The sequence below is a fragment of the Callorhinchus milii genome, unplaced genomic scaffold (genome assembly GCF_018977255.1).
Source record: "Callorhinchus milii isolate IMCB2004 unplaced genomic scaffold, IMCB_Cmil_1.0 Scaffold3, whole genome shotgun sequence".
Classification (NCBI taxonomy): domain Eukaryota; kingdom Metazoa; phylum Chordata; class Chondrichthyes; order Chimaeriformes; family Callorhinchidae; genus Callorhinchus; species Callorhinchus milii.
The window spans coordinates 15653542-15723066 of NW_024704744.1; the positions used below are offsets into that span (position 1 = coordinate 15653542).

A 69525-nucleotide genomic window follows, 5' to 3' on the forward strand; every position below is an offset into this window, starting at 1 on the left:
TGTAAGGTGTGGTGGGGGGTGTAAGGGTGTGGTGTGGGGTGTAAGGTGTGGGGGTGTAAGGTGTGGGGTGTGTGGGTGTGTGGGGTGTAAGGGTGTGGGGGTGTGTGGGGGTGTAAGGGTGTGGGGTGTAAGGTGTGGGGTGTGTGGGGGTGTAAGGGTGTGGGGTGTGTGGGGTGTAAGGGTGTAAGTGTGGGTGTGTGGGGGTGTAAGGGTGTGGGGGTAAGGTGTGGTGTGGGGGTGTAAGTGGGTGGGGTGTAAGGGTGTGGGGGGTGTAAGGGTGTGTGGGGGTGTAGGTGTGGGTGGGGGGTAAGTGTGTGGGGTGTAAGGGTGTGGGGTGTGTGGGGGTGTAAGTGTGTGGGGGTGTGGGGGTGTAAGTGTGTGGGGTGTGTGGGGGGGTGTAAGTGTGTGGGGGTGTAAGGGTGTGGGGGTGTAAGGGTGTGGGGGTGTGTGGGGTGTAAGTGTGTGGTGTGTGTGCAGAAGGACCTGGTCTCACAGCTGCTGAAGTGCAGGACTTGGGTCCTTGTTGAATGCAGTTTGAATCCCCATTGCCTCAGGACTCTCCTCCTGGAGGTGAAGGTCCACCTGCAGATTGTGTGCGAAAAGGGTACCTTTACCCCCCGGGAGCTGTGCAATACTCCTAAAATTTTAGCCCAGTGTATTGCAAACCAGACACAGCCCCACAGGAAAGTAAAGTGGTGTCTTTTGGATGTGTGTGTGTGTGTGTGTGTTGGTTACAGTGGGGAGAGGGGGTGGTGTTTCAGTGATTTATTTGAAGGATGAATTAACTTTGTATGATCGCTTCTTGTCGCTGTATTAACACACACACAGTGCAGCTGACAGACTGCAAACCAGTCAGGTCTGATGGGGGAACTGACTTCAGCTTCAGATTGAGATCGTCTCGCAGTTGTTGGTTGGATTGAGAGGCGCTTTCAGTTTTATTTTTAGATTTTTCGATTTCCTCTCACTTTTGTTTTTTTTTAAAAAAAATTCTTCCTGGAGGGTTGTTGCTAGAAAACTGCTTTGTGTTAAATGGTTGAGGTGACGTTTTGTCTTTATGTTACATACTAATAAGAAATTACACCTGTGAAATGACAATTAAATCTTTTTTTGAACCTATGCATTTTGTGTGTTTAAAGTGGGAATCAATTGCACGTTCCTCCTTTGCTTTGCACAGTTTATTTTGAAAGGAAGGTGGTGACTTACTCTTGAATAATTTAAGTTGATAATACTGCAAAGTGAGGATGATATATATATAGTGCACTTGTAGTATACATTATATATCGTTTGTAGTAGGTTGTGGTAGCACGTTACTGCATTCAAGCTGATCTTAAATTAGGTTGGTACTGTTGTTTTCAGTTATTATATGCAGATTACTTTGAATTTATAGTGAAGGTGGCATTTTAAATTTTGGCTCAATGTACAGTAAATTCAATTATTTGTAATAGTTTAAGGTAATCTGTTACTAACTTCCTACTGCTTAAATGTGTTGCTTACATTAAATCTACATGTAACGTATTACTAAAATACAGGTAAAATGTAAGACTTCAAGATGTAAAATCCTAGTGATGATAAGTTGGAGTCCTGTAGCTCTGTGGTTAAAGCACTCTCCTCGCAAGCAAGAGACCTGGGTTTGGTTCCCGGCAAGGTGAAACCTTGGGCAAGTTTCCTTATTCCACACCCTGATAATAATTCTTCAAGAAAAAAAACAATAATGAAATTGGTCATGTCAATCCACGACTGTTTGTTGGGTACTGCTGTGCGCAATTGGCTGCCGCGTTTAGCCTACAAATATATAGTCAATTCACTTTACAGTATATTTTGAGATGTCTCGAAGACGTGAAAAATGCACTATCCAATGCAAGGATTATTATTAAGGATTATAATTTCAGAGTATTTGGTCTTGCATTAAAATGGTCGGTAAATACATTTGTTAAGATTTTTCATTGTCATTTTTACAAGTCCATGTGCAATAATCCACTTATGTAATGGGTACTAATGATGCAAGGATTCTCTTTCTATCCTTTGAAGTGAGCCTGTAGCAGAATGTATGAAGCATAGTTCATTGAACGAAGCATTGATCGAAAGGATGTGCTTATTGAGTGTTTTATATTCCAAATCCGCATTGAGCAGTAAATCCATAGATTGGTGAGCTTGAACAGATCTGCTTGTCTATGCTTAAATGTGCTTAGAGCAGCAGAGGTTGTACATTAATGCTTTCAGTAGCATAAATGACCTCAGGTTCAAACTAAATGCCTCCAAGGATATATCAGCTTCCACTGTTTTTTACTTGTGTATTACAGTAGTATACAGCGCTTTGGGACGTCCTCCCGACGTGAAGAATGCTCTATAAATGTAGTGTTTGTTGTTGTATACACAATATTAATGTTTCATTCACTGTTTTTTACTTGTATATACAGTAGTATGAAACTTTATTTCCTTCAGTTGAAAGCTGATCTAAGCAATAGATTTATTTTATGGTCAGAGAATAATCTGAGTGCTGGGGGTCTTTCTGCTGGTAATGGATATTCACTGAATATATTTGGTACACCCATCGCCATGCTTGAGAGTATCCAAACCAGAGTTCGATCCATCCCACCTACACATGGAATTTCTAGAGATTTATTGGAATGGAATGCACGCGCCCTCCTTGGAACGTCCTGCTTACCTAACTCCAAAAAGTACTAGGCGCAGGTTGGCGAGAGTCGAGGCTTGGGGACCCCAGAGTGTGCATTGGGGTACTGCTGGAGTCTAACCAGCTAAAGCTGCATAGCTTGCCAATGAGAATACTGTTTGGCAAACTTTGCTGATGCTTGTCCGGTGAGAACTACCGCAACCGTTAAAGCTATGGCTTGCAGGGTTAACGGGAGCTGAGTAAGACTGATCTGCCCTTCCAAGTCCTGCCAGGATGGCTGTGCTGTCATCGGCAGTGCCCTGGAATACTGCAGACCCACCTGGCTCAGGAACTCGATCAACTACTAAGACCGCCACAGAGGGCTGGCTCAATTCTGACGTTCCGTTGCCAAACGTGAAGTGGAGAAGGCGAGAAAAGTCAAGGATGTAATTCATGAAAATTCATGAAGCGCTGTATACTACTGTACAGAGCATAGTCAGGTGCTGCTTGTGACTACAGCAACTTGCATTTATATAGTGCCCTTCACGCGGGGTAGCGTCCCGGAGTGCTTTATAGTTGCACACCGAGCCAGGGGGAGAGGGAGGTGACCATAAGCCTGATCAAAAAAAGGTCCTTAGGTGGGATTTGCAGGTGGGAAGGGAGGGGGAAGGTGGAAGAAGAGAGTTCTAGAGTTTCGGGGCGGAGTGGCTGGAGACACGACCACCGATGGTGAAACAGAGGGCACGAGGGACAAATAGGAGGCTGGAGCCAGCCGAGCCGTGGCAGTGAGTGGTGGAGTGGGGGATAAGAAGGTCGGATAGTTAAGGAAGTGTAAGGGAATTACGTGATTTGAAAACAAGTGAGAGGATCTTAAATGGCCATGTTGCTCAATCCAGGTCAGATGCAGTGTCGATCTCTACAATTCAATTTCCTGACAAATTCAATTCTGTAGCGCTGTTTATGTATTTGTGTGGTTCCAGAAATACATAAACAGTTCCACTTTGTTGTCAATTGCATTTATGATCAACTTATCAACTTGCCCTTACGTTGAGGTGTTTTTTTTCCCCCGTTGGTTGATTAGTGTTTGCATGCAATTAGCTCGAGGGTTCATGGTAAGGAAATGAAAGCAGGCAGGAAACGGAGCTAAATATTTAATCATATGCTTTTTGAATTATTTGATCATTGTATGTTTGTAAGAATACAGAGGACCATCTGGCCAAAGCTTTTTTAAAAAAAACATTTTTATATTAGATCACACAAAAGTCATCTCTTACCCACAGTTGACTTGGCAGATATGTTGTTTCCACTTGAATTTGTTGGTGCAGTTTGCCTTTCAGGTTACTCTATTCCACTTAGTCACAACTTTGTGAAATAATCAAATTTGAACGCTTTGTTTTGCTTTCTCTCTTCTGAGCATGAGTCCATGTTGCCCCACAGCTGTATTCTGTCAGCCGGAAAAAAAGATAGAAGAGTCACTATTTCGATGAATCTGGATGTCCAAATTAATGAAACATTGCAACCAGATGAGAATCTCCTCCTCGATATAGCAACTGAGTTGTTGATTGCAATGTGGACTTTTCAGAGGAACTAAAGGCAGGCACAGAATGTGATGAATGTGCACAAGAGACTATTAATTTTAATTGAGGATTGGATTCTTGTTTTTTGCCCAATGGAGTCCTTTTCTCTTTAAGCATAAATCAATTAAATATATGACCAATGTCATATATTTAATTGGGGAAAGAGCAGAGATACAGCAGAGTACAGTGGGAAGGTTTGTGTCACACTCTCCAGGTCCTGCAACATTTTAAGACGTAACTGCATTTTCCATGGGTTGTCTTAGTGTTCTTATCTGTGGAAATTGAATACATTTCTACATTACTTGTGGAGCAATAGTGAAATTTGTATTGCTCGAGTGTTGGTATGTATGACGGATCGTGAGGGAATAGTTTACATGACTTGTGTATTTACAAGTCTTGTGTATTGTAGAATAAATTTGATATATCGTCAATCTAAGGGACAAGAGCTCAGTGACTATCTGGGATGGCTGTAGATGTGAGTCCTCCAGGGCCACTAGGGTGTGCTGTGATCAGGAGGGTCTGTACCAACACACACTGCATCTTAGCAGAGTGAGCAGCTATCAGAGTGGCCCCAGCCCCCGTATCTGTCAGTATGTAAAAACTTGTTTAAGTACAGTATAAGTTTATGTATTGGCCTCTGTCTGTAAAAAAACTTGTTCATTTTTCTCATTATAACAACTTGAATCACTCGGACTTTAACAATCAGGAAGAACCTCACAGAAGACAAACTCTAAATTTCTAAACTCTAAAGATTCTTTCAGATCTTGCCACAACAGTAAACACGGTTACTATGTGTGTGGGTGAGGGCGATGTTTTACTCAGGTACCAAGGCTGCTCATTGTAAGAGTTTGCTGAGTGACCGCAGATGTCTGAGCGGTCAGTGCCGGTAAGTTTGTCCAATGATGTATCTGATGTTTTAGAAACTACTACCACAACAACAAAATTATATTTATAGAGCGCCTTTCATGCCAAGGAGCTGGACAGTCAGGTGTCGGGGCCCGAGGGGTGGGATAGGAAGGCAGAGAGGTGGGAGGGCGACTGAAGGCACGATCGAAGCGGAGGGTCTTGAGACCGGCCTTGAAGGAGGCGAGGGAGGAAGCGAGGTGAAGGGACCGTGGGATGGAGTTCCAGAGTGTAGGGGCAGAGAAGCTGAAAGCCCGGTCACCGATGGTATGGCGGGTCGGGCGGGAGACATGGAGCAGACCGGAGCCCACTCAACGGAGGGAACGGGCAGGTTGGTAGGGAGTCAGCAGGTCAGAGAGGTAGGAGGGAGCAAGGCCATGGATGGCCTTGAAAGTGAGGATGAGGATCTTAAACTCGATCCTCTGAGGGATGGAGAGCCAGTGGAGTCAGGCGAGGGTGGGAGTGATGGGATCACAGAGCTTGATGCGTGAGAGTACACAAGCTGCAGAGTTTTGGATGATCTGCAGCTTGTGAAGAGAAGAGTTGGGAAGACCAATGAGGAGAGAGTTTCCGTAATGTGACGAATGTGTGGGTGATGGTTTCAGCAGCCTGAGGGGTGAGGGAATGGCAGAGTCTGGCAATGTTGCAGAGGTGGTGGTAGGCAGTTCCGGTCATGGTGTGGATGTGGGGGAGAAAGGACAGTTCAGGGCCAAACAGGATACCCATAAACTAGTTTTTGTTGGTGCATGTATAGTCCTTAATCACCAGATTTAGTTTCAGTAACATACCTTGTCTACCAATTCTTCTTTCCAGCGCCTTGGGACGTCCTTCCAATGTGAAAGATGCTACCTAGTGTAGTTTGGTTGTCGTTGCTGAACAGTTCCAGCTCCTGCTACTTGTTCTTCTGGCTTTTCGTTGGTATTTTGCATGTCAATATATTCCTGTTACATGCATTTTCTATTTCCATGGGGTGTAGCTATTGTAATTCCTTTAGTCACATTATCTACTTTTCATGAAGTTACTTGTGCACTTTTATTGTTGCAACAAGTATCTCCTGCTGGTGAGGGTAAAGGACATCTGAAGTTTGACTTTGATTCTTTCCAGCGATTAAATTTAGAACACTTTAATTAGTAACTAAATTTAAAGCAAACATTTAATGCAATAGCTATTGGGGGTGTTTCAACAAGTTTAATTTCTTGGTTCAGTGAAAATATGCAGAAGCTATAATTATGCATGCTGTAGGCTTTGAGGGTACCAAATGAAACTTAAAGTTAATTTGTTTTATGAATTTGTTGTATGGGTTGCACTTAAATCCAAACTGAAGAAAGCTTTGATGGCAAAATGGACAAGAAACTGATTTAATTTTGCTGTGGGTGAGGGGGGGGAAGCAGTTGTGAAGAAGTCTTTTTTGCTTTCTTGTAGATTGATCCATTTTGTTTTCTTCCAAAGACTTGGAATTGGGCAAAGGACTTTCTCTGTGGATGACAGTCTCAGTGTCATTGATCCCTGATCTATAACACAATCTATGTTCTATTTATGGCTCAAAATAAGATAAAGGGAAAACCATAAAGGGACCAATTTTATTTAGGGGATTTATTGGCCAGGACACCAGGAAAAACTCCCTCTCTTTTCAAATAGTGCCATAGGATTTTTAATGCCCAACTAAACAGGCAGGTGGGATCTCAGTTTAATGCCTCATTCGAAGAACAGCACTTCTGACAATGCAGCACTATGTAACCAGTATGTAAGCGGAAGTGAAAGTTCCTCAGCCTTGACCTCTCTATTTTTAAATCCCAACTTAAAACATACCTCTTTGATCATGCTTATGGTTACCATCACATTCTCCCTTCCTCAGCATCCAACCCCGCCACTGAAGCAATACGAGACATTATCCTACGAGAAGGGCGCTATATAATTACAAGTTGATATTGAAGGACAGTCAATTCAGAGCTGCAATATCTCCTGTCTTAAGTTTGTTGTCAACTTCCAGCATTCCTGACCCTGTGAATCTTGAATTCCAATCCTTTGTTTCACTCTCTAATCCTCTGCCTATCAACTAATTTAATACAATGCAATTTTTTTCTATTTAATGACTTTTTTGGTCATGCTTTGTTACTACTTATTGTACAGGCCAGGATGTATACCAATTGCAGAATAAAGTAGAAACCATCTTTACAACTGACTGGTCACCACGTGAAGGCATTGATAAACAGCAATGTTGTCCTAATATTAACACTTCACATTTCACAAAATGTAACTATTCCAGGTTGTGTAGTTTCTTTACAATTTTCTGTCAATATAGCAGATTGGAGCCTTGTGCCTAATTGCTGAATCAAACCACATTGAGTGCTTTTGGTTTCCAAATTGAATGTATAGCTGTTTGTGGGCTCATTGCTTTGTGAAAATTGGCTGTTGTGTTTGCCCCCAAATAATGGTCACGACACTCAGTTTTTTAAAAAAAAACACACTGAGTACTTTAAGACATCTCAAGCGCGTGGGATCAAATGCGAGGATTATTAAACATACCTTGACTCTGGAAGCGTGATATCATTAGGACTCTTTCTAGTTTATCATATTTTTACTGTGATTAAGATGAACACATGACTGTTGCATGAGCTGAAGACCATGTATCCTTTTAAATGGGTTATTGCATAGTTTAAACCTTGATAGGATTTGAATTGTAATTCAAAATTGATAAGTGATTTTAATTGTTCTAACCTTAAAGTGGTCTATTAAACTGCTCTTAATCTGTCTATATTGGAAACAGCATTCACAACAATTTGCATTGGAAAGAGTACACACTACAGCATTAATGTTCTGCTTTTTGAAGCTTACTGTTGACATCTATTTCGTAAAGTGGACAATTTACTGTAATCTGTAATTTCTTATGTGTTTGACAGAGGGGAGTAATTGGGTCTTAAAATCAAGTTTCATTGTTGGCTGGTTGCATAAATTAGCCAGTCCTTTCTGTTCCTTAATGTCTATCGCACCTTGTGTAGTGATAATAAATATTACTTGATTCTCATGTTGTGATGGAACAAATTTAAAATGTCCTATCTACAGGTGATCCACTTGAACCATCTGAACCAATTTTGAACAGTCATTTAGATCTGTAAATCTTTGCTCGGCTTTGTGGTTGATATGAATCCAAGTTCAGATATGTCACAACTGTATCTCAATAACTGGTGCAGAAGTTGATTTAATCTCAAACGTTTTTAATTCTATCAAGCTCTGAAGTTTTTACTATGGCAGAGTGAAGTATTTCCTATTTTACATACAGTCTGGTGATATCTGGCAAACAGTGCGTTTGTGTGAATATTGAGTGAAGATTGAGCTCCATCACGATACTCTCTTCACGTGGTCAAAAACATGCTCATTATGGTTATTAGGATAAGATACTGGAGAGCTGATGAGAACAATGGAACCATTCAAGAGCACGATCCTTTTTAATAGAAGTTTCATGTTCTTTTGTTACATTGATATTGAGGTTTAATTCACTGTACATTACCAGCAACGTGGAGTCCTGTAGCTCAGTGGTTAGAGCACTCGCTTTGCAAGCGAGAGACCTGAGTTCAATTCCAGGCAGGACGAAACCTTCGGCAAGTTTCCTTACTCCACACAGAGCCTAATAATAATCCCTCCAAAAACAATAATAAATTGGTCATTTTCAATCTACGACTGTTTGTGGGACATTGCTGTGCGCAATTGGCTGCCGCATTCGCCCACAAATATACAGTCAATTCACTTTACAGTGTGTTCTGTGAAGCGCTTTGGGACGTCCTCCCGACGTGAAAAGCGCTATATCAAAATGCAAGGATTATTATTAACGTATACTTCAAGCAGCAATGGCACTGTTGTGCTGCGTATGATGAACTGCTTATTCTACCTTGCTTTCCAGCAAAGCAATCTGATTTGACTGGTCATTACCAGGGTTATTCATCATCCTCATGTAATGGAAATCAAACTACCACAACAATTCCTAATGGGTTGTCGTTCGGTTTATATGTTCAATTTATTCACATTTTTGGTGTTGACCCAATTCTTTGATGTTTCCAAAAATAGGAAACCTTGTAAGATTGGTTTGTTCTCATAAAGCCCTTAGGACTTTAGGTTTCCTGTGCAGTAGGTGGTGTTTCATAATAAAGGACTGTTTGAATTTCTAAAATGGAATAATTGTTTTAAGGGGGAGAGGTGGGGATGTGACTTTCAATTTATTACAAAGAGCTCTGAAGTTGTTTAGGAAAGTACTGTTTTGCCCACAAAATATACAGTCAATTCACTGTAGAGTATATTTTGTGAAGTGCTTTGAGAGTTCTCAATGCAACTTGCATTTACACAGTGTCCTTCACGCAGGGCAGCATCTTGGAGTGCTGAACACTGGAGGAGCCGGATGTCTATCTAATGGGAGGGACGAGGTGACTGTAAGCATGGTCGAAGGGAAAGGCCTTCAGTTGTAATCTAAACGAGGGGAAGGAGGAGGCAATTAGAGGGATTTGGGGAGGGAGAATTTATCACGTCACCTTATCAATGTCATGATAGGGTGCTATATCAAATATACGAATTATTGTTGTTCCAATTTTCTGCCAAAAGGATTTGCTTATTTTGCTTGAATTTTCCTTTGCTGCCAGAGAACCAAATTTGGCATTGCAGAAAGATTGAACCTTGCAAAGTGATTTCTATTATTGCTTGGTCAAGACACTGTAGCCAAACCTAAGGCTGAGTTTCTTCTGCGTGTTATGGGTATTTTTATGCCTGACTGCCCACAAAGAATTAAACAGGGTCTGGCATTTATCCTATTTCATCCAACTGATTTGAGCTACAGAACAATTCATACAATTATTCAGCAGAGATGACCTTTTTTGATATCGGCTTTGCAAAACTAAACCTTGAGACCAAAGACCTAATCTTGATGTAGGCGGCGCTTCCATGGTGTACTTTGTTGGTGGGAAGCGGCTGGCAGCTGTGAATTGTCAAGGATGTCTTCTGGAAAGTAGAGGTCGTTAAAACAACATTGCTAGTGGACTTTTAAGTGCTGCCTTTGTCAAGTTTAAATCTTCTGCAACCATTTACCAGCATTATTGGAGCCAACAGAATTCAATAGATAATCCTTAGCCCTGAAAGTAATCAAGTATAAATGCTAGACCATCCACCCACCTACGCTACTGGATGCTTCCTTGCCACAGAAAGGATTTTCTCTGGCAGCAGTCAAGCAGAAATGAATATTCCATGAATCAGCTTCCTCTCGGTTAGATTCAATAATTCCAGATTTTTTATATACCCACATTGGAATTAATATCCTGTTTTCCAATGCCGATAGATTCCTAACCTTTAGACTGTTGAAATCACAATTTAATCTGATTTCTACAGAATCTGGTTTCTTCATCTTCCTATTCAGGAGAAGTTTAAATATCCCATGGTACTGTTGAAAGGAGTTTCTCCCAGTTTCCTGGCCAACAATCCTTCAGAAAAAAAATTCACCTCATGGCTGTGTGTGGGACATTGGCTGCCATATTTATGGGTATGCCATGTTTTGCAACCACATTTACCTGAACTATAAATAATCACTGCACTTTACAAACATTAGTAAACATTGTAAAGTGCTTTGAACCATCCTCATGACGTGATATGGGGCTGTTTCAAATGCAAGGAATATTATTGCACCGTCAGTGGAATTCCTAATTTCAAGTTTATATATTGCTTATTTTCTTTAGTTCTGGTTCTGTCTGCCTAATGTTTAGGTGGTTCAGCTCCGTGACATCTTCCCAATGTTTGACGCTATATAAATTTAAACGTTTTGTGGTTGGCCACATTGCTGGATCAAGGAAGAGAGATCATTTGCAGTTTATGCTAATGATATTAACTCTACCTCTCTGTCGCTGACTACCTTGGTTCCAGGATTGTTGCTGTTCTGACTGATTGCCAGTCCTGAATGAATAAGGATGTGATTTGTAATTTGACTGTTAAAGTACCTAATTTATTTGGAATGTACATATTATCTGAATGTGTGCAATTGGCTGTTGTGTTATTTCCACAAATTATAGTCAATTCACTTAATAACCTTCACTGCGAGGAGATGCTGGATTTCCTTGAATCCAAATCAAGGGAATCCGCTCCGCGGTCACTTCCCCTCCACCCACCACCCACCTCCTCCCTCCCACACTCCTACCCATCCTCACCTACAAACCTTCATACCCGTTTCCCCATCCTCTGTCACCAAACTCATCCTATCCCTGAAACCCACCACCTGCTCCCTTGACCCCATCCCCACTCCACTCCTTATCTCTCAGCTCCACCTCCTTGCCCCACATATCACAGACATCATCAACCTGTCCCTCTCCTCTGGCTCTGTTCCCATTCCCCTAAAAACTGCCACCATCATTCCCACTTTGAAAATACCCTCTCTTGATGCGTCGCAGCTATCAAGCTACCGGCCCATCTCCAACCTCCCCTTCCTGTCCCAAGGTCCTCGAAAGAGTTGTCGCCTCCCAGCTGCGCTCTTTCCTCTCCACCCATGTATTATTCGAACCCCTTCAGTCGGGTTTCCGTGCTGCCCACAGCACAGAAACTGCCCTGGTCAAGGTCACCAATGACATCTTGACCATCTGCGACCAGGGCTCCCTCTGCCTCCTCGTCCTCCTCGACGTATCGGCAGCATTCAATACAGTCGACCACGCTATCCTCCTCCACCGCTTGTCCTCCCACCTCAACCTTCAAGGCCCGGTCCTTGAGTGGTTTAGGTTGTAACTCTCCCACCGTTTTCATTTTGTTTCCACAAACGGCTTTTCCTCCACCCCCCGCACTGTCTCGTGTGGTGTCCTTCAGGGCCGGTCTCAAGACCTTTCTCTTTGACCGTGCCTTCAGCTCCCCTCTCGACTCTCTACCCCCTCCTCGCTCCCTCCCTCCCCTCACCCTGACCATTTCCCCCCTGCTCGGGTCCTGACCCAACTGTACAGCGCCTTGGGACGTCCTCCCGATGTGAAAGGCGCTCTATAAATGGAATCTTGTTGTTGTTAACAGCGCTGTGAAGCACTTTGAGATGTCTCAAAGATGTGATAAAGGCGTTATATCAAATGCAAGTATTATTAATATTCTTTCTACATTTGTATTTTACAGTTGGGTAGCTGTACCAGTTAGAAATAGATTTATTTTGAAGAACATGTATCCGAGGGGATAGCTCCTAGCTTCAAGTCTCTTCATAGCTACTGGTAGTTGTAAAAACCTACAGTATTTCCTATTTGTAATTGAAATAGAGTTGTTGTACAATTGTACTCAATTGATAGAATTTATACCTAAACTACGTGTTGGGCTCCTGTTCTCAAAAAGCTGACTCGTTTCCAAATATTTCCCGAAAGAGTGCAAATCTGATGGGAGAATAGAATTGACATACTGTCCGTTACTTCTGTACATCATTCACTGGCTAATTACAAAAAGTATTGATGACATTTGGCAGAAGAGTGACTCATACCTTCGTTTAGCAAGCGATGTTTCCTGACGTGACGATCATCAAAACTTAGTGAAGAAAGAACAGTGACTTGAGTTTCAGTCGAGTATATTTCAGAAGATAAAGTCTCCTTTGTAGATAAACCCTGGATCAGTTACGAGCACTCTCGCCTCCGAGTCAGAAGGTTGTGGGTTCAAGCCCCACAGAAACTCATAGTCTATGCTGATACTTCAGTGCAGTGCTGCGTTGTCAGAGGTGCCATCCTTTAGACAAGATGTGAAACCGAGAGCCTGTCTACATAAATGTTAAAGATCCCATGGCACTACTCAGAAGGCAATTTATTATCGTATCCTGACCAACAATTCCCCTAATAAAGCTAGTCATTCGCTCCTTGTTTCCTTGTGAGATAGTTCTGTGACGAAATTGGCAGTTGCCCACAAAATAGTCACTATTTTACAGTATTTGCTATGAAGCAGTTTGAGAGATTTTGATGGCATGATAAGGCGCAAGAATTATTATTATGACTTATTATTTTCCATTGGGTTATTGTCGTGTGCTGTGGATAGTGATATATATTGCCTAACAAATGTTTTATTTCATGGCCTTCAATACCAAATAATACTAAGGTGAGTCAGGATTTACAGTAAACTGATTGATTTTAAAATAGCTGAACTGATTTTCAAGGAGCTGAACTGCAATGCATGATATCACCCACTGCACACTGTTTAAGAATGTCCAAAGCAATGTGCAATCCACCTACTTGTGCTTTGTATGCTTGTTGATGGCCAGCTGGATTATTGTATTTAAATTTCAAAGTATTTTTAGCCTCAAGAAATGGCTAGCATCTGTTCTAAATCCCATTGCAGGGGCACTAGGTTTGCTATCTGCAAAACTGAAGGTGGTGGTGGGGCAGAAGGGAAAACAAATGGATGCACTGTGTAGCAGACTAAATGTCAATGAAAATGGTTTGGCTACATTTTTCTGAAGTTGGATAGCTTAAAAGATGGCACGTCTATTGGCAAATGTCAACAGCTGTAATTGATGGGCGAGGAACAACAATTTGCACTTGTAAATTGCACTTGACCGAAGATAATGCCTCGGAGCATTTCACAAACACGGGCAGGATACTGAGTAAAGGCACAGATGGATACATAGGGATTAACAGTGGGATTGAAGGAGAGAGTTTCAGAGTGTAGGTGAAGATATTAGTTGTGGGTGATTTATTGAAGTTTAAAATGGCATATGGGGGGTGGTGGGGAGGAGATTCAGCAGTGTGTTTAGTTTCATGTATGTTTACTGCAGTATTGTAAATTGCATTTTTGAGCGTCAGTCTTTAAAACAAAGGCATCTACTCTTCCGCTAAGAGGATAATAATAATAATAATCCTTGGATTTGATATAGCGCTTTTCACGTCGGGAGGACGTCCCAAAGCGCTTCACAGAACACACCGTGAAGTGAATCGACTGTATATTTGTGGGCGAACGCAGCAGCCAATTGCGCACAGCAATGTCCCACAAACAGTCGTAGATTGAAAATGACGAATTTATTTTTTGGGGGGTTTTGGAGGGATTATTATTAGGCGTGTGGAGTAAGAAAACTTGCCCATCTCTATTTTCCAAATGTTTGTCAGGACAATGTGGTGAAACCATTATCAAACAATGTTGAGATTCCTGCCCCTCTTTCAAGGCATGTCTCAAAACGTACCTCATGTTTCCCACCCCCCAAGTTCGGGTGCCCATCCAGCACGTCCGGAATAATGGAATCAGTGTCCAGGGGTTTCAGCTGAGCCTTTACAACGTATAAGTTGGGAGTGCTGTGTCAATTTCTTTCCCAAAAAAGGTCACCAAATTTGAGAGGGTACATAGAAAAGCCTTGGGTTAATCACTAGCTTAATCAGGTAGAGAGAAGACTAAACCAACTTAATATCTACAGTGAAGGCTGAGGAAATCTTGCCTGGTATATAAAATGGATTATACCACTAATTATATGGATAAAATAAACATGGAATACTAGTTCAATGGGTAAATAGTATATGGCCAATAAAGATATAAATGTTAAAATACAGCGGGGATAGTTTTAAAACTGATAGGGTTAGAAAAAAATATAAGTGAGAGTCTGCCATGGGGGAGGGGAAGGAGGTAATTTGGAAGCAAAAATATTTGAGATTTGAAATGCTAATTCTGTATATAATAGTATGGAATCATAGAACTATACCGCACAGAAGGAGGCCATTCGGCCCATCGTGTCTGCACTGGCTCTTTGAAAAGAGCTATCAAATTAAATCCCACTCTCCCGCTCTCTCCCCGTGGCCCTGCAAACTTGTCCTCCCCAAATAATTATCTACTTCTCTCTTAAAGGTTGTTATTGAATCTGCTTCTACCACCCTTTCAGGCAATGCATTCCAGATCTTAAAAAAACTTGCTGTGTGAAAAACTTTCTCCTCATCTCCCCTCTGTTTCTTTTAACAACTAATTTAAATTGATGCCCTCAGGTTACAGACTCACCCGCCAGTGGAAATAGTTTGTCCTTCTTCATCCCATTGAATCCCTGCATAATTTTGAAAAATTCTATTAAGTCTCCTCTTAACCTTCTCTGCTTCAAGGAGAATACAACAACAACAAGATTTCATTTATAGAGCAACTTCACATCGGGAGGACGTCCCAAGACACTGGACAGTTGGGTCAGGACCCGAGCAGGGGGGGAAATGGTCAGGGTGGGAGCGAGGAGGGGGTAGAGAGTCGAGAGGGGAGCTGAAGGCACGGTCAAAGAGAAAGGTCTTGAGACCGGCCTTGAAGGAGGAAAGGGAGGAGGCGGCGAAGGCACTGGGGGATGGAGTTCCAGAGCTTCGGGGCTGAGAGGCTGAAGGCCCGGCCACCGATGTTAGGGTAGTTAGGGCGGGGTATGTGGAGCAGACCAGAGCCAGAGGAACGGAGGGTACGGGCAGGTAGGTAGGGGGATAGTAGGTCGGAGAGGTAGGAGGGAGCGAGGCCATGAATGGCCTTGTAGGTGAGGATGAGGATCTTGAATTCGATCCTCTGGGGGATGGGGAGCCAGTGGAGGCGAGCGAGGGTGGGAGTGATGTGGTCCCGAAGCCTGGTGCGGATCAGTACACGAGCTGCAGAGTTCTGAATGACCTGCAGCTTGTGGAGGGAGGTGCGGGAAGGCCGGCGAGGAGAGAGTTCCCATAGTCCAGCCTTGAGGTGATAAAGGCGTGGACCAGAGTTTCAGCAGCGTGAGGGGTGAGGTAGTGCCGTAGTCTGGCGACATTCCGGAGGTGATGGAAGGCGGTGCCAGTTGTGACGCGGATATGAGGGAGAAAGGACAGCTCAGGGTCGAACAGAACCCGAGGTTCCTGACCGGCTTTGAGAGGTGGAGAGTGCAGCCTTGGATGCTGATGGTGTCAGCGCCTGAGGTGCGGAGGCGCTGACGTGAGCCAATCAGGAGGGCCTCAGTTTTGCGCACGTTGAGCTGAAGAAAGTAGTCTCTCGGCCAGGACTCGATGTCGGACAGGCAGGCTGTCAGGACATCGGTGGTCGTGGAGTTGAGGGTAGAGGAGGAAACGTAGAGTTGGGTGTCATCCACATACATGTGGAAGTTAACCCCATGTCTGCGGATGATGTCACCAAGGGGGAGCATATAGAGGGTGAAGAGGAGGGGACCGAGGACAGAGCCCTGAAGGACGCTGCACAAGACAGTGCGGGGGTTGGAGGAAAAGCCGTTTGTGGAAACAAAATGAAGACGGTGGGAGAGATAGGACCTAAACCACTGAAGGACAGGGTCTTGAAGGTTGAGGTGGGAGGACAAGCGGTGGAGGAGGATAGCGTGGTCGACCGTATCGAATGCTGCTGATAGGTCGAGGAGGCAGAGGGAGCCCTGGTCACAGATGGTCAAGATGTCATTGGTGACCTTGACCAGGGCGGATTCTGTGCTATGGGCAGCACGGAAACCCGACTGAAGGGGTTTGAATAATGAATGGGTGGAGAGGAAAGAGCGCAGCTCGGAGGCGACAACTCTTTCAAGGACCTTAGACAGGAAGGGGAGGTTGGAGATGGGCCGGTAGCTTGATAGCTGCGACGCATCAAGGGAGGGTTTTTCAAAGTGGGAGCAATGGTGGCAGTTTTTAGGGGAATGGGAACAGAGCCAGAGGAGAGGGACAGGTTGATGATGTCTGTGATAAGTGGGGCAAGGAGGTGGAGCTGAGAGATGAGGAGTGGAGTGGGGATAATCCTGACTTCTCCAGCCTCTCCTGATAACTGAATTCCCTCATTCCTGGTCATCCTGGTAAATCTCCTTTGTACCCTCTCCAATGCCTTGACATCCTTCCTAAAGTGTAATGCTCAGAACTGAACACAGTCTCTCGCTGAGGCCTAACCAGTGTTTTGTAAAGGTTCATCATAACTTCCTGACTTTTGTATTCTATGCCCCTATTTATAAAGCCGAATATCCCATTTGCTTTTTTTAAACAGCTTTATCTCCCTGATCTGCCACCTTCAAAGATTTACTTACATGAACCCCCAGGTCTCTCTGTTCCTTCACCCCCTTTAAGATTGTACCATCAGCTTATATCGCCTCTCCTCATTCTTCCTTCCAAAATGCATCACTTTGCATTTCTCCACATTAAACTTCATCTGCCACGTTTCTGCCCATTTTACCAGTCTGTCTATGCCCTCTTGCAGTGCTACTATCCTCCTCACTGTTTACTACTTTCCTAGCTTAGTATCATCTGCAAACTTGGAAATTGTACTCACTATACCCAAGTCCAGGTCATTTAACATAGATCAAATACAGCAGTGGTCCCAATACTGACCCCTGGGGGACACCACTGCACACTTTCCTCCAGTCAGAAAAACAACCGTTGAACCGTTAACCCAGGATGCATCCGGTCCGGGTGACTTATCTATCTTGAGCACCGCATTTGGTTTAAGTATTTCTTCAACTGGATACATTTTAGATGATTGAGTACCTTTTTGAAATAGCTGTTATATTATTGAAATACACACATACATTATTTAAATGGAAATTCACGTAAATGCTTGGAGGGAAGGAATATTAAAGGGTATGACGAGAGCAAGAATGAGATTTGATTAATAAATTATAATAATCCTTTATATAGTGCCTGCATGTCAATATTTTAAAGTAGATAAGTGTTTTCTGTAAAGTGTAGTGACTGAAGTTTTAGGTAAACATGGCAGCCAATTTGCCTACAGCAAGTTGCCACAAACAATGAAGTGAATGACTAAGACTAATTTTATTTGGAGAATTGTTGGCCAGGACACTAGAAAAAAATAATTTCTCTTAGAATAGTCTTGTGGGAATTCTTAATATCCACCAGATAAGCAGCCAGGACCTCAGTGAAATGTCCCATTGACGGACAGTAATTAGGGTCTCCTAATGCAGATCTCGCAGTATTGCATTGTCGAGTCAGGCTAGTTTTGAGCTCAAATCTCAACAGGCTTATGGAGAAAATTACCAGTGCAAACTGAATGGCCAAGTGGCATGTTTCTCTGCTGTAACACGTTGTAAAATTCAACAGCTATCACATCGTCTAACCTGACACTCCAATGAGGTGCGGGGGGGGGGGGGGGATTGCATTGTCATAGGTGCCGTCCTTCAGATGAGACATTAAACCGAGGTCCCCATATGCCTCTACAGCTGGTTGTTAAAGATCTCATGGCACTATTCAAAAAGAAGAATTTCTCCCCGTGTCGTGGCCAACAATCCCCAAATATAATTAGTCACTCACGCCATCGCGGTTTTTGGGACATTGCTGTGTGAAATTGGCAGCTGCATTTTACCCACAAAATTACAGTCAATCCACTTTACGCTATATCCTGTAGCTCAGTGTATGGAGAGCTCACCTTGCAAGCAAGAGATCTGAGTTTGATTCCCGAACAGGGCGATATATTGGGCAAGTTTCCTTATTCCACACGCGTCTGTTTACCAAGCAGTAAGTTGTTGCGTCGATTGGTGGATCGTTTTTCTGGGGATAATAATCCCTCAAAAAATGTTTAAAAATAATAAGAATTTGGTCACTCAATCCACAACTGTTTGTGGGACACTGCTGTGTGCAATTGGCTGCTGCCTTTTGCCCACAAATATACAATCAATTCACTTTACGGTATATTCTGTGTAGCGCTTTGAGACGCCGAGCAGATGTGAAAAGTGCGATATCAAATGCAAGGATTTATTATCCTGTGAAATGGATTCAGACCTACATGATATGTGATAAAGTGCTATATCAAATGCAATGCAAATTATGTAGTTTTGTGTAATTCATTTCTGCTTAGTTTAATCAGAAGCTGCCTAAGTGAATTATGCATTCTCATGAAACCATTAAACTCAACTATCTAAGGGTTTGTATTATTTACAGAGCTGCTTGATTCAGTGCTACAATTCTCTCAAGGTAGAATCTCATACATATTTAAAGTTTAACTCCTTAATTGAGTCAGTTGTCAATCAAACCCATCCAATTGCATAACCGGAGTCAGAGGCACAGTATAATAGTAATAATCACAGTATTGTCTATTTAGAAACACTTCATCCATCACATTACAGTACTTTGTTCAGCTAAAGCAATTCTTGTATTCAGAAATGCAATCGACACATTTGGAGTCTAGATTAATAGATGTCTTGGTAGATGCTTATTACCATGAATGTTAATTACCATAAAATCTTTTAAAATCAATTTTGGTATGATCCTACTGCAGTGCAGATAAATAATAATCCATGCATCTCAGTGCCTTGGGACATCCTCCCAACGTGAAAGGCGCTATACAAATGTAATCTTGTTATTGTTGTTGATACAGTTCCTTATCATGTCAAATAGTTGTGTTACGTAAATCGCTTGAAACTTTATACCACAATAGCTGATTTGGTTTCCTGCTCAAATTGAAGAATCCCACAAACTTTTAAAGATAGTTTTTAATGTTAAAACTAACCAGCATTCAACATTTGTTGCTAAATGGTTTTTGCTTAATGGTTCAAACACTGGCAAATGGGTTTTTGAATGGGAAATGTATTGTATGAATTCTCAGATGTCATGGTCTCCAAGGCTGTGAATCTTGGTAAAATCGAGATTCCTGAGCTACCTCGTCTATCTTGAGAAAATCTATATTGAGACGTCTAGAAGACGTGAAAAGCGCTATATCAAATGCAAAGATTATTATTATATTATATCTGCTGTTACTTGGTGAGACAGCATTTGGAGAACTGCATGAGAGTCTGGTCTCCACACTGAGAATATAGCAGCGATGGAGAGAGTACAGTGTAGGTTTACTAGGATGATGCTAGAATGGAAGATTACTCCTATCAGGATAGACTGAATATTTGTGTGTTTTTCACTTAAGACAGGTTCATTCAGGTTAGCAAAAATAGGCTGTTTCTACTGTAACCAGGGAATGTAAGTGTAAGATAGCAACTAGGAGATCAAAGAATTTAGGAGGAACTACATGCAAAGGGTAGTGAGCTTGTGCAACTCGCTGCCTGAAGCAGTGGTTGAATCATATACTATAGATACATTCTAGAGGAAACTAAACCTTCACATGAGAGAGAGAGGGAGAGAGAATTGTGTGGAAGGGTGTAAGGAATGGATGGAGACTCGTATTGAGTATAAATACCGGCATGGACTGGTTGGGCCGAGTGGCCTGTTTTGGTGCTATACATTCTTTCTAAATTTTTCTTTTTTTAAAAAAAAAACTATGCCTCGGTCCATGTGTGAAATAATCGTGAAATTGATAATTGCTTCAGTTACTTGATTTCGGATTTTTTTCCCTCCCAAATGTATTTCTTAAAACATATATGCTTGTCTTCCCTTCTAGTGAGGAATGGTTTGATGGCATCAGTCTCTTGGCACCTTGTCCACATAACTATTCCTTTGTGTATTGAAGTTATCAGGCAAGGTGCTGAGCCCAATGCTGACTAAACAAACATGCAGTTTTATCAGGGATCTGCAGATTAAATCACAAGCAGGAACCATGACTTATTTTCTCTTCCATGAACCCAAGGCAGTGTGAGGCCAACCATGTCCCAACTGCTGCACTGACTGAGGTGAGCTAACAGTAACTTATCATCAGAGCTTCAAACTGTAGCTTTCTGATCAGTGGTATAATACTGACCAGAAAGTTTCCTTTTCCCACAAAGTGACCAAGTCTAAGTCTACAACATAGATTTTTCTCATCAATTTGCATGACATGAATTGACTCGGTTTACTCAGTGATATTGAGCTTTAATTCAGTGATAATAATATTATTTTATTATTTAATTTAGTGAAATAATGTACAATTTATGCAACAATATAATTTTTTTCTTTATGTGAAAATGTTTGCAGACTTTCTATTGCACCTCCTTTTTCTAGCAAAGCAATCTGGTGCTATTACCTGGGCTATTCATCAAACAGTAGCTAGCTAATGGAACTGAATTATTTGCATGAACAGTCTCTGGATAGTGATCAAAGCAGTATGATTTCCCTCTCCCTTGTTTACGGTTGCTGTAGCCATTTGTAGTGCTCCAAATGCTAACTTACCTGAAAGGCTGTCACTCTAAACCTGTACCTTTTTTTCTCATTTGTAGCTGAACAAGACATGTGTTTAGCTTGTCAATCCCATAGTGGCTTAAATAATAATACAAACATAGAAATCTACAATGCAGAAGGAGGCCATTTGGCCCATCAAGTACACACTGGCTCACACAGCAAGATCAATTCAACCACAGAATTACATTTTATGGCGCCTTTCCGGCCAGGAGGACGTCCCAAGTCGCTGGACAATCAGTGCGCTTCGGACTCAAGCTGGGTGTCAGGATCGGGGAGGGTGGAGAGCAGAGGGGAAAAGGGTGGTTGAAGGCACGGTCAAAGAGGGGTGTCTTGAAGGAGGCAAGAGAGGGGCCGTGGCCGAGGGACTGCAGGATGGACTTCCAGAGGGTGGGGGTAGAGTGGCTGAAGGTCTGCCCGGCAATGGGGAGCGGGCAGGTTGGTAGGAGGTAAGGAGGTCGCAGAGATAATTCAATCACACCTTATCCCTAAACTCTGTTAAGCCCCCCTTTTTCATATACCTCTCTACTCTTGAAACCTCCACCACTCTGCTCAGCCGGATATTGTAATTCCCAACAAGTTCACCTTTTATTGTTCTTATGGCTATCGTGTAACTATCTTTGTCCCTTCGTCGCCAACTCCCTTATCAGTGGAAATAACTTCCCCTCTCCCTCCCATTTATTAACCTTCTCTGCAGCAGTGAAAAAAGCATTGCCTTGATCTATTTTCTGTAAGTACGACTGCTATTAAATTGGTCAAACACAATCTGCCCTTCACAGACCCGCGCTGACTGTCCATGATCAGCTCATGTCTGTTTAAGTCATTGCTAACCTGGTCCATTATTATTACCTCCAAATGTTTACCCACAACTGGCATGAAGCTAACTGGCCTATAATTCTCTGGCTTATCCTTAGCAACCTCCTTGAACATAGACAGCACAACATCTGCCACCATCCAATCTTCTAGCACTCTAACTGACTATTAATGATACTTATATTTGGTTTAGCGCCTTTCACAGTGGGAGTATGTCCCAAAGAGCTTCATAAGATGTTGTGTAAAATGCAGTGGCTATGTGTTTTGTGGGCGAGAGAAAGGATGGTTAAATTCACACTGGAGTGACCAGGCAGTGTAGTTCTATATCACAAATATCAGGAACTCTTTCTTTACCCAGAGGGTAATCAACTGGAACAATTGCCAGAGAGGGAGGCTGAGGCTTGAAGCTGTAATGGAAAGACAGACGTGTCTGTATTCTGGAAGAATGAGATCAGATGGATCAAAGGTCCTGCTTGTCATTGCAGCACAAAGCTAACTTCTGTCTGGCCGTCACTATCCTTCCTCGTGAGCTGTTGCCTTCTGTGTAAAGAAATCCACTACTTTGTCCTAAAATGAGACCTGCACAGCCCTGATTTTGGGACCTCTTGCCCTGGCGGTGTCATTAGTTGAAAGAATTTTTGATTAACTATTATTCACAAGTTCCATTTAAATGTCATATAATTCTTTATGCAACACCAAATTGAGCTAAATGCTTACAATGGTATTGCAAAAACTGATCACCTGCTTAAGATTATCCATATCTGGCTGAAATGCCGTATGAACATTTTCTGTTTGAATTAGAGTGAGCGCCCTCTCTCTCTGGGATGTATCCTGTTACCAAATTTGGGAAAATCATTTGCCGAACGCTTAGAAGGGGTGAGGTTTAGGGTCTCCCAGAGTGTGGGATTGTGCTGGAGTTTTAAACAGTTAAAACCGCACAGCTGATTAATATTAGACTGTGTCGACAAAGTATAAAATAACCATGACTTGGTTGCATTAGTAAATAAAAGTTGCAGTTTTGTAAGAGTTTCCAATTGTCTTTCGATGGATTAGCGGTGATTTGTTTTCAAAAATGCGCAGATTCTAAAGCTGAAAGGGATTTCCACATCTCTTAAGGAATGCTGAGTGACCTTGTGGCTTAATGCTGAAAGGCATTGAAGCCGACTTTCCCAACTGGACGTTTGTCCAGTTGCAGCTGCAGGGCAGCTTGGTAGAGCTGGAAGAAATTTGTCATTTCTTTGCCAAGATCGCTCACTGGAATGCCAGATATCCTTCCTCTTTTTTTCTTGTGTTAAAGCCTGCTCCTATCAGCTGCATTATAACATGGAGAATAATGTCCTACCCCCACCCTCCTTGCCCTCCACCCTTCCTGATCCCAACCCCCAGCTTAGGTACAAATCCCTGACTGTCCAGCACTTTGGGACATCCTCCTGACATGAAAGGTGCCAAACAAATGTAATTTATTGGTGATTCCAAGTACATCTTTATAGGGTGGGCTTCTTGCTGATCCCAAACTGTCTTGTTTTGGACAAATTGGCGTTACATTGCAGATTTCATGAATGCATACAGTGGTCTGAGTCGTCCAGCTGGTGGAACATTCTCCAGGGTTTCTGAATTCTGAAATTGTTTTCCAACTTGCTCCCTTCACCATAACGTTAACTCTTGACCTTGGAAATTAGTCTGCAGTTCCTTTCCTTCGGTAGAAATTATCGTTTTATATAAATGTATATTGTACAATAAATTCCCCAGGATTGGCTAATTCCAACTTCTCTGATGTTTTTGATTAAGTGTGCTCCTCTCACCAGTGCATTTTTGACTACTTTAGTAACTATAGTTTAATACCAGCATAATAATTTTGAACGCCTAATGTTTTAGAAAATGCTTTTACAGTCATTGGAGTTTTTTTTAACCTGGATTTCCTCTTCCCATTTTCTGTATGATAAAGTACTCGGGAGATGTTCTCTTACTTGAAGGTGCTATATAAAAATGCGAATTATTGTGTAACCCAGCGAGAAATCCTTAAGTGGATTGCCCAAACTGTAGATTTGTTTTAATTTAAGCCCATTCCAAGAATCTGATTTTCTTCCGTTATAAATTCCAATTATAAATTGGCTGCCGTGTTTCGCCCACAAATATGCGGTCAATTCACTTCACAGCATATTCTGTGAAGCGCTTTGAGACATCTCGAAGACATGAAAAGCACTATATCAAATGCAAGGATTATTATTATAAGGATGTGTACATCTGATGTGTGCATAAGTTTCCACCATCAAAGGACTCATTCAGTCTAAAATTGGTAGTTACAAATACAATAATAATATAATAATCCTTGCATTTGATATAGCGCTTTTCACGTCCCAAAGCGCTTCACAGAACACACTGTAAAGTGAATTGACTGCATATTTGTGGGCGAACGCAGCAGCCAATTGCGCACAGCAATGTCCCACAAACAGTTGTAGATTGAAAATGACCGATTTATTATTGTTTTTGGTTTTGGAGGGATTATTATCAGGCGTGTGGAGTAAGGAAACTTGCCCAAGGTTTCGCTCTGTCTGGAATTGATCTCAGGTCTCTCACTTGCAAAGCGAGTGCTCTAACCACTGAGCTACAGGACTTCACAACGTGTTGGAAACGCTTATCTTATGAGACAAACTGCAGACATTTTTACTAGAAATTGATGTATGTGTTGTCTTCATGGTGACCAGTGGAAAAACTCTCCACATTAATTACATTGTAAACATTTGTAAGATTCGGCCCACCTAACTCTGGACTTTGGGGATTTCAAAGATTATTCCAGGGGAAGAAATGGAAAAGTCTTTACTGATCAGAATTCTAAAGTTGCTTTAAATTTAACTCCCAGTATATAATGTCTCAAAATAAACGCCACAATGAAATTTGAATAGATTTTTGAATTATCCAACCCATCTCTCTTGACCGTTGTGTAACCTTGCATCAATTCGCCTCCACTTACCTTCATGTGATCTCCGGGCTGTTTACTTCACAATTCCAAATTGTTAACAAACTACCATCCACTGTTTTTTGTTTGAAGTTATCGTTATTGAAAAACGAAATTCCCAGAAATGGAAATTTTAGCAGTTTTTTTTTTCCCCTGGCACAGATCACTTTTGAGACTTCTGGGGTACTGGGACTTGTTGAAGTCCTGCACCAAATGTGTAGTGATGCAGAACAGCCTTGGTAAGTGCTGAGACACTGCCTCGCTTGAACTATTGAGTATTGAACCCTCCCCTCCACCATTGGAGGTCCAGTTTTTAGACACTATGCCCCGAAACTGTGGAACCCTCTCCCTCAATCCCTCTGCCTTGCCCCCTCTCTCCCCTTTATCAAGTCCTGCCTAAAAACCTTCCTATTCAACCATGCTTATGGTCAGCTCCCACCAGCTCAGAGTCAGGCTTCGCCACTGTTAAGAGCTTTGAGATGCTACCCTGCGTGAAGGGCGCTATACAAGCGCAAGTTGTTGTAGGGTATAATATAATTTAAATTTTTTTGTTGTGCTACATCCCATGTTTGCCTTCAGAGTAATAATTATGCAGGTAGCAGTTATTATGCAGGTCTCATCTCAGACAGTTAGCACCTCCACACTGAATTACCATCTTTAAAGTTTAAAACTGGAGCAGAGAATGCGTATCTGTAATAGTCCTTAAGTTCGGCGTAGCAGCTTTCTTGTCAGAGGATGTCTTCAAGCCAGTGCCACATTTCACCAAAAAATACTTTACAATATATTCTGAAGCACTTTGAGACACCTCAGTGATGTGCAAGGCGTTATATCAAATGCAAGTATTATAGTGAAGAGTAAAGATTATTTTTATGCATTTGGGGTCAAGTACCCCATTTAGAGTAAAAAGAAAGGAGCTTCATTCAGCATTTTTGTACACACGCCTGATCTGGGGGCGCTTTAAGTTGACTCGGTAAATTTCAATTCCCAGCTATGACCTGCCTCACTTTGATAAATGCCTAAAAATATGCTGCGATCAGACATTGGTATTGTATACAGCTGACTGTTTGAATAAGCATTACATGATGTTCCAAGCTGCAGGGTGCCTAATAAACCAGAAAAACAAAACTTGTTTCATGCTTCATTCCAGCTGTGGAAAAAAAATCAGATTTTTTTTGGATGAGGGGAGAATGCATTTTTTAGAATATATTATTGCTGTTTACTACTTATTCCCTCCCCATTCCAAAATAAATTGGCCACATGTGTTTTATATGATCCTTTTCATTCACATGCTTATTCCTCCTGTAAGCGATTTGTCCTGCTGCTGCAAAACTTTTTTTCTTTTGTAGCTCACTATTACTGACTTCAGACTCTGTTAATGGTGAAACTCAATTTGTTGTGGATATCATTTTCCCTGAATATTTTTCAGAGAGAGAATGCACAAGTTCACTGTTCTATTTGATATTCTTATACTTAAGCTATCTGCTAAGAGATATGTAAAAGGTACTTTCAGATGTTCCCAAGGGAGCAGAACAAGAGGGATCAGGGTTGAAAGGAAAATTTCAGGACAAACACCAGGAAGTTTATTTACCCAGAGAAAATTAACAATGTTTTTGTTAATTGCCAGGAAGGTTGTTTGAGGTTGAGACACTGTACTCATTGAAGAAACATCTTGATGTTGGAATAGAAGAACAGAAGGGTAGGTTGACATCAAAAAGGCTCAATGAAAGTTCTTCTTCATTCAAACTAGTCTTATGAAAAGTAGTTGATAGGAGCAGGTGGGGATTGAGCTTTTCTAAGCTTCTTTTAAATTCCTCTTTTAGTAGCCATTTGTTTAGTTTGCTCTTATTTTAGGCTTTCTGAAATGATTAAAGATGTTGCCACATGATAATCTGAGCAACCTTTATAGGCTTCCTTATACTGCCTTAAAGTATAAATGACTGTGTACTTGATAGCAAACTATAACTGGAGGATTGTAATGAAACTTTTGTTTTCCAATTCCTCTCAAAGCTTGCCATTCTGAAATAAGGAGCTATACTTTTAGTGGATATTCCAAGTATGACTGCTATTAGATTGTAATAATAATAATATAATAATAATCCTTGCATTTGATACAGCGCTTTTCACGTCTGGAGGACGTCCCAAAGCGCTTCACAGAACACACTGTAAAGTGAATTGACTGTATGTTTGTGGGCGAACGCGGCAGCCAATTGCGCACAGCAATGTCCCACAAACAGTCGTAGATTGAAAATGACCAATTTATTATTGTTTTTGGTTTTGGAGGGATTATTACTAGGAGTGTGGAGTAAGGAAACTTGCCCAAGGTTTCGCCCTGATCTGCCTGGAATTGAACTCGGGTCTCTCGCTTGCAAAGCGAGTGCTATAACCACTGAGCTACAGGACTCCACAAAGTAGCTCAAAATATGTTCACTTCTTGGAACTAAACTTAGTTCCAAGTTTAATTCAACTCAAATAAACTAAAAAAAACCTGGAGTGGTATGATTTTAATAATCAAAGTTCTTTTGCACCTGTATTTATTAAAACTTGCGTTTCTATACATGTCAGAACTTCAGAAGACCATTGGGACTAAGTACTGTTTTATAACGAAAATACTATGTATGGTAAGAGTCACAGTATCAGGTTCTGGACTGTCCACATTTATGCAATTCATGTAAACATTGCACTACTGATGACTTGTGGGGGTGGAGGGGCGCGGTGGGGGTGCGCGGGGGTGGTGGGTCTAGGGGCGCGGGGTGGTGGGTCAGGTTTAGCCGTGGCAAACAAACAATGGACACTCGGACTAGATGCTGGAGGGTAATCAGCACCTATGGACCGGTTGGTACCCCATCGTGGGGCAATGGCAGGAAATTAATTGGACTTTTTTTAAAAAAATGTATACTATGGTTTCCAAATAGACTATGAAGTATAAATGACTGTGGCCTGAACTGAAGTGGAAGCTAACTTACTCTTCACCCAGCAGTGGTCTTCTATATGAGCCACTGTAAGATTTGTGAATGAGAAAGTATAAATGGGAGGCTATGGATATTATGCGACAATTCAATGCTGTCTGAATATTTTACCTGGCAAAAAGGATACTGTCTCTGATGTAGAAATGCTGTAAGTTAATTTTCAAAGGAAATGTAAAACATATTGTGATTTTTTTTCTCCCCCTTTTTTTTTGAAGTGGCTTTCTTGTGAAATGTATCTGTACAAAATGTCATTTTTTATTAACTGTCGGAGGTCAGTTAATAAAAAACAAATGGTAACTCATTCTCCAGTAACGCTCCCTGCCCATAATACTGTAAGTTTATAGTTTATGTTGGCATCTCACTGGTTCATTGTGACAACACCCTCCCCGCTCCCCTCATCTGATTTCTCTCGGTGCATCACGCAGCTTGGTTCATTGCCTGTACATTTCGATTTTAATGATATTAATGAACAGATTATCAATAATAATAATCTTTGCATTTGATATTGCGCTTTATCACATCTTCGAAGTGCTTCACAGGATATACTGCAAAATGAAATGACTGTTTTATATAATTGTATCAACTCTAANTTTTTTACACAACTATGATTTTATAATTCTTCAAAACTCTTATGGTCTCTGACAGTTTTAAGATCTCAGTCTGTGGCTCAGTTCACACCCACTTGAGCTGTATTGGTGTGAATTGCATCTTTTACCCCTGCCCCAGACTGAGGAGTGGGACTATTAGTCGTGGTGGTTATTTAACACCAAGTGTAAAACACAACATGAAAAGTTATGAAAGCTAAATGCAACAATGCTTGCATTTATCTCCCGCCCATCACATGTAGAGTCAGGAACACTTGAGAAACTCAGGGATTAAATGCAGCATTTATAGCACCTCCAAATATCAATTGTGGTTAAGCAGATTAATTTTGGGGTACAGTTTACTTTTATTACCCTCCCAAAGGGATTTTTAAAAATGTGTTCCTCTTGTCGATAACCACCTCATTGTATTTACGTGCAAATTAATTAGTGTTTAAGTAAACTCACCAGGAATGCTGTCCAGGTGATGGATCAATTTAGGTTGAAAAGTCGCAGTGACCTACATCTAAATTCACTTTTGTAAAATCAGTCCAAGTACATTCAGCTTTCAAAATCTAATAGGGCTTTAAAAACAAATGTCGGTTCTGATGAATTATTTCAGTAGGGCTCTGAATAGCATTCCAAGGCATTAAAATGTCTTGTCCAAATGCATGTACCAACTGATATTAGTTAGAAAAATAAATGTTTCTATTTTAATTGAATCTCATTTAAAATAGTAATTTGTTAGCTGACCTCCGAGACCAAAACCGTGGAGATATTCGGAGTAGAAAATGTTCAATAGAAAGGTGATCATTGATCTTTATTAGCAAATGCTTATGCAGCGTCTCCAGCAGCTTCCCAAACCTTTTGTGATTGCACTGCTCGACAGCCACCTACTGCAAATATTATCCCTTTGAAAACTGGACAGACTGAAATTCAGCAAATAATTGTTGCAAACGGTCTCTTAACAGGTGTAAATTGAGAATTATCACTGAAGGAAAAAAGGGAGAAATTGGAATAATCTTTTTAAACGAGGAGTATTAAAATGTGGAATGTTGTACTGCCAACGGCTTTTGTGACTAACGGGGCTTAACAGGGAATTGGATAACCATTTGAGTAAAAATGTTGAAAGATTCTGGGCTATGAGCAGCTGAATGGTATTAACAGAACTCCATTGGAAAAGCTCGGATCTATAACGAGTAGCACGATGAGCCAAATGGCAGCCTCCTGTGGTGTAAGATTCTATGATTATATCATTTTAGGAAGTTGCTTTGTTTTACAGAGCGTAAGCAAAAGGAAAGTGTGTACAGTTGGGCTCAGCGGTTAAACTCATCTGTAAGTGATAGACTTGAACGTGTAATGGATGGAATGCGAGGTGGGCAGGATTTGCTCAAAAAAGTTAGGAATGTCCCAACGAATGTGTTTTTTTTTCCAAGTCTCTGGTGAACGATTTTTTAAAAGATTAAATTGATTTGATTCAATTGAAATATAACTCACGGAATATTGACATATAATTCATCTTTTTTGCTTTTTTGGTATAGGACCATGAGCCAGAAATTTGACCTCGCCTTAACCTGCAAGGCAGTTTGATCTTAAAGTTTGCCTGCTGCAGAATTGTGAAAAATTCTTAAATCCAACCTTAATTTGGAAGTTTGCGTTTTTGAGAGCTATTGAGAGGAATAAACTGCAATAACTCAAATTGAGAATAGCAACTGTGGATTGATGGGAATTTAATAACTGATGTATTAATTTAAATGTATAGGTTTACTATTGTGAGAATAGTTGATGTGAAGCTTAAAGGCAAGATATCTTCTGGAAAATATAACGGTAAAGTATACTCGTGTTGCTTTTAAGTATTAAGTCATCTGATGCAGCATGTGTTAGTCTGTTAAAAGCCAGTTTGATAGAATATGCACTTATCCTGTAATGATAAAAGATGATGGATTTTCATTCCATACAGTGTCAGACCCGGTGATAACGCCAGAAGTCGCTGGGAACACTCAGCAGGTCAGGCAGTATCTGTGGAGAGAGGAAAGTGAGTTAATGTTTCAGGTCAATGACTTTTCATCAGAGCTCTGAAGAAGGCGTTCTGACGAAAGGTCATTGACTTGAAACATTAACTCACTTTCCTCTTTCTATAGATGTTGCCTGACCTGAGTGTTTCCAGCAATTTCTGTTTTTATTTCAGATTTCCAGCATCTGCAGTATTTTGCCTTTTGTTTCCTGTTATAACACAGTTGTTTGGATCCATAAAATTAGACCCTGTTTTGTCTTTTGGATGAGATTATTCTGGGTCCTGTCTGCTTGTTCAGGTGGACATTAAAGATCCCACGACACTATTGGGAAAGAGAAGGGAGGATCTCCCATTGTCATGACTAATAATCCTCCAGAGAAATGGTTCATTCAATTTATGGCTGTTTGTGGGATACTTCTGTGTGCAAGTTGGCTGCTGGGTTTGCCTACAAATCTTTTTTACACAAGACTAATGTTGACGTGATAAGGCACCAGATAAAAAGCAAGACTTGTTATAACTGGGCATGCTATAAAAATAGCTTCCAGTGTTCTGGAACGCCACTTACTGCGTGCAGCATTTCATGCGCTGCACAGGAGGTCATGCGCCACTCACGTTGAGTTTTTTATTGGTCGGGAAACTGCTGGATCCTGGAAGATCATCTGTACCAAGGTGCTTCGGGCAGAAACCAGCTAGTTGGCCCAGGATGCCTCACCACATTTTTAGTATACTGCGGGTCCACCCTGCGCTTATAACACGATCGGCCTGTGCCTCATAACCATTCTACAGCATGCAATATAGCATGGTGCAATACAGCTTACATTAGTGGCTTTCGTGTCTGCACAGTGCTGAATAGGCCCTCATAGTGGGAGTCTAGAGGAGGGCAAAGATGACTGGAGCGCAGTCAGAGTTGCGTTTTGAGGCACTTGGCTCTTACATTTTGTGTGATTTGGCAAACTATAATTTGGCAGCCCGAGTAATCTCGTCCACATCGAGGAAAATAATGCATTAAAGTACATCTCATTGGAAATCAAACATTTTCTGCACAAAAGAACTATTTGGCCCATGTTATAATGTGCGTGCGGTCCGAGCTGCTGAAATGGGAAATCTACATCTGTAGAATACAACCTGTGTGGTCCACTGTGGAACTAGATTCTCAACCAACTATTGTATTCAGGGAGAATACAGTAGTTGGTTGAGACTTATTTCTCAGGGTAGCTGAATAGAGTAGCAGTAACTAAGGTCCCTTGAGCGTTAGCCTCTGACCATATGCCTATGTTCTCCATGTATAGATGAGCTGGCTTCCCCCCACCACACACCCTATCTCACTATTATAAGGTTGAGCATTCCAGCATTGGCACATACAGGGTGACCAAAAATCATGATGCCATTTGTTTTAAAAATAATTATTTTTATTTCTTTAAGACTTAAAGAAATAGTGGTTCCATGACTTTTTGGCCACCCTGTATAAATAGAATCTTGTGTGGTGCAGTTGACTGTTTAAGCACAGCAATGGCATCTGCTGTCAAGATATTCAGTTGACCAAATAAAAATCCACTTTAGAAAGCAGCAACACCAACAGATGCACTGTTGGTTGGTTGAATTAATTTTCTGTCCTCTTAGTGTTTAAGTAGAAGGAAACAGCTGCTTGCAAACAAACTTTACAAAAATTAAATTTTTCTTGAGCAAATATTCAAGTATGCCCAGATAGCCCAACAGCCTCGATGTTAATGCGTTTGCCCGCAAATATTATGATAGCAAATGCATTAAAATACTGAATAAACAAAGCACAGTCTCATTTTATAATTTTATAGTTGTAATGACGCAATGTTTTGTGCATCCTGAGTTTAAAGCAGAACTGTTTAAAAGGTTGTCTTTGTTTGGTTTACAAAGAGTTTGAGTTACTGAGATTGCGAGGGCTGCAAGTCCTCCCAGCGGCCTTTTGTACAGAGGCCTAAGATGCAAGTTCCACACTACTTAGTCTGTCTTTGTAGATCTGCTGAGTCTTCATGTGACTCCAGGACTGGGAGGAGGGAAGTGTAGAAATCACCGTGTGTGTGGCTTTTTTTTTAAGAGGTTTGCAATCTCATTTTTAAGTCAAGGAATCAGTTGGTAACGCTTCTTCTCATTTAGATCAAAAGGTTGTGGTTCAAGCCCATGTCAAGATTTTAAGATCATAGTTGGGGCTTCTGAATTTTTTGGTTTTAATTCATGAACCCCAATTAAAACAAAATTAAATTGGTGTTTATCCAATAAACACCAGAAAAACCCCACAAATATCTGCCTTGATGGAACTCCGAGGTGAGGTTTTGTCTCTCGTTTGCTCTCGCTGGATTCCTGCTGTGGTAACTACGCATGTGTTGCTCAACACCTCTCCTCTGTGAAATGTATGTAAGATCAGGGAGGCACACGCATGAGGCACCATTATTTATCTCGAAATCCCTCTTTGTGCCATCAACCACAGTCAAGGGGTCAACTTCCACATGTAAGCGGGTGACACCCAACAATGCGCTATACAGTGTAGTTTTGTATTGCATGAGGGGCTTCTTCTCAGTTCAGCAATAGAAGCCCAGAAACTCCTGATTTTTACACACTTGCTTTAAAATATTGCTGAAAAGAAACCTTGAAAAATCCAATTAATTCCAAAAAATGAGACGCACTAAATCTTGTTTAAGGTGACACTCCAGTGCAGGCCTAGGGTGCACAACATTGCCAGAGGTGTCATCCTTCAGTTGAAATGTTGAACCTGGAAATATTGAGTTTGATTGTTTAGGAGTCCTGTAGCTCAGTGGTTAGAGCACTCGCTTTGCAAGCGAGAGACCTGAGTTCAATTCCAGGCAGAGGGCGAAACCTTGGGCAAGTTTCCTTACTCCACACAGAGCCTAATAATAATCCCTCCAAAACCAAAAACAATAATAAATTGGTCATATTCAATCTACGACTGTTTGTGGGACATTGCTGTGCGCAATTGGCTGCCGCGTTCGCCCACAAATATACAGTCAATTCACTTTACAGTGTGTTCTGTGAAGCGCTTTGGGACGTCCTCCCGACGTGAAAAGCGCTATATCAAATGCAAGGATTATTATTATTATTATTATTATTAGGTGTTGTTAAAGTGCCATGGCCCTATTCCAAATGTAAATTAGCCAAATTATCCGGGTGTCCTGGCCGACAATCCGGTTAAATTGGTCGTCCATTTAATACAGTGAGATTCACTTTGTGAGCTGTTGCTGTGCACAAAATGGCTGTCAAGTTTGCCTACACAAGTCTTTATTGTGTGACCATAATCTTTGATTCCAGCTATTGTGGAATGAATGAAGAAACAAAAGAAAATAAGGCTATGGGGATCTTGTATACTTGAAGATTTACATATTTCATTCATGACTGATGATTGTGAAAGATTATTTCTAAAAAAGGGGCAGCTGTGTGCCAGACATCACTGTTTGTTCTGACTATATAAAGCTTGCTTGTTCAGCAGGGCTAAGGTTGCTGCAGTAATTCACAAGCTACATTGAGATGTTTTTCTGTTCACGCAGGTTTAAATAAAAATCGAGAGGATGGGAAAGCAGAATAGCAAGCTTCGTCCAGAGGTACTTCAGGATCTGCGAGAAAATACAGAATTCACAGACCACGAGCTCCAAGAGTGGTACAAAGGTTTCCTGAAAGATTGCCCCAGTGGCCACTTAACTGTTGAGGAGTTCAAGAAAATCTATGCAAACTTTTTTCCGTATGGGGATGCCTCAAAGTTTGCAGAGCACGTATTCCGCACCTTTGATACGAATGCTGACGAGACTATTGACTTTAGAGAATTTATAATTGCCCTTAGTGTCACCTCCAGAGGAAAGCTTGAACAGAAGTTGAAGTGGGCATTCAGTATGTACGACCTGGATGGAAATGGTTACATCAGTCGAGGTGAAATGCTGGAGATTGTACAGGTACAAATATTTCTCTTTCTTCCTTTGCCCCTTCCCCCCCACCCACTCGCATTGTCCACAAGTGGGGACGTTCAGCTTCCATTTCCACCAAAAACTTTAATCTCGTCTTTCTTGCATCCCACTATTTGGAGTGTTTTTTTCCCTATCCTCCTTCCTGTCAAAGTACGTCCCATTCTAGGATTTTGCTTGTACTACGCAGTAAAAAATGTGCACGAGCTGTGTTGTGCGTTTTGACTTAGTTTCTCTTGGGAGAATGCTTAGACAGACTGGTTAATGCTGAAAACTCAGTATAAGTTGTGCATTCTATACTGTCAAACGATGCACAGCTGTAAATGTATTGACAGAATACTGTATAAACCTTGAATGTTGGGAAGGGCTACTTCGAATCAGAACAGATACTTTTTTCTTAATACTTTCTAATTGTAAATTATCTCAAATTGTTCTATATCAGCCTTCCCCGGTGGTCAGAGGATAACTCCTTTTGTGAAGTGGTTCTACCATTTTAATGCATTGGACTTCTTTCCGATACATTAAAATGGTAGAACCTCCTCATTTAACTTAGATTTTCTTTGTGTCCTGAGAGGAAAGTTTACATTCAGGAAAATTCAACTCTAGTTTTAGGAGTTTGTTTTATTTTAGGTGTTCCTTCTGCTTATGCCAATGGATGTTAAAGATCCCAAGGCGCTATTCAAAAAAGAGAAGGGCGTTCAACATTCTCCGGATAAACTGACCATTCACTTCATGGCTGTTTGTGGGACAATGCTGTGTGCAAATTGGTCACCGCGTTTGCCTACAAATAATTGATAGTTTCACAGAAAATTGCACAGAGCTTTAAGGTGTTCTCACTGTATCAAATGTAAGGATTATCTTTATGACCTCAATGAGATTGCTGAGGCTCTCATCCTTCCTGTCAGTCTGAGTTAGACCACCTAGGTGTAAGAGAAGTGTTCATCTACTATGCCATTTAGTTCCCTACAAATTTGAAAAGGTTAAACTAGGAAATGTTCCAAATTTATACTTAGACCTTTAAGCTTTCCTTAGAATTCATGTGTAAGATTACCATATCTAATTTTGGGTTAAAGTCCATAAAATTAACTCATTTTATAACGTCTAATGTTTTAAATTTTAAATCTATGATTTGAGTACAGTTTTGCGCATCCTAAAATCATCCTGGTTGAGTGTGAGTATCTGAAAGTTCTATGTTCAAATGTTAGTTCATTCAAACTTGATGACTTACCAGTGCCATGTCTAAACCTATTCCACCAGTGGGGAGGGAGGTTCTCACTATCATTGGATTAGCACTGAGACCCATCTGGCACAAACAAAATGGGTCTTCAGTAACTATTTAAACATAGACCTGCCCTTGACCCCACAGGCCAGATTCTATAAACCAGAATGGCTTAATTATTGGTTATTTACATCAGTAGGCAGTGGTAGCCTTTTGGGGGTCTACTCAACTGTTTTATCCTCTTTCTGACAGTAAACATTCATGAACACTCATTTTCAGTTTACATGTTTAGTGGAATTTCATTAAGTTCCCTGAAAACTAGGGAATGCTGCTTAAAAATATGAAATGATGGTATTTTCTCTAATGTCAAAGATTAGTTTTTATCAGATTTAATTTCCCTTTCTAAATCCCTGCTGCTCTCTTACATTATTGCTATGTACATGTTTTATTGGTGTTGGGCTAATTGCCTCTGCAATTGTATAGGAAGCTTCTCTCACCTTTTTAAGTAGATAAAAAGTACTGGCCACTTTCAATGCTTAGCAAATCTTCCATATTGTTGGCCAGAGCCCCACAAATATTTTACCTGATCTCCGTCAGCCAGATCTGGCCAAGTGAACTACAGTGGTTGGTGCTAACTTCTTCCTGACTTCAACATTATCTAGGATAACCATACTACAGAAATTGGATGGCAAACTAGGTTTGCAAGAAAATTTTGCACCTTCATTGCCTTTTCTCCTTGGTGTTTCCCCTTAACCACTTTCGTTATTGATGCAAGATACCAGCCTCACAGGCTGAACTCCTCTCCACAGCCATGTTTGCACTTCTAATAATAATAATCCTTGAATTTGATATAGCATCTTATCACATCGTTGAGATGTCTCAAGAATGTATTGTAAAGTGGAGTGACTGTTTTTTTGGATGAAACTTTTTTCTAACATCCTTTTCTGAAACAAAGTCTGTCAGATTCCTACACACCTTCAATCTGCTCTTTACTTACCCTGAAGGTTTTGAATCCATTTTCTCATATTTAATTTATTTATTTTTCTTGTGTACTTGTCAGTTTCTTCAATGATTTGATAATTTTCCAGTTAATTAATGTTAGTTCGTCTTCCTCCCGCTCTCCTTTTGCAGTTTGGTTCCATAACAAATAATTGTTTCTTGCTTCTCACTGGTGTTTGCTGTCAACCATTCAATTAATTTTGTGATTGTGCTTCCTTAAGGGTTCAATGCTAAGTTATGTTGCTATCCTGATCACTGATCACAATATCTGTCATATTCATAAATTCTGATTACTATAAAGTAATTCCAGTATTAGGTTGGTTGAAGTCACCCAACTTGACAACAGTGTCTATAGGCTTCCTTCTTGCTCTTGTGTTCAAAACTTGGGGGCCACTTTGTTTTCCTTTGAGTTAGATGTTATAACTGAGAAGATGTTGGATCAAAAAGGTAATTTTGCTTCCTAGCCAACAATTGGATAACGTAATGGCTGTTTGGGACTTTGCTGTATCCAAAATAGCTGGCGCATTTACCCTCAAATATTCACTTCATTTGGTAGGAATTATCTGTGAAATGCATTGATGTTTCAATGTTATAGGTACTGTATCAAAAGCAAGAATTAAGGATTATTATCAATGCTATTGTGTAACAGGTTACTAACATCACATTTACATTGGAAGGCAGTTTTTTAAATACAGTAGTTCATTGCTGTCCTGACTTGACCCCATGCCACCTCCCCAGCTTTTCATTTAAGCTTCATCTGTTTCCAAATGAAAATAACGACATCTGCAAGGAACTAATGTCATCAGACCATTTCATCCCCTGATAAAATGCTGTTGCAGTCCTCTGTATTACCAAGTCTCTTGCTGTTTAATGATGTTCTGGATCAAGTACTGTTTTGTTTTGCTCAATTCAGGACTTTCAGTTCCTACAAAAATATTTTCATGAGGGGTCCCCCCCCACAATTTCCTATGATAATATTTTATCCGTGAAACCATAATTCTGTATGTTTTATTCAGAGATTATCTTGGAATTGGAAAAATGGCTTAACAGCAGTAGTGATCTTTGTCTTGTAATGTGAGATACCAATTCAAATGAATATAATATTCAGGCTCTCCAGCTAGACACATTTAAAATGTCTCTAAATAATGACGCTGTTAATTGCTTTATACGTTGAATAAATTGAGGTAATCCAAAAGACCACATTTCTTATTTTCAGGCAATTTACAAGATGGTGTCATCTGTAATGAAGATGCCAGAAGATGAATCCACACCAGAAAAACGAACAGACAAGATTTTTAAGCAGATGGACACAAACAATGATGGTATGTCATTAATTAGAAAGTTGTGTGTTGAGTAATGTTGTCCCTCGTTGGAAACGTGGTGAGACCAAACATTGACGATCTTAGAATATGTGGACTGAAAGGATTACTCTTAAAGGAGCCGGCACAACCAGTGGGCTGAATAGCCTTTTGTACTGTGGATTTCGTTGGTTCTAAATGCAAGCAAAAAAAAGACACCTTGGGACAAATCCAGTAGTTTGCGGAGTTAATTGTAATTCCTAGTGTGGTTTTGATATTATTGAACATTGTGATAGGACACTAGAAAGCATGTTTTTGCAGCAAAGATAACTCGCCAGGAAGGAAACTGCTTAATAATAATAATAATCATCCTTGCATTATTGCAGCCGAAACCCTCATGCACGTGTATGTCACCTCCTGCCTGGATTACTCAAACACATTCCTCACCGGTCTCCCCAGCTTCACTGTACAGAATAGCTTATTCTGAACTCTGCTGCCCGTATACTTATCCAGACCAAACTCCGTGACCTCATCTCAGGCCGGGCTCCACTGGCTCTCCATCACCGTGTTCAAATCTTTTGACTCCCTGGCACCTCCCTACTTCTCTAACCTTCTCACTCCCCAATCCACTACCCGGCACCTCCCGATCACCTTCCCTCCCCCAACCCCACTGGCTTGGGAGTCGGGCTCCATCTGAGATGAAGCTCCTGAGATGCTACTCTGTTGGAGGATACTATGTAAGTGCAAGTTGTTGTTCCATTTTACATAGCGTCTTACCACGTCTTCAAGACATCTCAAAGTGCTTCTTTAAGAATCTGCATGACATTATACCGAGAGCAAGATAGGGCGGATATCCTGAAAGCAGGAGATCAAATGGGCGATCTTCATCTGAATTTCTCTTGTGATCCTCTCACTCTCTTTGCCTCGATGTGTGAAGGTATATTAACCAGTATGTCTAAAATGCTATTTTATTTTATTGCTGCAAAGTAATGTTAATGCTTTAAAAATACAATTTCAGATGTCAAGAACATGCTAAGTCAGTATAATTCTGTTTTGCTGGAAGGTATGGAAAAATAATTGTTAACTTTATTTCCAGGCAAACTGTCTCTTGAAGAATTCATAAAAGGTGCCAAGAGTGATCCATCCATTGTTCGGCTATTACAGTGTGATCCCAGCAGTGCAAGTCAGTTCTGAATTGTAACTAGATCTGTTTGGACAGTAACAATGAACCACTGCTTGTCATTCAAGCTTAGCTTGCAACAGATGCCTTTTCAATTATTCTTAATGGTTTGATGGACAGATTAAATTGCCAGATTTTGGTGTTTCACGCATTAAAGTGGCTGGCATTCTGCTTCTGGCAGTTCTATAAAAGCAGCATTCCCGTGCAACGGAGCATTTCCACAGAAGATTCCCTGGTTATGTTTACATTCAGTTGTTGGGTGATTGTGTTTTGAATGCAATTAATGTATTTAATGCTGTAGCTTCAATCGTGCAAGTGAAAAAAGGATTGTATATATTCAGTGAGTGACTATGGAAGTGTTTTAACTGTGGTATATTTTGGGGGGAAGGAAGGGGTTGGGCAGACCAAGTTGTTGAAACAATCTAACTGAATGTAGCCAGGCTGAAAGGTTTTTATCATAAAAGCGCCAATAGCTTGTGCTTTTTCTATAGGAAAATTGCTTGCACTTCGGAAACGTGGACCTTTCAGAAATTATTCTTTATGTATGGTGAAATACAGTTCAATATTGAAGGCAGGTCTATATATTTAATGCAATGCTATCTTGTATTTCATTTCCAAAGTTGAATGCATATATCCATTCTAAATGTATAGATTCTCTCTAGTTGTCACTAGTGATCGAACAGGTGTCACGGCTACCAGTGACTGTCATAAACGTGTTTAATTATTTGCCTATTGAATGTAAAAATACATTGGTCACAAATTTAAGTTAATTTTTTTATTATAAATTGAGAAATGGGTTTTAAGGTTGGATAGGAAGGAGGAGCTAAAAGTATCATTAAATTCATTCTGATGGAATTAAATGTCAGTTTACAGTGGTACAGAATATTGGATTGATGTCCTAGTTATCTGGAAATGTGCTGCCACTGATGTATTCTAACATCGTTTGCAAGTTTCTGTACTTTTAGCTGTCAATAGTTCTGTAAAATCCCTTGCATTCCAGTGTAAGTTGACCTCTTCCAACTGCCAAGAAATAAAGCAATTAAAGCTGACTTTTGCTCAACTTGTGGTAGTTTGTAAAATTCATTATGAACTTGATGCTTTGTAATACTGCACCACATGCATTAGCGACCACCCTGCCTGAAGTTGGTCGTTGCATTGAGACTAGGTTCAAAACTGGAACCTTCTGGTCTACATACCCAGAGCAATTCATTTATCCACACAGCTACAGGATGACCCAGTCACAATATTGTTTTGGGGTCTGCAAAATTAGATTTCACATTATAACAGGTCCATGAACAAAAATTGGCCACCAATCCCGTTTTGGGCATAGACTGGCCAAACTGGATGTGCAGAAAGCCTGCCGCGCAAACTAGAAATCTCCTGCACTTAAGCAACTGTGGGTAAGGACAGTACATGATTAGTTGTGCGCCTGCGAGCCACCTGAGCACAGAGAGCAAGAGCACTCTGTGCGACAGGTATAAGTGCTGTGTGGTCCAGGAGCCAGTGAGCAATGAGTGTGGGGCTTCAGTTAACTACTCCTTTGGCCAAACTCTCACTTCCCACACACAAACACCCTGCATGGAGGATTTGTTCGAGGTTCCAGTTCCTCACTGGGCTCCCTGAATCTTCTTTCTTATAACTACTTGTGCTACAAAGTAATTAATGAATCATCTGTTGACTGAATCACTATTGCTTTGTCCTCTGTGCCCTTTTGTGCAAAAGCTTTCTCCCATTACAATCCAAATGTGTCTTTCCAAATTTGAGGAAGTTAATTACCTGACCTTTATTGCACAATTTCAGTCTGCAGTATTCTTTGTCTATTCCAGTCTTGCTGCTATTGTAGGTGAACAAAGCACAGTAGGAAGCAGTAGATCTGCCACTTAATATTAAACTAACCCATTTTTATTAAAAATTGAACATTGAAGAAGAACCCCATTCTATCAGTTTCATTTTCTCTGTTGCAGTTTTATTGCAGAGACACAGCCAATGTCTTAACAAGTACAGAATGCAGCTGATAACAGCAACCCAGAGCATTGTAGTAAATAGGTAATTTCTTGAATGGCTTAGCTTGGTAACCTGGGGAACTTCATTCAGTGCTGACTTTCTTCATTGATGATTAGATGTGAACCTCAATTATACTCCAGTTAAAATTGATTCCAGCTCGGGTACCAGCCTGCCCTGAGGAGCGTCTTGAAACATTACTGTTTGCTAAACATTATGACTTCCTTCTTCTCACTCTTCTAGAGGGAAGTCATAACGGTTTAAATAACTTTTGAAAGATGTGTTCTGCTGTTCTGTTAGTGAGTTTTTAAAAAGTTATGTGATCAATGCTCTGGCAATCATTTAAACATGGAATTTATACTATAACTTATTCAAGTACATCAACCTTCAAACGCTTCTCTGGCAATCTCTGGAGCCCACAAATATACGGTCAATTCACTTTGCAGCGTATTCTGTGAAGCGCTTTGAGACGTCTAGAAGACGTGAAAAGCGCTATATAAAATGCAAGGATTATTATATTATTATCTCACCCATTTCAACACAAGCATGTTTGATGGCTACTGCTGCTTTCCCCTTGCTATGGAGGGAAAGTCTTTGTTATTGAAATGTATGAAGGTTTTTCAAAAACAAAAGCATCCATTTGGCCCCTCGTGTTTGCATCTAAACTCAGTGTCTGTGATGCTTCTTTTGACCTGATGGCTTCATTGGCAATGTTTTTCAAACTAAATCACTGTTCCTTCTATACTCTGAGTAAATAAGCTTCATTTACTCCCACTGTGAGAAAATGCTGGACTTCCTTGAGTCCAAAATCCAGGGAATTAGCTCAGCTGCCACTGCCCTCCCAACTTCCACCCCCTCCCTAATCCCTACCCACACTCCGGCAACTATCCACCCCTCCTTCCACACCTTTGAACCTGTCACCCCCTCCTCTGTCTTCACCACCATATTCTCCATGAAGCCCACCACCTGCTCCGTGGACCACATCCCCACCCTTTTCCTTAAATCCCAGCTCCACCTCCTTGCCCCACTACTCGCCGACATCATCAACCTCTCCCTGTCATCTGGCACTGTTCCTACCCCCCTCAAAACAGCCACTATCACCCCCACCTTGAAGAAACCTTCCCTTAATCCATCACACCTATCCAGCTACCAGCCCATCTCTAACCTTTCCTGCCCAAGGTCCTTGAGAGGGCCGTTGCCTCCCAGCTTTGCTCTTTCCTCCCACTCCCTCTATGAACCCCTCCAATCGGGTTTCTGTGCTGCCCATAGCACGGAAACTGCTCCCTCTGCTCATCCTCCTCACCTCTCTGCCGCCTTTGATACTGTGGATCATTCAATCCTCCTCCACCACCTCTCCTCCCACTTCAACCTTCAAAGTTCTGTCCTTGACTGGTTCAGGTCCTACCTTTCATACCGCCTCCACCTCGTCTCAATTGCGGTGTCCCTCAGGGCTCTGTCCTCTGTCCCCTCCCCTTCACCCTCTACATGCTCCCCCTTGGTAACGTCATCCGCAGACGTGGGGAAAATTTTCAGATGTATGTGGATGACACCCAACTTTATTTTCTGCCTCCACCCTCAACTCCAGGACTACTGGCGTCCTGACCGACTGCCTGACCAACATCGTCCTGGATGAGGGTCAACTTTCTCCAACTGAACATCAGCAAGACCGAGGCTCTCCTGAGTGGCTCGCGCCAGCACCTCCGTACCTCAGGCGCTGGCAGCATCAGCCTCCACGGCTGCACACTCAACCTCACTAAGCCAATCAGGAACCTGAGGTCTTTTTTGACCCTGAACTGTCCTTTCTCCCCCACATCCACGCCATGACCAGCACTGCCACCTCCGCAACATTGCCAGACTCCACCACTGCCTCACCCCTCAGGCTGCCGAAACCCTCACCCGTGCATTCATCACATTCATCACATCAAGGCTCGGTTACGGAAACTCCCTCCTCATTGGCCTTCCCAACTCTTACCTTTACAAGTTACAGTTCATCCAAAACTCTGCAGCTCGTGTACTCTCCATCCCACGGTCCCTTCGCCTCGCTTCCTCCCTTGCCTCCTTCAAGGCTGGTCTCAAGACCCTCCTCTTCAACCGTGCCTTCGGTTGCCCTCCCACTTCTCTGCCTTCCCTCACCCTACACCACCCCTCAACATAGTAAAATGTGAAGTAATTCACTTTCACAGAAAATGGGTAACAACCTGAGAGGTAGAGGAGCAAAGAGATCTGGGGATTTGGATCCATAAATCTCTAAAGGTAACTGCTCGGCGAGACAACGCTATAAAAAGGGCAAGTGGGGTGTTGGCCTTTGTATTCAGAGGAACAGAATATAAAAGTGAGGAGGTGATGTTAATTTGTGTAAGACCTTAGTTGGACAACATTTGGAATATTGTGTCCAATTCTGGTCTACACTATAAGAAAGATATAGCAGTGATGGAAAGAGTGCAGCATAGGTTTATGAGGATGATCCCAGGTTATATAATAAAAATCCTTGCATTTGATATAACAAGGATCCTTTCTGTCTGTTCAGATGGACATTAAAGATCCCATGGCACTATTTCAAAATGAGAAGGGAGTTTCTCCCATTGTCCTGGCCAACAATCACCTAAATATAATTGGTCACTCACTTCATGGCTGTTTGTGGGACATTGCGGTGCACAAACTGGCTGCTGCATTTTGCCCACAAAATATAGTCAATCCATTTTACAGTGTATCCCGTGAAGCGCTTTGACACATTTCTAAGATGTCATAAGGTGTTATGTCAAATGCAAGGATTATTCAGAAATAACAATCTGTACTGTTTCACCATTTCCTATTGATTTGCACATTGCAAAGCCCTGACAGAATATTGAAGACAGATCAAAGGTTATGTGACAGACCAACAATCTATTTGTTTCTTCTGCCAAAAATAATTTTAAATTGATCCATTTCAATGATGATGGGCAGGTAGTAGAATTAATGTATCCATTTGGTAAAATGCCCTTGTAGCAGCTTTTTATTAATTTGAATGATAGACTAGTAATGAGGTGTTGAGTTTGTTAATTTAATGTATTAAATTAATTTATTAAATTAATAGCAATAATTAAAAATCATTCCTTGCATTTGGTACAGTGCCTCTCACATCAGACCATCTCAAAGTGCTGCACAGGATTTATTGTAAAGTGCAGTGACAATATTTGTAGTTGAAGCACTGCCCTAGAGTATCAGCCTTGACTGTGAGTTTAAACCCCTGATGTGGAGTATGAAGCACCAGCCATCTGACTCAGATGGTGAGATTGCTACCAACTGAGTCATGCTGACCCACATTTAATGGCAAAACCTCACCTTTGGAGAGCAAAACAGTGTAATTAAGTAACAATTTATGACATCAGATGTTTGTTGAGCAGATTGTGGCTCTTCGATGCAGTTAGTTAATTGGTTTGATTGGTCAAATGTGAGAAATATCACAAAACTATATATGTTTTTATTAAAAACTCCATGTTTACAAATTTTTCTAACCCTACAAATAAATCACAAAGTCTATTTTAATCTGTGCTGCTCAAATATACTTCAATTTGAGTTTAGATTTTCTCTTGCGCATTTCTAGTTGTGTGGTTTAATGGCACTGCTTGTTGTGCTTTAATTGATGACTATAGACTGTTAGCATCTACAGAACAATTTGTTAAAGGTTGGTTTTCTAAAAGATTAACCAAGATTTTTTAACTCTAAATAACAGCTTGTTTGGGCCTTTGCCATACAGCTCTGAAGCCATGTCTATTGGATCAAGTTTGCCAATTCATTGTAATAATAACATTTGCACAGCTTGAATGACGAATATTATCTGCACCAAGATGATGACAGAGATCAATGCAAATGCACTCAATGCAAATGCGTGCCTTGGTAGTTGCTGATAACTTGATTAGACCCTTATGCTACTGAATAAAATGCAATTGAGTTGGGAAAGAATGCAGAGTACCTTGAGAAATTAAAGCCAATATACAAAATTATTTCTAACTTGCAGCTCTGATTGTCATGGAAAAAGGTTTACTGTCTCTTGCAAACAGTCTTTCTATTTGTGGGTTTCCTTCGTCAATTTAATGCATTATGAAACCAAGCACATCCTGAAATTGCCTCCAGCATCTAACCTCAATTTAGAGATTAAGAGGTTGCTTTCGACAAAAAGCAAGACTGCCAAGAAATAAACTTAGCAACTTGTATTTGTTCATCCAAACTTTCTCTGTTTACATGAAATGCAGTTGGATCAGGTTCAAAATAATCTGTCAATTCTGTACAATCTGAATCATGCATAACCCCATTATTACTGGTACGCATTTCTAATACTGATTTGGATAAAACAACTTTCATTTGTATAGCGCCCTTCACACGGGTAATATCCCGGAAACCTGCAATAATAATGTGGATGCTGACTCACCACCGAGTCATTCGCCCCTCCCCCCAACCCATGTATTTATGACATTGAATGGGCATCATGCGATCTGTCCTGGTTTCCCTTTGTAGGGCAAAAGGAAAATTTATTTGTGAATGCTCAGAGTTGATTTACATTTACATGGGGAGTGGCCATACAACTTGCATTTATATACTGCCTCTTTACATAGGATAACTTCTCGGAGCGCTTCACAGGGATAGAGATGGACTGAGTGACAGGGGCAAGATCACCATAAATGCGGTCGAAGACTCGAGTCTTTAGGCGGGAAATGATCAAAAGGAAGTTTCAGAAGTATGGGGCATTGTAACTGAAGACTCTGCATCAATGGAGGAAGATTGGGGACGCACAGCAGACCAGTTAGCTAAGTGGAGAAGCAAGCAGAAGAGTTTGGTAGGAGTTCACACAGATGGGAAGGTTCTACGGCTTGAAGGGATTTATAGACAAAGAGTGAGGGAGCCTTGGAATCGAGACAGAGAGCTCGTGGAGCTTGGCACAGATTGGGGTGTTGGGCAATGCAGAGGTTTGTATAGGTGAGGATCCCGGCAACAGAATTCACTGCGTTTTATTTCGTAAACAATGGGGTTTATATACTCATAAACTCTTCCAGGCCTCTGTGCAACTTTTTTTCTCTTCCCCCACATTCACCTACAAAATGGTTACTATGTTACGTTACAGTAAAATCTGAAGTGCTTTGAGGCGCAATTTGAAAGGGGCCATATCAAACACAAGAATTCTTACGCTGGAGTTTCTGGATGGTGGAATTAGTAGCCACATAAAACAATGCTATAAGCACGTAGCATAAGCACGTTGCATCCTGTTTCACATACACAGCTCATATTTGCAGCACTGTGGAAGGAAGAACATTTTGACCTACTGGAGTTTACAGTTGCTGGATAAGTACAAACCTTAAAATTTGTGAAATAATAAAACCAGTGAAAATCATGTCAGCATTTTGTTCCTGACGATTTAATATGGTTGACTGCTATGGCTTCTGTCATTTGATCATATTCATTTTCCTTTTAAGATGCAATTTCAATATCGCTTATTAGAAAATAATTTTAAAAAGGCCACTAATAAAGCGCCTTTCACATTGAAAGGACGTCTCAAAGTGTTTCACAGGATTTAATGAATTGTGCAATTATTCTGTACATGAATGGATCCAGCTCATTCAGAACTTTGCCGTCCACATACTTACCCGGACCGAACTCCATACCCCAATCTCACCAGCTTTGACCAGGCCATCACCGAACGGATCAACTTCAAGATCCTCACACTCGTGTTCAAATCCCTTCACTCCCTGGCACTTCCCTACATCTCCGACCTCCTCAGTCCCCAATCCACCTCTCCCCTTTTTCAAATCCCGCCTGAAAACTTCCTCTTCGACCGTCCTTATGGCCACCTCCCCCCACCACCACACACCTCTACCCCCCACCGGCTTGGAGTCAGGCTCCGCCACTGTTAAGCGTTCTGAGACACTATCCTGCGTGGAGGGTGCTATATAAGTGCAAGTTGTTGTATGTAGGGGACCAGAGGAATATATTCATATACAGGCATTGGGGTTTTACAGGGGCTGGATGAGTAGTGATTATATTCTGCAGGTGAAGGAAACCTTAAAACTACAAATTGACTTTATAAAAATGCAATGGACTTGAAAGAATTCTAAGGATAGGTAATTTTTAAATGCTACATGCTATCTATCGTTCCATTATATGACTTCCTTTTCATGCCTTCCATTAGTGGTTTGACTTCATAGTTCTGTTTTTCTGTGAGCATCAACTATAAGTTTCTCTAAAATGGCACAATGACAGTACTGTATTTGTATTCTCAATTATTCAATCACCAGATCAGTAATTTGTGCCAAGTCTTGCTTCCAAAAATTAAACTATAAGCAAAGCTTATTCCAGTCACCGGCATTTTCAGGAGATGTTCCAAAGAACAACTGCTGATAAGATAGCCATTCTCCCACCCTGCTTCCTGCTTGCATAATTGTCCATTTGTGATATTGGAACTGACCCAGATATTTTCTGTAGCCAACTGGAATAAGACCATAATTAGCAAATGCACCAAAAAGCCCTTAGTCCACAGGATTGTTGAGCTAAGGGCTTACAATGACTGGATCCCGATTGGGAACACTTTGGATGAATGCTGCTGCCTCTGGTTTAATTCCTTCTGCATGGATATCAATCGATATCAACCAATTCTAATACGTTGCACTTGTACCTGAAGACCGGATTGAAGCTGCAATTATGTACCATTCTGATACAATGGTGTGTCTAAATAGTTTTACTACTTTTCTCGCTATTGGCATGTGCCATGTGGTTTTGCTCCAAGTCTGGCCTCCTCTTACTGGGGTAAAATTCCATGGGGTTTGGTCACTATCCAAGTGGTCATTGCTCATGTGTCAGTCTTGACAGTATCAGTCAGCCACTCAATTGCAGAGAGTGTCACACTTTGAGGCAAACTTCTCCCCACGGTTACACATACACAACTTAGCAGAGGAACTAAGAGCAGTGATGCTGGTTTTCTCCTCTAACCCGAGGAGCCTCCTCAGCATTTCAGCTGAGACCATCAGAGCGAACTTGGACCAGGATCCTTCACACATCCTTTTGTGACAAAACATTATCAAAATTGCAAAATCCCGATATATTATACAAACATTTTCTGGGCAATTGTGAATATGAATTACATACTTAAATTGACTATAAACTGCAGTACAGATGAACTGTGCTTCAACAGCACCACCTGGTGTTGATACTCACAAGTTTAAACCTACCTAATTTTATCTACTACTTCAATGTGATTCATTTATTGCTTTTGAAACCTTAAATTAATAAAATTGACATAGTCATACATCTGCAGCCAGTGTTAACTACATTTGCTGCTGTTTTTCAGTTCCATCTTATGCTACTGCTGGAAGAATGCTGCATTTTGTATAGTCCCTTATCTCATTGGAAGTTGTCAGTATGGAAGAACAGGTGTGAAAATGTCAGACTGGAATGCACTCACTCACTCACTCACTTGACCAGTCTACAGTACAGAGCAACCATGAGCTTCACCAGACTGGATGACAGACATTCACAAACACATAGAGAGACATATTGACACAGACACAAATAAACGCATAGAAAGAGAGACATATTGACACAGACACACATAAACACATAGAGAGAGACAGACACACACATAGCGACACTCACAAACATATAGAGAGAGACATATTCACACAGACAACTTACAAACACAGAGAGAGACATATGGACACAGACACAAACACAGAGAGACATATTGACACAGACACAAACACAAAGAGAGGGACAGACACACACATGAAGAGAGATACACTCAGAAATACAAAGAAAGAGACAGACAATGACAAAGACATAGAAACACACATTGACATACACACGGAGACACAATCACTCACAAACACAGAGAAACACACCCTCACACAGAGACTCCCCAAAAAACACAGAGACACAGACTCTCAACAGTGAAGGCACTTTGCCACTTGAGCTGCACCGCGCATGCGCGTGAGGAACCTGTCCGCCCACAGTGATGTCGGCGAGCGGCCCGGGGGCCAGAAACGCAAAAAGTCAAAATAAAAACGCCCCAACCCCGGGGTCGCCGGGGATTGAGGGGCCGCGAGACAGGACAGTACAGGCGGCGCTCGCTCGCTGACTGCGGAGCTGTGTGATTGGGCATTTACTGCAATCAGACCAACTCGCAAATGGCACAACATGGAGTTAGAGAGAGAGAGAGAGAGGGAGGGCGGGAGGGAAATAATCTTCATCAATCCCTCACTCACTCACTCACTCACTTGACCATAAAAGGAGGCGTTTTCTGGCACCAGAAGTGACAGTTTTACCGTCAAATTTCAAACAATCACAGCATTTTGTCACTCCCGGTTGTTGTGACGATGACAAAGGGTTATGATGCTCTGGGCTGTCAGTGAGTATATAACCCCCCGCACCCCCAGCGCTGTCAGTTACGTCAACATCAACTACTTGAGTGTTAACTCTCTTTCATCATCAGTGTCTCAGACATTAGCAGTGGTGGAGCCTGAACCCGAGCTGAGTGGTTGAGGGACCGTAAACACGGTTGAGGAGGAAGGTCTTCAGGCGCGACTGAAAAGAGGGGAATGAGAGGGCACCGCGGAGGGGGAGAGGAGAGGCCCCAGAGTTTTCGGGGCTTAGTGGCTGAGCGCGGCCACCCATGGTGGAGCGGAGGACAGGACGCACAATCAGGACGCCACACGGAGCCAGTCGAGGCAGCAGGTGGTGGGTTGGGGAGAAAGCAGCTCAGAAAGGTAGGGAGGTGCCCACAGGGCATGAAGGGAATTGTAAACGAGAGAGAGAATCTTGAAATGGATCCGTTCTGTGATAGGGAGTTAGTGGTGTCTGGCGATGATTGGTGTGCTGGTGGTACGGAGTTTAGTGCGGGTGGGAATATGGGCAGCGGAGATATCGATCAGTTTTTTAGGAAATTTAGTAAATAATATGAGACATTGTACATAGGTAGTTCGGTTCATATGTGTGTGCGACCGCCAGGAAGGTGGAAGGCGAACTAGATGGACCTTTCAGCTTGCATTCATTATGTTATGTTCTAGTTGCAGTTAGGGGATTGTGGAGCTGCGGTGACTTGTGAGAAAGGGCATTGTAATAGTCGAGGCGGGAGTAACAAAGGTGTGGACGAGTGTTTTGGATGCGTTCAGTGTGAATTAAGGTTGGAGGAAGGTAATGTAACTTTGGTGGAGGAAAGTGGTGTCCTTGGTTAGGGATCGGATGTGGGGAGGAAGGACAGCTGGGGGGTTGAACCTGGGGCCCAGGTTAACAACAGGTTTGGTAAGTCTTAAGGATAGGCCTGGGAGGGTGAGAAGGTCAGAGCAAGGATGGTGACTGTGCGTGGTGGCAGGATAGCGTGATCGAAGGCAGCAGAGGGGTCCAGGAGGATAAGGGGGCAGTGGGAGCTGTAGTCACAGACAGAGAGAGGACGTCATTACAAAATTTACAACACAAAATTACATTTCTACGGAGCCTTTCACGTCGGGAAGACGTTCCAAGGTCATCAGTGACTTTGACGTCCTGTCTCTGGGCTGTGAGCAGGGCGGAACCCAGACTGGAGGAGATCGAGAAGGGAGTAGAGGGAGAGGTGTGAGCGATTAATTTGTAACATCGTATTCCAGAAGTTAGTTAGCAAGGAAAGGCAAGTTAGAAATGGGCCGGAAGGTTCAAGGTCTTTTGAGGAGGTGATGGGCTTTGTGTTGGTAAACGGATCGATTTCAATATCCTCACGATCGTCTTCAAATTCCTTCATGCCCTGGCACCTCCCTACCATTCTGACCAGCTTACTCCCTAACCCACTACCAGTTGCCTCCGCTTGACTAGCTCCGGCCTCCTGCTTGTCCCTCGTGGCCTCCGTTCCACCATCGGTTGCAACGCTTTCGGCCGCTAGCCGCTCCCTGAATCCCTCTGCCTTGCCCCATCATTCCCCATCTTCAGGTGGCGTCTGAAGACCTTCCTCTTTGACTGTGGATACGGTCACCTCGTCTTGGCATCGTGCTTCACCACTGCCCAGCAGTCTGGGACCATATGAAGATGCAGGATCTCTTCGCACTTTGCCTTCGAGGTAAGGATCGAGGGTGCTTGAGAAGGCGAGCGGAGGAGGTTGGTGGTAGACAACAACGCTTTTGGGTTTCTATTTGACCTCCAGAATGTCCTTGAAGTAAAAGGCAGATTTTGCCTGAGAGAGGGAGAGATGGTAGGAACACAGGTGCTCGAGACAAATTTGGCGGTAAACTATGAGGCCGGTTTTGGACCATCAGGCTTGAGGGTCCGGGTTTGGGCTGTTATACCAGGTTGAGCAAGTGGGATTTGAGACTTTGCTAGACTTCGGGGACAAGAGAATTGTCCCCATCGTCTTTCAGTTATTTTATGTTACTATATACTCCCCACCCACCCCCACAGATCTTTCAGTTACAATATCCTCCACACCCACCCTCCCGCCTGCAGTCATGTCATCCTATTATAACACTTACCTCCCTCAACCAATTTAACAGAAGATCTGACGGGACGGAAGGTGCCTCCCACCCGGGACCCAATATTTCTGCACTGCCAGACAGCAGAGACATGGAGTGGAGGAAGTGTGTCTGAAACTGTCCACCTCTAATGTGAGTAAAATGCGCTGAATTAATAAAGGAGTAGTCGGTCAAAAATCCCAAAAGATTGTTTTGCATCAAGTCTGGTCAACAAATGGAAATTGTCATTTCTTGCCTTCTTTCTTGTTAGGTGGAACAAGTCTCTGGAAAAATGTTCTTTACATCTGAGGTGGATTTGAAAAAACTGAAGAACCTGAAATGTACAGAAAGACTGTTTCTACTTGTGAAAAAGTTACCTGCACTTCAGATGCCTGGATATAAAGGTACATTTGTTTTGAAGAAAGACAGCTTGAAGGTATTTGACATCTTCAGTTCCAATGCTGGTGTGGTACGACAGCAGTAAATGTCAGTTTATCTCAGTTGGTGGCACAATCATCCCCAGAGTCAGAAGGTTGTGGGCTCAAGCCCCATGATAGGACTTGGAACACACATCGTCTAAAATGACACTCCAATGCAGTGCTGGGGAGCGCTGTTGGAGGTACCGTGTTTCAGAGACGTTAAACCCAGGTCCCCTCTGTGTTTTCAGGTGGATGTTAACGATCCCACAGTACTATTCAAAAAGAGAAGGAAGTTTCTCCTGGTGCCCTGGCCAACAATCCTCCAAATAAGACTGGTCATTCGCTTCATGGAAGTTTCTGGAAAATTGTTGTGTCCACATTTGTCCACCAAACACAGTCAAAAGCACTTTTGGACGTCCTTCTGATGTTAAAGGCGTTATACCAAATGTAAGTATTATTATGAATAATAAATATTTCTGCAATTATTTTTGACTATGAGACTTTAAATTCTCTTAATACAAAATCTAAATAAAGTATTTATTTCCTGTAGCTATGTTTGTAGTTGTCTGCAAAAGGGTTCGAATACGAGAGTAGGGAAGTCTTGCTGCAACTGTACAGGGCCTTGGGTGAGACCGAACCTATTGTGTGCAGTTTTGGTCTCCTTCTGAGAGGAAGGACATACTCGCCTTAGAGGGGGTGCAGCGTAGATTCACTAGGTTGGTGCCTGGGATGAGGGGGTTGACCTGTGAGGATAGGTTGAGCAAACTAGGCCTTTATTCTCTGGAATATAGAATAATTAGGGTTGGTAGAGGGATTAAGGGATATGGGGATAAGGCGGGCAGATGGGGTTAGGTTAGAAGATCAGCCATGATCTTATAGAAACATATAAGATTCTTATGGGACTTGACAGAATAGACAGCGTGAGACTGTTTCCGCTGATAGGAGAATCTAGAACTAGGCATCACAGTCTTAAGATAAGACTTTGGAACAGAGTTGAGGAAACACTTCTTCACTCAGAGAGCAGAGAATTTGTGGAATTCTCTATCCCAGAAGGCTGCAGATGCTCAGTCCTTGAACATATTCAAGACTGAGATTGATAGATTTCTGAAGGACAGAGGGATTAAGGGATATGGGGATAAGGCGGGCAGATGGAGTTAGATTAGAAGATCAGCCATGATCTTATTGAATGGTGGGGCAGGCTTGAGGGGCCCATTCGCCTACTCCTGCTCCTAATTCTGTGTTGCTAATACACAGTCAAAAGCGCTCCTATGTTAAAGCCGCTGTAACAAATGTAAGTATTATTATGAACAATAAATATTTGTACAATATATTTTTGAATATTAGACCTTAAATTCTCTTAATACAAAAATGGAAAGTATTTGTTTCCTGTAGCTTTGTTTGCAGTTATCTGCAAATCTGTTTCATCAACAAAACCCCAAATGAGCATCCTTCATAATAAGTGAAGGACATACGCTTCCTCTAATACCATAAATGTGCTTTGGAATAACTTAATAACAATGATTCTTGCATTTCATTTAGCGCCATATCACATCGGTTGACATTTATAGGTTGTCTGTTGTAGATTTAACAATACTTCAGCTGCTTCTACTTCACTGTAAAACCTACGCTTTTTCTTTGTTTTGAAAAGGAGATCATGTCCTTCGGAAATGTTTGATCAAAGAACCTAGCCAATGGTTGAACAATCTTTCCATACGGGAAGATCATCAGGACTTTCGTCAACGCGAGGAACACACTATAGTGGGTCTGACCGAAAATGGGCTAAAGTGACCATCCCAGGAACAAAATAGTGGGAGAAAGGATATAAGACAAAAGTTAGGCAGTGACTTAGATAAAGCTGCATCTACAGCCTTGAATAAAAGTCTAACTGGACAATCTGATCTCCTTTCAATGAATCAAGGAAACCGCCAGGGCCGTGTTACACCATCACAAAAAACACTGGCCCCGAGACCGATGTAAGCCTCAGAATAAAAGTGATTCCATCAGAATGGATTTCAGAGTCTCTTGTTGTTGCAGTTACAAAATTGTGCCACTCACAAATATATAGATAGAGAGACATATTCACACAGACATTCACAAACACAAAGAGAGAGACAGACACACACATAGCGACACTTACAAATACAAGTAGAGAGATACACTCACATGGCGATAATAATAATAATAATAATAATCTTTGCATTTGATATAGCGCTTTTCACGTCGGGAGGACGTCCCAAAGCGCTTCACAGAACACACTGTAAAGTGAATTGACTGTATATTTGTGGACCAAAGCGGGAGCCAATTGCGCACAGCAATGTCCCACAAACAGTTGTAGATTGAAAATGACCGATTTATTATTGTTTTGGGTTTTGGAGGGATTATTATCAGGCGTGTGGAGTAAGGAAACTTGCCCAAGGTTTCGCCCTGACCTGCCGGGAATTGAACTCAGGTCTCTCACTTGGAAAGCGAGTGCTCTAACCACTGAGCTACAGGACTCCACGATACACTCAGAAATACAAAGATAGAGACAAACACTGACAAAGACATAGAAACACACACAGACACTGACATATACACAGAGACACAATCACTCACAAACACAGAGAAACACACACTCACACAGAGACTCCCCAAAAAACACAGAGAGACACAGACTCTCAACAGTGGAGCCTCGGAATGAAGGCACTTTGCCACTTGAGCTGCACCGCGCATGCGCGTGAGGAACCTGTCCACCCACAGTGACGTCGGCGAGCGGCCCGGGGGCCAGAAACGCAAAAAATCAAAATAAAAACGCCCCAACCCCGGGGTCGCCGGGGATTGAGGGGCCGCGAGACAGGACAGTACAGGCGGCGCTCGCTCGCTGACTGCGGAGCTGTGTGATTGGGCATTTACTGCAATCAGACCAACTCGCAAATGGCACAACATGGACCGCGGGGAGTTAGAGAGAGAGAGAGAGAGGGAGGGCGGGAGGGAAATAATCTTCATCAATCCCTCACTCACTCACTCACTCACTCACTCACTCACTCACTCACTCACTTGACCATAAAAGGAGGCGTTTTCTGGCACCAGAAGTGACAGTTTTACCGTCAAATTTCAAACAATCACAGCATTTTGTCACTCCCGGTTGTTGTGACGATGACAAAGGGTTATGATGCTCTGGGCTGTCAGTGAGTATATAACCCCCGCACCCCCAGCGCTGTCAGTTACGTCAACATCAACTACTTGAGTGTTAACTCTCTTTCATCATCAGTGTCTCAGACATTAGCAGTGGTGGAGCCTGAACCCGAGCTGAGTGGTTGAGGGACCGTAAACACGGTTGAGGAGGAAGGTCTTCAGGCGCGACTGAAAAGAGGGGAATGAGAGGGCACCGCGGAGGGGGAGAGGAGAGGCCCCAGAGTTTTCGGGGCTTAGTGGCTGAGCGCGGCCACCCATGGTGGAGCGGAGGACAGGACGCACAATCAGGACGCCACACGGAGCCAGTCGAGGCAGCAGGTGGTGGGTTGGGGAGAAAGCAGCTCAGAAAGGTAGGGAGGTGCCCACAGGGCATGAAGGGAATTGTAAACGAGAGAGAGAATCTTGAAATGGATCCGTTCTGTGATAGGGAGTTAGTGGTGTCTGGCGATGATTGGTGTGCTGGTGGTACGGAGTTTAGTGCGGGTGGGAATATGGGCAGCGGAGATATCGATCAGTTTTTTAGGAAATTTAGTAAATAATATGAGACATTGTACATAGGTAGTTCGGTTCATATGTGTGTGCGACCACCAGGAAGGTGGAAGGCGAACTAGATGGACCTTTCAGCTTGCATTCATTAAGTTATGTTCTAGTTGCAGTTAGGGGATTGTGGAGCTGCGGTGACTTGTGAGAAGGGCATTGTAATAGTCGAGGCGGGAGTAACAAAGGTGTGGACGAGTGTTTTGGATGCGTTCAGTGTGAGTTAAGGTTGGAGGAAGGTAATGTAACTTTGGTGGAGGAAAGTGGTGTCCTTGGTTAGGGATCGGATGTGGGGAGGAAGGACAGCTCGGGGGTTGAACCTGGGGCCCAGGTTAACGACAGGTTGGTAAGTAAGTCTTAAGGATAGGCCTGGGAGGGTGAGAAGGTCAGAGCAAGGATGGTGACTGTGCGTGGTGGCAGGATAGCGTGATCGAAGGCAGCAGAGGGGTCCAGGAGGACAAGGGGGCAGTGGGAGCTGTCGTCACAGATAGAGAGAGGACGTCATTACAAAATTTAATGAGAGGTGTGAGCGATTAATTTGTAACATCGTATTCCAGAAGTTAGTTAGCAAGGAAAGGCAAGTTAGAAATGGGCCGGTAGGTTCAAGGTCTTTTGAGGAGGTGATGGGCTTTGTGTTGGTAAACGGATCGATTTCAATATCCTCACGATCGTCTTCAAATTCCTTCATGCCCTGGCACCTCCCTACCATTCTGACCAGCTTACTCCCTAACCCACTACCAGTTGCCTCCGCTTGACTAGCTCCGGCCTCCTGCTTGTCCCTCGTGGCCTCCGTTCCACCATCGGTTGCAACGCTTTCGGCCGCTAGCCGCTCCCTGAATCCCTCTGCCTTGCCCCATCATTCCCCATCTTCAGGTGGCGTCTGAAGACCTTCCTCTTTGACTGTGGATACGGTCACCTCGTCTTGGCATCGTGCTTCACCACTGCCCAGCAGTCTGGGATCATATGAAGATGCAGGATCTCTTCGCACTTTGCCTTCGAGGTAAGGATCGAGGGTGTTTGAGAAGGCGAGCGGAGGAGGTTGGTGGTAGACAACAACACTTTTGGGTTTCTATTTGACCTCCAGAATGTCCTTGAAGTAAAAGGCAGATTTTGCCTGAGAGAGGGAGAGATGGTAGGAACACAGGTGCTCGAGACAAATTTGGCGGTAAACTATGAGGCCGGTTTTGGACCATCAGGCTTGAGGGTCCGGGTTTGGGCTGTTATACCAGGTTGAGCAAGTGGGATTTGAGACTTTGCTAGACTTCGGGGACAAGAGAATTGTCCCCATCGTCTTTCAGTTATTTTATGTTACTATATACTCCCCACCCACCCCCACAGATCTTTCAGTTACAATATCCTCCACACCCACCCTCCCGCCTGCAGTCATGTCATCCTATTATAACACTTACCTCCCTCAACCAATTTAACAGAAGATCTGACGGGACGGAAGGTGCCTCCCACCCGGGACCCAATATTTCTGCACTGCCAGACAGCAGAGACATGGAGTGGAGGAAGTGTGTCTGAAACTGTCCACCTCTAATGTGAGTAAAATGCACTGAATTAATAAAGGAGTAGTCGGTCAAAAATCCAAAAAGATTGTTTTGCATCAAGTCTGGTCAACAACTGGAAATTGTCATTTCTTGCCTTCTTTCTTGTTAGGTGGAACAAGTCTCTGGAAAAATGTTCTTTACATCTGAGGTGGATTTGAAAAAACTGAAGAGCCTGAAATGTACAGAAAGACTGTTTCTACTTGTGAAAGAGTTACCTAACTTCAGATGCCTGGATATAAAGGTACATTTGTTTTGAAGAAAGACAGCTTGAAGGTATTTGACATCTTCAGTTCCAATGCTGGTGTGGTACGACAGCAGTAAATGTCAGTTTATCTCAGTTGGTGGCACAATCATCCCCAGAGTCAGAAGGTTGTGGGCTCAAGCCCCATGATAGGACTTGGAACACACATCGTCTAAAATGACACTCCAATGCAGTGCTGGGGAGCGCTGTTGGAGGTACCGTGTTTCAGAGACGTTAAACCCAGGTCCCCTCTGTGTTTTCAGGTGGATGTTAACGATCTCACGGTACTATTCAAAAAGAGAAGGAAGTTTCTCCTGGTGCCCTGGCCAACAATCCTCCAAATAAGACTGGTCATTCGCTTCATGGAAGTTTCTGGAAAATTGTTATGTCCACATTTGTCCACCAAACACAGTCAAAAGCACTTTTGGACGTCCTCCTGATGTTAAAGGCGTTATACCAAATGTAAGTATTATTATGAATAATAAATATTTCTGCAATTATTTTTGACTATTAGACTTTAAATTCTCTTAATACAAAATCTAAATAAAGTATTTATTTCCTGTAGCTATGTTTGTAGTTGTCTGCAAAAGGGTTCGAATACGAGAGTAGGGAAGTCTTGCTGCAACTGTACAGGGCCTTGGGTGAGACCGAACCTATTGTGTGCAGTTTTGGTCTCCTTCTGAGAGGAAGGACATACTCGCCTTAGAGGGGGTGCAGCGTAGATTCACTAGGTTGGTGCCTGGGATGAGGGGGTTGACCTGTGAGGATAGGTTGAGCAAACTAGGCCTTTATTCTCTAGAATATAGAATAATTAGGGGTGATAGAGGGATTAAGGGATATGGGGATAAGGCGGGCAGATGGAGTTAGATTAGAAGATCAGCCATGATCTTATTGAATGGTGGGGCAGGCTCGAGGGGCCGATTGGCCTACTCCTGCTCCTAATTCTGTGTTGCTAAAACACAGTCAAAAGCGCTCCTATGTTAAAGCCGTTGTAACAAATGTAAGTATTATTATGAACAATAAATATTTGTACTATATATTTTTGAATATTAGACCTTAAATTCTCTTAATACAAAAATGGAAAGTATTTGTTTCCTGTAGCTTTGTTTGCAGTTATCTGCAAATCTGTTGCATCAGCAAAACCCCAAATGAGCATCCTTCATAATAAGTGAAGGACATACGCTTCCTCTAATACCATGAATGTGCTTTGGAATAACTTAATAACGATGATCCTTGCGTTTCATTTAGCGCCGTATCACACCGGTTGACATTTATAGGTTGTCTGTTGTAGATTTAACAATACTTCAGCTGCTTCTACTTCACTGTAAAACCTACGCTTTTTTTTTGTTTTGAAAAGGAGTTCATGTCCTTCGGAAATGTGTGATTGGAGAACCTAGCCAATGGTTGAACAATCTTTCCATACGGGAAGATCATCAGGACTTTCGTCAACGCGAGGAACACACTATAGTGGGTCTGACCGAAAATGGGCTAAAGTGACCATCCCAGGAACAAAATAGTGGGAGAAAGGATATAAGACAAAAGTTAGGCAGTGACTTAGATAAAGCTGCATCTACAGCCCTGAATAAAAGTCTAACTGGACAATCTGATCACCTTTCAATGAATCAAGGAAACCGCCAGGGCCGTGTTACACCATCATAAAAAACACTGCCCCCGAGAGCGATGTAAACCTCAGAATAAAAGTGATTCCATCAGAATGGATTTCAGAGTCTCTTGTTGTTGCAGTTACAAAATTGTGCCACTCACAAATATATAGATAGAGAGACATATTCACACAGACATTCACAAACACAAAGAGAGAGACAGACACACACATAGCGACACTCACAAATACAAGTAGAGAGATACACTCACATGGCGATAATAATAATAATAATCCTTGCATTTGATATGGCGCTTTTCACGTCGGGAGGACGTCCCAAAGCGCTTCACAGAACACACTGTAAAGTGAATTGACTGTATATTTGTGGACCAACGCGGCAGCCAATTGTGCACACAGCAATGCCCCACAAACAGTCGTAGATTGAAAATGACCAATTTATTATTGTTTTTGGTTTTTTGGAGGGATTATTATTAGGCGTATGGAGTAAGGAAACTTGCCCAAGGTTTCGCCCTGACCTGCCTGCAATTGAACTCAGGTCTCTCATTTGCAAAGCGAATGCTCTAACCACTGAGCTACAGGACTCCACGATACACTCAGAAATACAAAGATAGAGACAAACACTGACAAAGACATAGAAACACACACAGACACTGACATATACACAGAGACACAATCACTCACAAACACAGAGAAACACACACTCACACAGAGACTCCCCAAAAAACACAGAGAGACACAGACTCTCAACAGTGGAGCCTCGGAATGAAGGCACTTTGCCACTTGAGCTGCACCGCGCATGCGCGTGAGGAACCTGTCCGCCCACAGTGACGTCGGCGAGCGGCCCAGGGGCCAGAAACGCAAAAAATCAAAATAAAAACGCCCCAACCCCGGGGTCGCCGGGGATTGAGGGGCCGCGAGACAGGACAGTACAGGCGGCGCTCGCTCGCTGACTGCGGAGCTGTGTGATTGGGCATTTACTGCAATCAGACCAACTCGCAAATGGCACAACATGGAGTTAGAGAGAGAGAGGAGGGAGGGCGGGAGGGAAATAATCTTCATCAATCCCTCACTCACTCACTCACTCACTCACTCACTTGACCATAAAAGGAGGCGTTTTCTGGCACCAGAAGTGACAGTTTTACCGTCAAATTTCAAACAATCACAGCATTTTGTCACTCCCGGTTGTTGTGACGATGACAAAGGGTTATGATGCTCTGGGCTGTCAGTGAGTATATAACCCCCCGCACCCCCAGCGCTGTCAGTTACGTCAACATCAACTACTTGAGTGTTAACTCTCTTTCATCATCAGTGTCTCAGACATTAGCAGTGGTGGAGCCTGAACCCGAGCTGAGTGGTTGAGGGACCGTAAACACGGTTGAGGAGGAAGGTCTTCAGGCGCGACTGAAAAGAGGGGAATGAGAGGGCACCGCGGAGGGGGAGAGGAGAGGCCCCAGAGTTTTCGGGGCTTAGTGGCTGAGCGCGGCCACCCATGGTGGAGCGGAGGACAGGACGCACAATCAGGACGCCACACGGAGCCAGTCGAGGCAGCAGGTGGTGGGTTGGGGAGAAAGCAGCTCAGAAAGGTAGGGAGGTGCCCACAGGGCATGAAGGGAATTGTAAACGAGAGAGAGAATCTTGAAATGGATCCGTTCTGTGATAGGGAGTTAGTGGTGTCTGGCGATGATTGGTGTGCTGGTGGTACGGAGTTTAGTGCGGGTGGGAATATGGGCAGCGGAGATATCGATCAGTTTTTTAGGAAATTTAGTAAATAATATGAGACATTGTACATAGGTAGTTCGGTTCATATGTGTGTGCGACCGCCAGGAAGGTGGAAGGCGAACTAGATGGACCTTTCAGCTTGCATTCATTATGTTATGTTCTAGTTGCAGTTAGGGGATTGTGGAGCTGCGGTGACTTGTGAGAAGGGCATTGTAATAGTCGAGGCGGGAGTAACAAAGGTGTGGACAAGTGTTTTGGATGCGTTCAGTGTGAATTAAGGTTGGAGGAAGGTAATGTAACTTTGGTGGAGGAAAGTGGTGTCCTTGGTTAGGGACCGGATGTGGGGAGGAAGGACAGCTCGGGGGTTGAACTTGGGGCCCAGGTTAATGACAGGCTGGTAAGTAAGTCTTAAGGATAGGCCTGGGAGGGTGAGAAGGTCAGAGCAAGGATGGTGACTGTGCGTGGTGGCAGGATAGCGTGATCGAAGGCAGCAGAGGGGTCCAGGAGAATAAGGGGGCAGTGGGAGTTGTAGTCACAGACAGAGAGAGGACGTCATTACAAAATTTACAACACAAAATTACATTTCTACGGAGCCTTTCACGTCGGGAAGACGTTCCAAGGTCATCAGTGACTTTGACGTCCTGTCTCTGGGCTGTGAGCAGGGCGGAACCCAGACTGGAGGAGATCGAGAAGGGAGTAGAGGGAGAGATGTGAGCGATTAATTTGTAACATCGTATTCCAGAAGTTAGTTAGCAAGGAAAGGCAAGTTAGAAATGGGCCGGAAGGTTCAAGGTCTTTTGAGGAGGTGATGGGCTTTGTGTTGGTAAACGGATCGATTTCAATATCCTCACGATCGTCTTCAAATTCCTTCATGCCCTGGCACCTCCCTACCATTCTGACCAGCTTACTCCCTAACCCACTACCAGTTGCCTCCGCTTGACTAGCTCCGGCCTCCTGCTTGTCCCTCGTGGCCTCCGTTCCACCATCGGTTGCAACGCTTTCGGCCGCTAGCCGCTCCCTGAATCCCTCTGCCTTGCCCCATCATTCCCCATCTTCAGGTGGCGTCTGAAGACCTTCCTCTTTGACTGTGGATACGGTCACCTCGTCTTGGCATCGTGCTTCACCACTGCCCAGCAGTCTGGGATCATATGAAGATGCAGGATCTCTTCGCACTTTGCCTTCGAGGTAAGGATCGAGGGTGCTTGAGAAGGCGAGCGGAGGAGGTTGGTGGTAGACAACAACACTTTTGGGTTTCTATTTGACCTCCAGAATGTCCTTGAAGTAAAAGGCAGATTTTGCCTGAGAGAGGGAGAGATGATAGGAACACAGGTGCTCGAGACAAATTTGGCGGTAATCTATGAGGCCGGTTTTGGACCATCAGGCTCGAGGGTCCGGGTTTGGGCTGTTATACCAGGTTGAGCAAGTGGGATTTGAGACTTCGCCCCCATCGTCTTTCAGTTATTTTATGTTACTATATACTCCCCACCCACCCCCACAGATCTTTCAGTTACAATATCCTCCACACCCACCCTCCCGCCTGCAGTCATGTCATCCTATTATAACACTTACCCAATTTAACCAATTTAACAGAAGATCTGACGGGACGGAAGGTGCCTCCCACCCGGGACCCAATATTTCTGCACTGCCAGACAGCAGAGACATGGAGTGGAGGAAGTGTGTCTGAAACTGTCCACCTCTAATGTGAGTAAAATGCACTGAATTAATAAAGGAGTAGTCGGTCAAAAATCCAAAAAGATTGTTTTGCATCAAGTCTGGTCAACAACTGGAAATTGTCATTTCTTGCCTTCTTTCTTGTTAGGTGGAACAAGTCTCTGGAAAAATGTTCTTTACATCTGAGGTGGATTTGAAAAAACTGAAGAACCTGAAATGTACAGAAAGACTGTTTCTACTTGTGAAAAAGTTACCTGCACTTCAGATGCCTGGATATAAAGGTACATTTGTTTTGAAGAAAGACAGCTTGAAGGTATTTGACATCTTCAGTTCCAATGCTGGTGTGGTACGACAGCAGTAAATGTCAGTTTATCTCAGTTGGTGGCACAATCATCCCCAGAGTCAGAAGGTTGTGGGCTCAAACCCCATGATAGGACTTGGAACACACATCGTCTAAGATGACACTCCAATGCAGTGCTGGGGAGCGCTGTTGGAGGTACCGTGTTTCAGAGACGTTAAACCCAGGTCCCCTCTGTGTTTTCAGGTGGATGTTAACGATCCCACAGTACTATTCAAAAAGAGAAGGAAGTTTTTCCTGGTGCCCTGGCCAACAATCCTCCAAATAAGACTGGTCATTCGCTTCATGGAAGTTTCTGGAAAATTGTTGTGTCCACATTTGTCCACCAAACACAGTCAAAAGCACTTTTAGACGTCCTTCTGATGTTAAAGGCGTTATACCAAATGTAAGTATTATTATGAATAATAAATATTTCTGCAATTATTTTTGACTATGAGACTTTAAATTCTCTTAATACAAAATCTAAATAAAGTATTTATTTCCTGTAGCTATGTTTGTAGTTGTCTGCAACAGGGTTCGAATACGAGAGTAGGGAAGTCTTGCTGCAACTGTACAGGGCCTTGGGTGAGACCAAACCTATTGTGTGCAGTTTTGGTCTCCTTCTGAGAGGAAGGACATACTCGCCTTAGAGGGGGTGCAGCGTAGATTCACTTCCATACGGGAAGATCATCAGGACTTTCGTCAACGCGAGGAACACACTATAGTGGATCTGACCGAAAATGGGCTAAAGTGACCATCCCAGGAACAAAATAGTGGGAGAAAGGATATAAGACAAAAGTTAGGCAGTGACTTAGATAAAGCTGCATCTACAGCCCTGAATAAAAGTCTAACTGGACAATCTGATCTCCTTTCAATGAATCAAGGAAACCGCCAGGGCCGTGTTACACCATCACAAAAAACATTGACCCCGAGAGCGATGTAAGCCTAAGAATAAAAGTGATTCCATCAGAATGGATTTCAGAGTCTCTTGTTGTTGCAGTTACAAAATTGTGCCACTCACAAATATATAGATAGAGAGACATATTCACACAGACATTCACAAACACAAAGAGAGAGACAGACACACACATAGCGACACTCACAAATACAAGGAGAGAGATACACTCATATGGCGATAATAATAATAATAATAATAATCCTTGCATTTGATATAGCGCTTTTCACGTCGGGAGGACGTCTCAAAGCGCTTCACAGAACACACTGTAAAGTGAATTGACTGCATATTTGTGGACCAACGCGGCAGCCGATTGCGCACAGCAATGTCCCACAAACAGTTGTAGATTGAAAATGACCAATTTATTATTGTTTTTGGTTTTGGAGGGATTATTATCAGGCGTGTGGAGTAAGGAAACTTGCCCAAGGTTTCGCCCTGACCTGCCTGGAGTTGAACTCAGGTCTCTCACTTGCAAAGCGAGTGCTATAACCACTGAGCTACAGGACTCCACGATACACTCAGAAATACAAAGATAGAGACAAACACTGACAAAGACATAGAAACACTGACATATACACAGAGACACAATCACTCACAAACACAGAGAAACACACACTCACACAGAGACTCCCCAAAAAACACAGAGAGACACAGACTCTCAACAGTGGAGCCTCGGAATGAAGGCACTTTGCCACTTGAGCTGCACCGCGCATGCGCGTGAGGAACCTGTCCTCCCACAGTGACGTCGGCGAGCGGCCCAGGGGCCAGAAACGCAAAAAATCAAAATAAAAACGCCCCAACCCCGGGGTCGCCGGGGATTGAGGGGCCGCGAGTCAGGACAGTACAGGCGGCGCTCGCTCGCTGACTGCGGAGCTGTGTGATTGGGCATTTACTGCAATCAGACCAACTCGCAAATGGCACAACATGGAGTTAGAGAGAGAGAGAGAGAGGGAGGGCGGGAGGGAGGGAAATAATCTTCATCAATCCCTCACTCACTCACTCACTCACTCACTTGACCATAAAAGGAGGCGTTTTCTGGCACCAGAAGTGACAGTTTTACCGTCAAATTTCAAACAATCACAGCATTTTGTCACTCCCGGTTGTTGTGACGATGACAAAGGGTTATGATGCTCTGGGCTGTCAGTGAGTATATAACCCCCCGCACCCCCAGCGCTGTCAGTTACGTCAACATCAACTACTTGAGTGTTAACTCTCTTTCATCATCAGTGTCTCAGACATTAGCAGTGGTGGAGCCTGAACCCGAGCTGAGTGGTTGAGGGACCGTAAACACGGTTGAGGAGGAAGGTCTTCAGGCGCGACTGAAAAGAGGGGAATGAGAGGGCACCGCGGAGGGGGAGAGGAGAGGCCCCAGAGTTTTCGGGGCTTAGTGGCTGAGCGCGGCCACCCATGGTGGAGCGGAGGACAGGACGCACAATCAGGACGCCACACGGAGCCAGTCGAGGCAGCAGGTGGTGGGTTGGGGAGAAAGCAGCTCAGAAAGGTAGGGAGGTGCCCACAGGGCATGAAGGGAATTGTAAACGAGAGAGAGAATCTTGAAATGGATCCGTTCTGTGATAGGGAGTTAGTGGTGTCTGGCGATGATTGGTGTGCTGGTGGTACGGAGTTTAGTGCGGGTGGGAATATGGGCAGCGGAGATATCGATCAGTTTTTTAGGAAATTTAGTAAATAATATGAGACATTGTACATAGGTAGTTCGGTTCATATGTGTGTGCGACCGCCAGGAAGGTGGAAGGCGAACTAGATGGACCTTTCAGCTTGCATTCATTAAGTTATGTTCTAGTTGCAGTTAGGGGATTGTGGAGCTGCGGTGACTTGTGAGAAAGGGCATTGTAATAGTCGAGGCGGGAGTAACAAAGGTGTGGACGAGTGTTTTGGATGCGTTCAGTGTGAGTTAAGGTTGGAGGAAGGTAATGTAACTTTGGTGGAGGAAAGTGGTGTCCTTGGTTAGGGACCGGATGTGGGGAGGAAGGACAGCTCGGGGGTTGAACTTGGGGCCCAGGTTAATGACAGGCTGGTAAGTAAGTCTTAAGGATAGGCCTGGGAGGGTGAGAAGGTCAGAGCAAGGATGGTGACTGTGCGTGGTGGCAGGATAGCGTGATCGAAGGCAGCAGAGGGGTCCAGGAGAATAAGGGGGCAGTGGGAGTTGTAGTCACAGACAGAGAGAGGACGTCATTACAAAATTTAATCGAGAAGGGAGTAGAGGGAGAGGTGTGAGCGATTAATTTGTAACATCGTATTCCAGAAGTTAGTTAGCAAGGAAAGGCAAGTTAGAAATGGGCCGGAAGGTTCAAGGTCTTTTGAGGAGGTGATGGGCTTTGTGTTGGTAAACGGATCGATTTCAATATCCTCACGATCGTCTTCAAATTCCTTCATGCCCTGGCACCTCCCTACCATTCTGACCAGCTTACTCCCTAACCCACTACCAGTTGCCTCCGCTTGACTAGCTCCGGCCTCCTGCTTGTCCCTCGTGGCCTCCGTTCCACCATCGGTTGCAACGCTTTCGGCCGCTAGCCGCTCCCTGAATCCCTCTGCCTTGCCCCATCATTCCCCATCTTCAGGTGGCGTCTGAAGACCTTCCTCTTTGACTGTGGATACGGTCACCTCGTCTTGGCATCGTGCTTCACCACTGCCCAGCAGTCTGGGATCATATGAAGATGCAGGATCTCTTCGCACTTTGCCTTCGAGGTAAGGATCGAGGGTGCTTGAGAAGGCGAGCGGAGGAGGTTGGTGGTAGACAACAACACTTTTGGGTTTCTATTTGACCTCCAGAATGTCCTTGAAGTAAAAGGCAGATTTTGCCTGAGAGAGGGAGAGATGATAGGAACACAGGTGCTCGAGACAAATTTGGCGGTAAACTATGAGGCCGGTTTTGGACCATCAGGCTTGAGGGTCCGGGTTTGGGCTGTTATACCAGGTTGAGCAAGTGGGATTTGAGACTTTGCTAGACTTCGGGGACAAGAGAATTGTCCCCATCGTCTTTCAGTTATTTTATGTTACTATATACTCCCCACCCACCCCCACAGATCTTTCAGTTACAATATCCTCCACACCCACCCTCCCGCCTGCAGTCATGTCATCCTATTATAACACTTAACCAATTTAACCAATTTAACAGAAGATCTGACGGGACGGAAGGTGCCTCCCACCCGGGACCCAATATTTCTGCACTGCCAGACAGCAGAGACATGGAGTGGAGGAAGTGTGTCTGAAACTGTCTACCTCTAATGTGAGTAAAATGCACTGAATTAATAAAGGAGTAGTCGGTCAAAAATCCAAAAAGATTGTTTTGCATCAAGTCTGGTCAACAACTGGAAATTGTCATTTCTTGCCTTCTTTCTTGTTAGGTGGAACAAGTCTCTGGAAAAATGTTCTTTACATCTGAGGTGGATTTGAAAAAACTGAAGAACCTGAAATGTACAGAAAGACTGTTTCTACTTGTGAAAAAGTTACCTGCACTTCAGATGCCTGGATATAAAGGTACATTTGTTTTGAAGAAAGACAGCTTGAAGGTATTTGACATCTTCAGTTCCAATGCTGGTGTGGTACGACAGCAGTAAATGTCAGTTTATCTCAGTTGGTGGCACAATCATCCCCAGAGTCAGAAGGTTGTGGGCTCAAGCCCCATGATAGGACTTGGAACACACATCGTCTAAAATGACACTCCAATGCAGTGCTGGGGAGCGCTGTTGGAGGTACCGTGTTTCAGAGACGTTAAACCCAGGTCCCCTCTGTGTTTTCAGGTGGATGTTAACGATCTCACGGTACTATTCAAAAAGAGAAGGAAGTTTCTCCTGGTGCCCTGGCCAACAATCCTCCAAATAAGACTGGTCATTCGCTTCATGGAAGTTTCTGGAAAATTGTTATGTCCACATTTGTCCACCAAACACAGTCAAAAGCACTTTTGGACGTCCTCCTGATGTTAAAGGCGTTATACCAAATGTAAGTATTATTATGAATAATAAATATTTCTGCAATTATTTTTGACTATTAGACTTTAAATTCTCTTAATACAAAATCTAAATAAAGTATTTATTTCCTGTAGCTATGTTTGTAGTTGTCTGCAAAAGGGTTCGAATACGAGAGTAGGGAAGTCTTGCTGCAACTGTACAGGGCCTTGGGTGAGACCGAACCTATTGTGTGCAGTTTTGGTCTCCTTCTGAGAGGAAGGACATACTCGCCTTAGAGGGGGTGCAGCATAGATTCACTAGGTTGGTGCCTGGGATGAGAGGGTTGACCTGTGAGGATAGGTTGAGGAAACTAGGCCTTTAATCTCTAGAATATAGAATAATTAGGGGTGATAGAGGGATTAAGGGATATGGGGATAAGGCGGGCAAATGGAGTTAGGTTAGAAGATCAGCCATGATCTTATTGAATGGTGGGGCAGGCTCGAGGGGCCGATTGGCCTACTCCTGCTCCTAATTCTGTGTTGCTAAAACACAGTCAAAAGCGCTCCTACGTTAAAGCAGTTGTAACAAATGTAAGTATTATTATGAACAATAAATATTTGTACTTTATATATTTTTGAATATTAGACCTTAAATTCTCTTAATACAAAAATGTCTTAATACAAAAATGTAAAATATTTGTTTCCTGTAGGTTTGTTTGCAGTTATCTGCAAATCTGTTGCATCAACAAAACCCCAAATGAGCATCCTTCATAATAAGTGAAGGACATACGCTTCCTCTAATACCATGAATGTGCTTTGGAATAACTTTATAACAATGATCCTTGCGTTTCATTTAGCGCCGTATCACACCGGTTGACATTTATAGGTTGTCTGTTGTAGATTTAGCAATACTTCAGCTGCTTCTACTTCACTGTAAAACCTACGCTTTTTTTTTGTTTTGAAAAGGAGTTCATGTCCTTCGGAAATGTGTGATTGGAGAACCTAGCCAATGGTTGAACAATCTTTCCATACGGGAAGATCATCAGGACTTTCGTCAACGCGAGGAACACACTATAGTGGGTCTGACCGAAAATGGGCTAAAGTGACCATCCCAGGAACTAAATAGTGGGAGAAAGGATATAAGACAAAAGTTAGGCAGTGACTTAGATAAAGCTGGATCTACAGCCCTGAATAAAAGTCTAACTGGACAATCTGATCTCCTTTCAATGAATCAAGGAAACTGCCAGGGCCGTGTTACACCATCACAAAAAACATTGACCCCGAGAGCGATGTAAGCCTAAGAATAAAAGTGATTCCATCAGAATGGATTTCAGAGTCTCTTGTTGTTGCAGTTACAAAATTGTGCCACTCACAAATATATAGATAGAGAGACATATTCACACAGACATTCACAAACACAAAGAGAGAGACAGACACACACATAGCGACACTCACAAATACAAGTAGAGAGATGCACTCATATGGCGATAATAATAATAATAATAATCCTTGCATTTGATATAGCGCTTTTCACGTCGGGAGGACGTCTCAAAGCGCTTCACAGAACACACTGTAAAGTGAATTGACTGCATATTTGTGGACCAACGCGGCAGCCGATTGCGCACAGCAATGTCCCACAAACAGTTGTAGATTGAAAATGACCAATTTATTATTGTTTTGGGTTTTTTGGAGGGATTATTATTAGGCGTATGGAGTAAGGAAACTTGCCCAAGGTTTCGCCCTGACCTGCCTGGAGTTGAACTCAGTTCTCTCGCTTGCAAAGCGAATGCTCTAACCACTGAGCTACAGGACTCCACGATACACTCAGAAATACAAAGATAGAGACAAACACTGACAAAGATATAGAAACACACACAGACACTGACATATACACAGAGACACATTCACTCACAAACACAGAAACACACACT

At 42.7% G+C, this 69525-nt stretch overlaps 1 protein-coding gene and 1 non-coding gene across 6 annotated transcripts; one reads left to right on the plus strand and one right to left on the minus strand.

Moving 5' to 3' along the window:
• The first annotated feature begins 740 nt into the window (after positions 1–740).
• On the plus strand, positions 741–40086 carry LOC103180950 (hippocalcin-like protein 1). Of its 5 annotated transcripts, none has more exons than XM_007897095.2 (4): positions 741–1038; positions 33923–34321; positions 37765–37870; positions 38943–40086. In XM_007897095.2, exons 2-4 carry the CDS (start codon positions 33944–33946, stop codon positions 39038–39040), a joined length of 582 nt encoding a protein of 193 aa, XP_007895286.1. In that variant the 5' UTR covers positions 741–1038; positions 33923–33943; the 3' UTR covers positions 39041–40086. The 5 variants fall into 5 exon arrangements, with proteins under 5 accessions (XP_007895286.1, XP_007895287.1, XP_007895285.1 ...); XM_007897096.2 differs by lacking the exon at positions 741–1038 and adding an exon at positions 5956–6005; XM_007897094.2 differs by lacking the exon at positions 741–1038 and adding an exon at positions 5961–6009.
• Positions 40087–54306: 14220 nt separating this feature from the next.
• trnag-ucc lies at positions 54307–54378 on the minus strand. Its single transcript has one exon. It is a non-coding gene; the product is annotated as a tRNA-Gly (tRNA).
• Positions 54379–69525: the final 15147 nt, after the last annotated feature.

Bases quoted from the DNA above. Each gene is read 5' to 3' on its own strand.
- LOC103180950 (XM_007897095.2), top strand. From the start codon at position 33,944: ATGGGAAAGCAGAATAGCAAGCTTCGTCCAGAGGTACTTCAGGATCTG. The intron at 34,322-37,764 runs GTACAAATATTT...TCTTATTTTCAG, and splicing joins AAATGCTGGAGATTGTACAG to GCAATTTACAAGATGGTGTC. The intron at 37,871-38,942 runs GTATGTCATTAA...CTTTATTTCCAG, and splicing joins GATGGACACAAACAATGATG to GCAAACTGTCTCTTGAAGAA.